This window comes from Vigna unguiculata, chromosome 4 (assembly GCF_004118075.2).
Source record: "Vigna unguiculata cultivar IT97K-499-35 chromosome 4, ASM411807v1, whole genome shotgun sequence".
Classification (NCBI taxonomy): Eukaryota; Viridiplantae; Streptophyta; class Magnoliopsida; order Fabales; family Fabaceae; genus Vigna; species Vigna unguiculata.
This window is the reverse complement of record NC_040282.1, coordinates 40,453,137-40,525,225: the sequence shown is the minus strand read 5'-3', so window position 1 is coordinate 40,525,225 and position 72,089 is coordinate 40,453,137. Positions and strand designations below refer to the sequence as shown.

General features: G+C 31.9%; 6 protein-coding genes across 11 annotated transcripts; 3 read left to right on the top strand and 3 right to left on the bottom strand.

Annotated features, from left to right (window-relative positions):
- Window positions 1–4,351: 4,351 nt before the first annotated feature.
- Window positions 4,352–5,582, top strand: LOC114181269 (zinc finger AN1 domain-containing stress-associated protein 12-like). Its single transcript, XM_028067675.1, has 2 exons — window positions 4,352–4,539; window positions 4,916–5,582. Exons 1-2 carry the CDS (start codon window positions 4,432–4,434, stop codon window positions 5,387–5,389), a joined length of 582 nt encoding a protein of 193 aa, XP_027923476.1. The 5' UTR covers window positions 4,352–4,431; the 3' UTR covers window positions 5,390–5,582.
- A 555-nt stretch (window positions 5,583–6,137) lies between these two features.
- On the top strand, window positions 6,138–7,766 carry LOC114182146 (zinc finger AN1 domain-containing stress-associated protein 12-like). Of its 2 annotated transcripts, XM_028068929.1 has the most exons (3): window positions 6,138–6,385; window positions 6,871–7,300; window positions 7,677–7,766. In XM_028068929.1, the coding sequence occupies exons 1-2, from the start codon at window positions 6,278–6,280 to the stop codon at window positions 7,273–7,275; spliced, it is 513 nt and encodes a 170-aa protein (XP_027924730.1). In that variant the 5' UTR covers window positions 6,138–6,277; the 3' UTR covers window positions 7,276–7,300; window positions 7,677–7,766. The 2 variants fall into 2 exon arrangements, with proteins under 2 accessions (XP_027924730.1, XP_027924729.1); XM_028068928.1 differs by lacking the exon at window positions 7,677–7,766 and having other exon boundaries at window positions 6,871–7,659.
- On the bottom strand, window positions 7,707–12,732 carry LOC114182147 (ferredoxin-thioredoxin reductase catalytic chain, chloroplastic). Its single transcript, XM_028068930.1, has 6 exons — window positions 12,471–12,732; window positions 11,776–11,888; window positions 9,033–9,082; window positions 8,791–8,862; window positions 8,082–8,142; window positions 7,707–7,941 (listed from the first exon to the last, which is right to left on the bottom strand). Exons 1-6 carry the CDS (start codon window positions 12,559–12,561, stop codon window positions 7,897–7,899), a joined length of 432 nt encoding a protein of 143 aa, XP_027924731.1. The 5' UTR covers window positions 12,562–12,732; the 3' UTR covers window positions 7,707–7,896.
- A 19,340-nt stretch (window positions 12,733–32,072) lies between these two features.
- On the bottom strand, window positions 32,073–40,227 carry LOC114181833 (CRM-domain containing factor CFM2, chloroplastic-like). 5 transcript variants are annotated; one of them, XR_003603939.1, is made up of 12 exons: window positions 39,526–40,219; window positions 38,183–38,714; window positions 37,980–38,110; window positions 36,651–36,944; window positions 36,407–36,563; window positions 35,966–36,255; window positions 35,356–35,415; window positions 34,556–35,272; window positions 34,242–34,458; window positions 33,198–33,328; window positions 32,494–33,073; window positions 32,073–32,337 (listed from the first exon to the last, which is right to left on the bottom strand). XR_003603939.1 is itself a non-coding variant. In XM_028068426.1 (11 exons), the coding sequence occupies exons 1-11, from the start codon at window positions 40,111–40,113 to the stop codon at window positions 32,888–32,890; spliced, it is 3,303 nt and encodes a 1,100-aa protein (XP_027924227.1). In that variant the 5' UTR covers window positions 40,114–40,219; the 3' UTR covers window positions 32,393–32,887. The 5 variants fall into 5 exon arrangements, 2 of the variants coding, with proteins under 2 accessions (XP_027924227.1, XP_027924229.1); XR_003603938.1 differs by having other exon boundaries at window positions 32,073–32,314; XR_003603940.1 differs by lacking the exon at window positions 32,073–32,337 and having other exon boundaries at window positions 32,393–33,073; window positions 34,246–34,458; window positions 39,526–40,227.
- Window positions 40,228–41,482: 1,255 nt separating this feature from the next.
- On the bottom strand, window positions 41,483–50,114 carry LOC114181866 (CRM-domain containing factor CFM2, chloroplastic-like). The gene is made up of 12 exons (XM_028068476.1): window positions 49,419–50,114; window positions 47,523–48,054; window positions 47,322–47,452; window positions 46,074–46,367; window positions 45,834–45,990; window positions 45,415–45,704; window positions 44,859–44,918; window positions 44,714–44,770; window positions 43,087–43,830; window positions 42,760–42,973; window positions 42,260–42,390; window positions 41,483–42,142 (listed from the first exon to the last, which is right to left on the bottom strand). Exons 1-12 carry the CDS (start codon window positions 50,052–50,054, stop codon window positions 41,840–41,842), a joined length of 3,549 nt encoding a protein of 1,182 aa, XP_027924277.1. The 5' UTR covers window positions 50,055–50,114; the 3' UTR covers window positions 41,483–41,839.
- A 15,693-nt stretch (window positions 50,115–65,807) lies between these two features.
- LOC114182750 (metalloendoproteinase 1-like) lies at window positions 65,808–66,892 on the top strand. The gene has a single exon (XM_028069680.1). The coding sequence runs from the start codon at window positions 65,822–65,824 to the stop codon at window positions 66,857–66,859; it is 1,038 nt and encodes a 345-aa protein (XP_027925481.1). The 5' UTR covers window positions 65,808–65,821; the 3' UTR covers window positions 66,860–66,892.
- The last annotated feature ends 5,197 nt before the right edge of the window (window positions 66,893–72,089 follow it).

Sequence of the window (72,089 nt, the reverse complement as noted above, 5' to 3'; positions counted from 1 at the left end):
ATTGGGTTTGAATTATGTGGGATAAGGATGTGCTAATTCTTAGGGTGGAATACTACTATGTGGTGATGTGCGAAGTGTATTGACAACAAAATCTGTAATAAGAGTGTCTCTACTAGTATTGAACTAACATAGAGGATGATACTTAATTGTAAGAGCCAAAAGAGATTATTATTTGGAGTTTAGTAAGAGATCAGACCTCACATATATAGAATTGATCTTGTCATACTCTTTGGGTAAGATGTGGTCCGACCAAGATATAATTATAGCTCTTAAGAGGCAAGAGTGATGACAGGTGCATGGTCTCAGATTTTACTTAATTCTCTAGAGGTAGAGTTAGATGTTTAGTTGTGTGTAAATGAGTCGTGAAGGCTTTGTTTGTGTCATATGCTTTAGACATTTGATTGATTTAATAATATGACGTGTGAATTGTGAAAGGATGAATGGTTCTTATGGATTGATGTTAACTTTATAAGTAGTATGATTTAAATTTACTCTAACTTACCCTTGTATTTGGTTGTGGTTGTAATATCCACTTACGATAACCATGTTTTTCACGAAAGTAGAGGATGATGCAAGAGTATGAAAGGAAAAACATTGAGACTACATTCAGTGTGTGAAGCTAGTGTATAATTCGTAACTGTAAAAAATTATATTTCATAATAGATCTTTCCTTAAGTTTGAGAAACTATTTAAAAAAAATCTATAATATTAAGGACGGTATATGATATAGTTATACTATTTATGCTTAAATTGTAAACTTAATGCTAATAATGTAACAACCTATTTAATAGAATGATCTACTATAATTAGGTTGTTACAATAAATAAATATATATATATATATATATATATATATATTTATTTTAGTAGTGTATTTAATATCTACTATTAATAGTAATGATACAAAAATATTTTTCTTATTGAAACAAAATATCTGTATTTTAAAAAATGTGTTTTTTTTTTCACATGACAAATAGAAAAATACATATAAAAATAGAAGAAGAAAGGGCTAATAACTATCGATTTATACCACATACTTAATATCAATTACAAATGTATATGCAACTAAAATTTATGTTCTTGCATTGTAATTGTCCATTATTGTGAATTGTTTGTTGTATACATCTTTGGTTGAAGGTGGGTTTATTTTGTGCAAAAGACCATTAGAAGTCTGACAAATTTGGCTTGGCTATGTATGCTCCTTTTGTCATTTACCTTTTCCATTTTAAACTTTTTTCAATTTGTAGTCACCTTTTGTTAGTAATAGTAAACCGTCAATTATGTCGTCATTATATACATATTACTGGCCAATTTAATTATGTTATAAAACTAATACTAATTAATTGATCTTTACCAATTTATTATTGAGGATATATGAAATTAACAAATGTGTTGGGTTTATATTTTATATTTTTTACATATGGGTTATGGTCATGGTTATAGTCATTGAGAGATTACGGTCCTATATGGTTATATGACATTAGTCTTACATATATAAGACCTTAGACACCACTTTTACACCAAAACTTTATCTATCCAATGTGAGACTTTGACTCACACTTGGACTATTCCCATCGGCTCTGATACCACTGTTGGGTTTATATTTTATATTTTTCACATATGGGTTATGGCCATGGTTATAGTTATTGAGCGATTACGGTTCTATATGGTTATATGACATTAGTCTTATACATATAAGACCTTAGAGACCACTTTTACATCAAAACCTTAAAGCAATGTTGTCATGGGTCTTTATTCTTATATAGTGTTTAACTTTGTCTTTTCTATCCAATGTGGCATTTTGACTCACACTACTATTCCGAACAAAATGTTATTCTATAACTTAACTCCTAAATGTCAATAATCAAATTGATTCTCGAAAACCATCGTCAGAGAACAATCTAACTTTCTTTCATGAATATAAAATATTCCTTTTATCTTATTCCAGCAAAATTACATGTGTTATTGTGCTTGTATGTTTGTATTTTTTAATTTTTATAGAAATTTTAGTTAAGAATGATAATAGTTACTTTCAAAATATATAAAATAACCATTAAAAACAGGAGAGGTTTTCAGAATAACGGTTAAAGGTAAACTATTTATAAAATAATAAAAAATTTGAAAAAATAAAATATGTACATAAAAGAGGTTTTTAAAATAATTGTTAAAGACAAAATATGTCTATAGAATAACAGTTAAAGATAAACTATTTATAAAATAACTAGAAAAAACACAAGTGTCGCACCTATTTGTTCGTATTTTTTAATTTTCATAAAAATTTGAGTTAAGATCAATAATATTTATTTTTAGAATATGTAATTAATTTTTAAAATAGTTGTTAAATAAAATAACCGTTATAAAAATAGAATAATGATTAAAAACTATGATACATAGATATGATACGTATTAGATACGTGATATGTAAATATTGAACATTTTACAATAACTCTTACAAACATAATAAATATATGATTGTTACTGTGTGAATCCAAATTTTCTAATTAGAGACCAACTATTTTGGTAGCCTAAAAATCAATTCATAATTGAAACTATTTTAATTATCAATTCAGAGACCAATTATAATTTTTTAGAACTATTTTAGTTGTCAAATTGGTAATTATATAGTGACTAATTATGTTTGTCACTAAAAGTGATCACTATTCAAAGATTCAAAGATTTTATTGTAGTGTACTACGAATTTATAAATTAGATATTTCATTGATAATTATCGTTAAAGTATCCTAAAGTATCGGAGACGATATGTGTTGGACAGGGATACATGACCCAAGCCAAAATATTAGTGTATTATAGGTTAAAAAATAAAAATATTTATTTTATAAAAAAGATTTCTATAAAATAATTAATTTTTAAAATAATAAGTAAAATTAAAAAAATAAAATATGTACACAAAAAAGATTTTTAAAATAACACAAAAGAGATTGTTAGAATAATAGTTGAAGATAAACTATTTATAAAATAATAAAATTTTAAAATAATAACTAGGATTAAAATTGAAAAACGAGATGTGGACTCAGAAGAGAGAATCTCTTTATATATATTATTATAGATTAATTTTTAAATTAATAATTAAAGGTAAAATTAGAAAAGTAAAATGTGAACACAAAATAATAAATATTTTTATAGATTATCATAGTTATAGATAAATATATTATGGATAGATAAATATATTGTTATAGATATATTAGCGGAATTATAAACCTTTTACTTGTATTTTTATCACGTTATTTTATTTTAACATGTTAAAATTTAATATTTATATTACTTTTAATGTTATAATATTTATTAAAGTAGATTATCTTCTATGAATTTGAAATTGAAAAGAACATATCATATTCCAATTTTAGACTAGATCTTACTCATCATAAATATATATTGGTCAAATCTAACTCTTTCCTCTTTTAAAATAATAATAATAATAATAATAATAATAATAATAATAATTAAATACAAATTTTTTATTGTATATCGGTAGAAATACATACGTTAAATTCATTTTTTTAATTATAATAATAATAAATTAAATTTATCATAATTATTTTAAAAAATGAGATACAAAATAAATAATTTTATAATTAAAAATTAATTAAATTTGAAAAAATAAATATAAAATATAAAGTGTTAAATGATAAAATGATTTATATAAATAAGAATAAAATTGATAACGAAATGCATATAAAAAAAATACAGTTAGAAGACTATTGCAAAAGTCAATCTAATTTTGTCATAACTATTTTAAAAACTAAAGTATAAAATGAAAAAATATATATAATTTTATTATAAGCAAATAATGAAATTTAAAAAAATAACTATAAAATTTAAAATTTAAAAGATAAAATAATAAAATAATTTATATGAGTAAAATTAAAATTGATAACGAATATATATAAAAGAAACAACCCTCATAAAAAAAGAATCTCTTTATGAATATATCTATTTTCTTTATGAATAGATCTATTTATTAGTTGATCTATTTATTAATAGATATAGATACCTAAAACTAAAATATGTTTTTGTAACATATTTTTGTCCACTCCAATTTTAAAAGTATAATTAATGAGAAAGGTGGTTTATAAGTGTGTTTTTGTAATTTTATTGATTTAACTATTTCAAAAATTAATTATTATTCACAGTAAATATATAAATATATATATATATATATATATATATATATATATAAACTGAAAAGAAAACCAAATAAAGATATTACAAAAAGAGTAAAAAGGAAAAAAAAATTATAAGGCGCGTATGTAGCCGCCAGGTTGGAACTCTAGAGTGTTCTTTTTGTATCGCAACGGCTGACTTAAGCCCCAAGCCATTTACAAACCTATAAATACCTCTCTCTCCTTTTCTTCTTCCCCAATTCATTCTCTTCAATTCTACTCTTTCTTTCGCAAAACTCAAAACCCTAACAATGGCATCAGGCGGAACCGAAGCCTTTCCAGATTTGGGTAAACACTGCCAGCACACCGGTTGCCACCAGCTCGATTTTCTTCCTTTCACCTGCCACGGTTGCCAAAAGGTAATTCAACTTTCTCTTCTTCTATCATCAAAAGTTAATTGCAACATGTTTAATTTCATGATTCGAATTTCAATTCTGCTCATGTGATTTTCAGAAATTAATACTTCTATGTTCTACATATAGGTTTTCAGTTTTTGCTTTCTGTTTTTTTTTTTGAAATAGTAAATCTTTTATTCTTTTAGACCAAACGATAGTCAAGAATCAAATGTATACATAACTGTTTGTCTCTATCTCTTTCCATAACAATCATATGAAATAATCTGTGTTCAGAAGATGAATCAAACAAGAAAAATTGTTGTACACGAAATTTCTCTTATCTGAGATGTTTGTAAATCGTCAGGTCAACAACACTAACATGGCTGCTGCAATTTGACAGGTGTTTTGTTTGGAGCACAGATCGTACAAGTCCCACGCGTGCAAGAATTCCGACCACAACAGCAGAAAAGTGGTTGTCTGCGAAACGTGTTCCATGTCCATAGAGACCACCGGCTACGTGGGACAGGACGAGGAGGCAATCTTGGAGAAGCATCTCAAGTCTGGTAGCTGTGATCCCACCAAGAAGAAGAAACCCATTTGCCCTGTGAAGCGCTGCAAGGAGGTTTTGACTTTCTCCAACACCAGCACCTGTAAAACTTGCCACATCAAAGTGTGTCTCAAGCACCGTTTCCCTGCTGATCATGCTTGCAGCAGAGGAGTTTCAGCTTCTTCTTCCTCATCCTCTGTTGCTGATGGTGGATGGAAGAATCGGTTTCTCGCTGCTTTAGGTTCAAGGGCTGGACAGGACTGTGCCAAAACTGGTTCATCTCGTTCTACCTCTCCTCCTTCCACTCCTTCTGTCAAGGCCTATTGAATGGAATGTTATAGTATGTTCCATTCCATTGCAATTTGAATGTTCAAATTTACACCATAAACTACCATATGGATTTTTTTTCTTTCTTATTTAGATCTCATGTGATAGCATAGCACACATCATTGTTCCTATTTAAACCTTTTCAATGTACATCCTTGCTTATAACAAATACTAAAAGGTTTCCTTCCATACATACTATTCTTCTTGATGGTTCTCAATCTTCTTTAACATATATGATAGTTTTATCTCATTCTTGTTTATGAATCAAATTGAATTGAAGAATTGAATCACGAATTGAGGGGAGCAAACTTAGGGTTTATGTTTTTCTCATCAATGTTTCTTGACCAAAACAACACAACATGCAAGGGCTTTTATAGCATAAAACTGGTACAGTGCAGATAATTTTAGTAAAACTCAAAACAGTCAAAGTTATATTGCACCGTAAAAACCATAACAACAGTTTTTGGGTCAAATAATTTCATGCTACCATTGAATAAATACTTATTTACAAGATAAATAAGATAATGCCTATAATGTTCTGTGATTCGGTGTTTATACGTAAATACACAATTGTAATTTCTTATAAGGAAAAAAAAAATCCTTTAGTTTAGTTGTCTATGTATATCCTCTCTTGTTCAGAAATAAATAAATATATAAATATATATATATATATATATATATATATATATATATATATATATATATATATATATATATATATATATGAGGTGAAAAAAATATACCATGCCGCGTCGTCGTCGTGTTGGAAAATTCTGAATTCGCGATTGCTTCTAGAATCTTCTTTTTGGGTTCATTGTGTAAGATTGAATATTCTTCGAATCTATTAATCAGTTTTTCGATTTTTCACAAAAACTCAGAACCCTATCCATGGCATCAGGTGGAAACGAAACTTTTCCAGATTTGGGTAAAAACTGCCAGCACCGCGACTGCAACCGCCTCGATTTTCTTCCTTACATCTGCGACGGTTGCCAACGGGTAATTCATCTTTCTCTTCTCATTGCATCCAAGTTTATTACAACACCTTCTTCATCACTTCTGCAATTGAAACCTAATATTTTTTCTTTATCGATTCACCAAAATGTATGTCTGCAATCAAAATATCAGTGTCCTAATGGGGAACTTTAAATAAATGAATAATTTAAAAAAATAAAAAAAACAGACACCGTAGAAACAGGTTAGAATTTGCTTAAGAGAATAGAAAATTGTTTATTTTATTAAAAAAATAACCGCAAATAAATCGGTAGATTGTATTTAATTATTTTTAGTCAGATTAAAATTGTAAGAAAAGAATTTATAATATGAATCAATTTATCTTAAGAATTTAATCGGTTGATGGTGTAAAAGTCAAAAACAAAAATCTTATTACCAATAAAATACAAGATACTTCGTACACAAATCACATTAATCTGTAATGGGTGTAAACAGTGACATGAGCAGCACTAACATGACAGCAATGGCAGGTGTTTTGTTCGGAGCACAGATCCTACAAGTCCCACGCGTGCCCGAAGTCTGACCTAAGCAGAAAAGTGATTGTGTGCCAAACATGTTCCATGTCCATTGAGACCACCGGCTACGTAGGACAAGACGAGGATGCAATCTTGGAGAAGCACCACAAGTCTGGTAACTGTGATCCCACCAGGAAGAAGAAACCCATTTGCCCTGTCAAGGGGTGCAAGGAGATTTTATCAATATCCAACACCAGCACATGCAAAAATTGCCACCTGAAAGTGTGCCTCAAACACCGGTTCCCTTCTGATCATGCTTGTACCAGAGGAGTTTCAGCTTCTTCATCTTCTGCTGCTAATGGTGGGGGGAAGAGTTTTCTTAGTTGTTTTTGTTTCAAGAACAGAACAGAAAAGGCCTAGAACCAGTGCAGCTCTTTCTATTAAGGTCCATTGAATACATTGCTTTTATGTTATGATTTTTGAATGGTTGGATGGCAATGTCATACTACTTCTTTTGGAATGTTCAAAATCACATCATAAACTACAATATTGGGATTTGTTTTATTTAGATCTCATGTGGTAGCACAATATCTCATTTAAACTAATGTCATAAATAGCACCTTTGCAATGTACGACCTTATTTATGAACAGAAATACTAATGGATTTTCTTTGTCATGCATATATACTATTCATGGTTATTGGCCTTATTAAATGGTTCTTTCTCTTCCATTCCATATTTCTCAATTTATATATTATTGTGTCATATTATTGGTCAGTGTGAGATTTCTATCTCTTTACACCAGACTCATTGCTTGTCTAGGTTTTACCATATAGCAGCCGCAGCAAAAAATAAAGGAATGATGATGTGACTGAAATTTGTAATACAGAGTGAGATAGGAATGCAGAGAAAAAATTACATATGATTTTTGGTAAATACAAATATAATACCTACATATCATTACACCTTTCTTTTGACTTGTCTTTCAAAGCATACAGCCCGTAACAACTAACAAGTAACTCAATACACAATATTCTGGGTGTTACATATTAGCTGTTGATTCTTTAATTTCCTCCAAGGTGATAGCCTGCAAAGGCATGAAGAAGAATTCAAGAGGAGAAAATAGCATGTTCTAATAAATTATGTACGTGATGCTAAATGATCGAGATAGCACTTTCAGCTAACAGGGTAAAATAACAATTTGAACAAACTGAATTAAAGAATTACCTGTTCGTCGCCAGCAAAGTCGTTATCGGGAGTGAGAAATAGCATGCAGTGGCATTCCTTCCTATCAAACAAAGTTGTCACGAATAGAAAATCAATACCCCAGATGCACAATTTAGGGCTTAAGGTTTTTCTCATCCATGTTTCATAACCAAAAACAATACGATATACAAGCGCTTTCATGGCACAAAAACAGACCAGTGGAGATATTATTTAGTATATAACTCAGCAACCAAACTTGCACTGCATGACCAAAATATAAACAAAGGTGAGTCAGGTTTCAAACCTGATAACAATGTCCTCACAACAGTTTTTAGCCAACTTGCTCAACAAGCTACCTCTTGAACAAATAGGCATTTAACAAGAAAAATAAGATCATGTCTACAGTGTTCTGGTGATGTGGAAGGTTAAACAAAAATTCCACATTGGTAAAAAGTCGTCTAGTTTCCAGTTTGCTTTATCTATACTTCACTAAAGAGTACAGACAAGTCTCAAACTTCTGGTAATATAATCAATGCATAACATCTGCTAAGAATGGTATGTGTGCTGTTGTGCTGTGCGGGTTTCAAAACATTATTAATACTACTAATCATAAATTAAACTAATGGAAACATGTCATAAAACTTGGTCATTACATTACATCAAACTCATAAGAATGAGATCAAAGAAGGGATATTCTTTTGCATGTAGTAATACTTCCAGATATACATACCTCTCTCTCATGGGAACACAAGGGCAATTCCAAAATCCTTGTGCAGCCTCAGCAGGTTTATCGTCATAATGCCTAAAATACAATGAATTTGGGCTTAGACTCGGAAAGTTAGAAGACATCAATACAGCCAGAACTATACTGCGCAGATAAATTCTGCTAGACATCAAACTATACAGCCACACTGCCACAACTATACTATGAAGACAAATTCTGCTTGACAAGCTAAAAGAACAAGTATCTACCGGCAAGGGCACAGTGGTGCACCCAATGAATCTTTATGGTCAGCCAACCCCTGTTCCAAAATAGAAATAATATGAGGAAGAAAGGTTAACTAATCAAATATGGTGATATGTATGTATACACTCTCGTACGTAATTCTCCAGATTGAAGTACATTTTATTACTGAAATATAACATAGTCCATCAAATCACAGTCTCTGAAACTATTTCTCAAACGGTGTAACTTCATTCCAACATGTCAACGTGGTAGTTCAATTTTTCCCTTCATTTTCCAAGTTTCTTTTTCAGAAAGCCTTAATATGACCATCGAATAATAATCTGGGAAACTCTTTCTCAGACTCACTAGATTAACTTTATTCCAACATGTCAATCTCCGTCGTTGAAATTATTTTTCCATTATTCTCCCGATTTTTCTTTTTCATAAAGCCTTTATATGATCACTATCAGAATGCACCTCAATTTTCACAATTGGTTTTCAACTGTGCGGATTCTAGATTAGAAATGTGATCTTATGCAACAGTATTAAATGAAGCTTGATAAGGCTGTCTATTCTCAATATTCCACATTTCAAACCATGGAAGCTACTGAATTTCAGTTCCAAGTTCAATATTTTAGTCATTTTCTGCCCACCACATGCAAAAGTTGCATTTTTTGTATAAAAAGACGAAAATGATAATTTAATCACGTGCATTAAAACCAGAAAGAACAATTATAACAAGGGGCATGAATATGATAATGTTTAGAATGAACTATGGTGAGGTAATGCTTCTTTTCTTTTGCCTTACACACTCAATATTTGGAGTTGGTGGACCTAAATAACGGAGAAAAGTATCTATTTCTGTTCACAGGATTCAAATCAAAAGACCTTACTTAACAGGAACCAAGGTCCTTGCCACTTGGACCAACAAGGAGAAGCTGAGAAATTGCTGTTTTCGGATCAGTAATTTAACACAAAATATCAAGTTTAGCAATTAAATGCCAAAAGCGTTTTATATAAAAAGCAACTAGTGCGTTGGCGAAAATCTTTAGAAAAGTTCTTTGGATATTAACAATATCAACTTCCCTAAAGTGTAACTCTGAAATTCAGAGGTTGCCCTGTACATTAAAGTGGAACAGCAAGAAAAAACACAAACAGAGGTCAGACGGGTCCCAAAATGCTGACAAAACTCCTAGCCTCCAAATTAACTCAACAGTGGCCTAAACAATGGCCTGATCCCTTCTCCCCCCGTAGACTATCTTCCTTACATTTATCCCACACTTTGGTGATGATACCAGAACCGTTCCCCCACCAATCAACAGCCTCTTTCTTTATCTTTTCTCCTGTTGCAGATTTTTTCTACAATCCCCCCTTTAAGTCCCTCCTCCTCTACATTCAGCTCAATCTACCCCTTTGACCCATTCCTCTCTGTTGAAGACAGCCCATGTTGTTTCTTCTTCCTATTCTAGTACTGGGCTAAGGGTGTGTACGACTAAGAAAAGATAAAATGAAAATTGTAAACCTAAAAAATACAAAACCACCTTGGAAAATCTTGATTTAGAACAGGAAAATCGTGAATATCTAAGAGAAGGAAGCTGAAGTTGAGTTTCTAAATTACAAAATAACCAATCTCTTTATTGTCTATGAATTTCTACTTAAATGCAAAAGAAAAAATTATTAACTTTGAAATATGCACAAAATTTACAATATCCAGAAAACCCCTTTAGAAACATATTACATTAGAACTTATAAAACCTTAACATTTTCATCTGAAGTAAATTACGTATTCATATCCTCAACATTCCAAATGTTTCAAATTGGATAGATGGGGAACCTATTTATGAATTCGTAATAGTTATAGCCTCACAAGAAAACCAATTACTAATGAAAGGAAAATATTCCACCACATTTTGTACTGTTAAAAATGAATTCAAGAATCAGTTTACAGGAGTAATGCAGGAAGCGTCAAGTAACATAGATGTGATATCGTGTGATTCATGATTGGAATAGTAAAACTCGATACACTTAAGCTACCTAATAATTTGAATTATAAGATAAATTTTAAACAACTTTGTACCTTTATACATGAATGAATCATTGATATAGTGTGATTGACAGAAATTATCTGATCAACAATTCACTCTTTTTCTTACTTTTACACTTATTTCCCCAATTCTCATAAAAAAAATGAAAATTCATATAAGCTTAAATAGTTGAATGAAAAGGAATTGAAATAAACAATTGTAAGCTTAAACTATTTGATTATTACACAACTTTATTTGTCACTCATTGATTCAATGCATGTTCTCTATTTAGCTATTTAATTGGGTTGTTTCAATTATTTTAAAATAAAGGTTTCGCAAACTTAATGCTACAAATAATTTTGCTCAATATGATATCTTTAAAGTAATTTTTCATTGTCTCTAAATCTTACTATTGACAACCTTGCCTAGTATACATCTATATGTACGTTGCACTTGATATGTTACTAAAATGGGCATAGATCCCACAAAGAAAGCTTTACTTTGAATATGAATTTACTTTGAAGTGCACCTATACCAACAATAACAAACCGCCAATTACTTTCACTTCTTACGAAATTGCACAACTTCCTCATGTTAAAAGACTTACTGTCCCCGGAGGATCAAACTATAAGAGGTTCTTTGGCAATACCCTCTAATCAACTTAAAAGGTATACTACGTATTATAATTATAATAATTAGAATTCATATGAATAAGCTAATAATATGCCAAAGACAGAAGCTGTACCTTGATGACAACTGAAGTTACTCCCTTGTCAACACAAAAGTATGTTCCTGACTTACGAGCGTACTGCTCTGAGAACTTCCTCATAATTTCAACGGATTTATCAGAAGGTTCCACTGAAAGAACAAGAAAATTATTTCGACTCAAACGCAATGTTAACGAATCATCAAATTGAAAGCAAACAGCTGCCAAATTAGGCAGCAGAATTGCAGACCCAGTAATAAAAATGGAAGCAAAAAAAAAATTAAAAACTGTATCATAGTTTATCAAATTTAATAAATGTAAAAAAAATGCTTTATTCTTTTAAAAAACAAGCCCACCGTCCACACACACGCAGCTGAAAAGCATTTATTCCCCCTGTTCCAAGTTTGTCAAAATCCAACAAGCTTTCAAATTTGATCAAAACGAACCTCAACCCCAAAACCCAATTCAAGTGTCACAAATTTCCCTATAATAACATAAAAAGGAAAGAAAAAAAAAACTCCGAATTTCAGGATTTAGTGAGTAAGCATTTCCACAAACACTTTCTGGACGAAGCAGCAATGAAACTACACATACACAAGAGAAGAACTGGGGTTCATAAACACACAATTGGGGTCCTGGGAAACGAATCGAATACAATTGGGTAATGAAAAGGAGAGAGAGAGAGAGAGAGAGAGAGAGAGAGAGAGAGAGCACTACATTGGAAAGAATTCTACCTCGAGCTCGAATAAGGGAATTGCGGCGGCAGCGTAAAGGGGTTGCGACGGAGGGAACGGCGAGAGAGAAGGCGGAAGCTTGGGTGGTCATTGGCGGAGATTTAGTTGAGCGAGAAAAAGGGGAAGATTTGTTGTGGCTCCCAGATTGTGTGAGAAGGAAAAACCAAACCAAAGAGTATCTGTGCTCTGCGTTTTATATGTTTTTATCTTTATTATTTTAGGTTATTTTTCGTTATGTTGTGGTCCATGAATAAAAATTAACTTTTATGACATTTTTTATATGTTTTATAGCATGTTTGGAAACTCAATAAAAATATATTATTTATTATTAAAACACTAAATCCAGCTATATATCAGTTAATTTTCATTGCAAATATGAAAAAAAAAAGTCTAAAAAATGAAATTATATATGCACACTAATAGTCTAGCAAGTGATCTCAAATTTAAATTATGTGTTAATATCTCATTAGTTTCTTTTCTACAAGCTTGTTTTTGTTTCCTTTTTGAAAATGAAGGGAATATAAAATTGGGATATGATAATATTTTTTATATATTAGAGGTTATTATTATTAATGGAAGCCACTCATTGCAAAAATATCTAGATGGTTGATGACGTTGAAGGTTTTGAAGTTCCAAATCCAACCATCTTTCATTCTTTCCCTCTCTTCAATTTCTTATCCACATTCCACCTCATCACCAATCACCTTCACCGTTTGGATCACTCCAAACTTCGATGCTATTATTAAAGCTTTTATTTTTAGTTCATGAATTTCTAAGTAGTTTCATATATATATATATATATATATATATATATATATATATATATATATATAATATTTTTTAAATTAACTTGGGTAAATCGACTTTAATTGTGTTGAAATTTTAGTGACATTAATATTTGAAAGTTAATTTCTTGTAGTGCAAGTATTATTGTCTAATGGATATCATCATGTTACGTTTTTATTGAGTAGATACAAATTTTTTCCATCTTTTAATAATAGATATAATCATCCTTTATATTAGGGCTATCAAAATATGTCAGCTTGATCCATTAGACGTGGTCCACATTGATCTTCTTTTTTCATGGGCTATCCCACCTTCAATATCTCAAAAATTAATAAATATCATATATTAATATTTAAATATCATACAGTCTTTGTATCATTAATAAGGTACTTAAAAAAATCACATTACAACTTTTAGACTAGATAATAAGATACGTCAACATATAAACTAGGAAATTTAGTACATTTTTTCAAAACTACACTCCCTCATCACTACAATATTCCTATCACAATCCTTCATTTCTTCGTCCCAGCTCCAATGTCACTATCACCATTAACTCTTATATATATTCCTGTAGATTTAAAATATACGATTATCGCAAAAGAAAAGAAACAAGAGACACACTGGTGAAGGGTAAGCTAATTTTCACAAAAATAAACTCAAAGAAATATGTCATATCTTCTCACAAAAATTGTCAAACTAAAACTTTGAAATAAAATAAAATTAGTTTACTAAAGTTCATGCATAATACTACAAGGGCATAAACTCAATCCTTAACTTAGTCTTTCTCCTTTTTCCCATTAACATCACTCAACTTCTCATCCGACGAACATTTTCCACAAAAAACAAAACAATCCAAATACTCAAATGGTTCACACTTTTCATAATCAACTATCAAACCAACGCATTCAATTCTCAACTCAAGTGGCTCAAACAACAATTTATTCATTATATCAATCAATCAAAAAACGTAAATAGTTAGCATTCATCAAATCACAACCCAAGTATCAATCCTCATGGCTCAAACAAATATCAGATCAAAGTGGTTCAAACAACACAATGAATTTAGACTATACTTTTGAAAGACTAATGTATTGAATAAACTCGTGCGACTCAACACTTGTCATACTTACCACCCCTTTCTTCTTTAAAAACAAGAACAAACCAATATGATTCATCAAGTCATGATAGGGTTAACTTCACTAGTTCCCTAGTATGATCCTCTTTCATATCATATCGTCTGTCAAGTGAAGCCTTCTTTGACTCTCACCACCTAGTTATCTTTCTCTATATAAGTTAGACACTAGTAGAGTCAGGATAGTTTCACTCTCGGAATCCCCTTTCAATACACTTGAACCCACTCTAGATTTGTATTTTTCTTTGGAAATAACTAATTTGACTACTATTATTACACAAATCTTCACAAAAACATACCTACATAAATAAACATAACTCAATACAGTCACCATTACAAATTGTGAAAGGTAAAGAAGAACTATATAGTAATTTATAAAGAAGTTCTAGAAAGAAACCATTTTCCAAAACTATCCCCCGACATTAAAACCAATTCGACTACCACAACCCACCAAAAACTTCACACGTAAACATACCATATCAAATATATATTCATACAATCATAACTACCTTAGGTAGCATATAGGGATAACTATTTAGAAAAATTGTAAAACACTTCAAGCATGGAAATAATTTCACAGAGTTACTGGCCAACGCTAGACAACTATCGTCCAATGCCACTTAAAAAGAATCAAGGTCTCGATGACTCTCATCGCCCAATGACAATCTCATAGTGACCACTGGGAGGGATCGCGCCCATCGATGGAAGTTGTCACCCGACAAGGCTACAACAAATTAGTTTAATGTAGTTTTCAAGATTTCCCATCACTTTAAGGTTTCTAATTCTCATTGTATCACAAGTATACTAGCACACTACATTATAAAAAAATGCACATACTAGTGCCAGTATTACATTTTCTAATTGACATGTCATAACACTCACATATGCATACTACATTCCTAGAAATGTAAACATCATGCTACATTCAATACTATGTTAATCAATGCATTCACCCATCACTACTCTTTACAACAAACAAGAATTAAAGGTTTAATCACACCCCTAATTGATTTATCAATCAAATAGATTCTAAAGATCCCAATACAACATCAAAGTCATTTTCATCCTTCAAATACAATCAATAACATTATCAAACTCACACCCATTCATTCAATCTCATATTGGCAACATTTTCATTCACAACTAATATCTCCATTTCAATAGTTTCCCCACTACCAAAATTTAGAATTTGATATTCCATATCAATCACAATTCTTCAAGTTTCCATAACCTCTCTATTCATGGTAATACCACCACTACTAATATTGTTCATTAAAAATAATCACACTTCTCACCGAAGATTCTTAGTTTATAACAAATATTGCAGTCACATTTTATATCACAATTTATAAATTTGAAACATAAAGATTATCTACAAAATTAGCTTCCCTTACCTTAAGGAAGATTCCTAGCATTGTATTTCCCTTATACAAATTCAAAACAAAAGATTGTTATATCTACACAACAAAATCCCCATCAATGGTCAGATATGATTTTACGATCCCACACTAATAAAGATTTGCTTAGATTGTAGGAAAGTCACAAGCAACTGAAAAACTCACATGAAAGAGAGAGAATAGGCATATTCAAGGAAAAAGGGATGAAAATTGAACTTACTCTATTTTGAAATTTGATCAGCTCAAAATGCTCATTAGCTCTTTAATTTCATTGTGGTGCAGTTATATTTTTAAAAGGAAGAGAAATGAGGAAGAAATTTAGAGAAAAAAGGAAGAAGGCAATATGACCATGAAGAAGAGGCATGGAGGGGAAAACCTAAGATGGAGGGGGAGTTTCTCTCTCTCATTTTTCTTTTCTTTAATTATAAGCACTAAAAAAACTTGGCTCGAATTTAAAATGATCAAGAATGAAAAATATCTACTTAATTTTAAAATATATTTGGTTCATTCCTTTAAAAAAACAATACTTCTTTAGTAATCCCAAAAATCATTATTATTATTATTTATTGATTCTCATACCAACTCAATACAATTAAGATGTAAAAAATAATCTATTCTAGGTCACTATAACTTAGTATGTTAAAATGGAAGCACTCACTTACATTTAAAAAGAAGAAGAAGGTTTAGACAACCAAAAAACAATAAAAGTAGGAAGTTGCAAACAAGAAGGAATCATCAGGGAGATACGACACTAAAAAAACATAAGTCCAATCCTCACATAAGGGACTGACACCATATTCAATCTAAATCTTAAGACAATGAATTTATGAGTTTTTATCCTTATATAATGATTAATTAACTTTCTTATTTTTATTCACTATATAACTTAGATTCACACTTAGATTTCTAACATAATCATAAGGAGGAGGAGAATTAATCACTTGTCACACAATATTGTTTTCGCAATTAGAATGTATCTCATCATCAATTTTTCAAAAAAGTTATTATCACTCATCCTTACAATAAAATGTGAAGAAATGTGTTTCATAACTATCTGTATTTTTATTTTTCATTGAAATGAGAGATAAAAAGGAGTGAGTAAAATGTGTTTAATTGAGAGAGAATCAGATAAGATTCTAATAATATATATTACGAAATAAAGTAGATAAAATTGTGAAATTTTAACATATTATCACATTCAACCCACATAAATCAAGTTATAAGTGAAAAAAGTTGAAACATAGATAAAAGTTAACCATAAAATTTAACATTTGTTTAACCTGAACCAATGGTAGACTAAATTTATTCACAATCCATGACCCATTCAGCTATTTGTGCATGTACCATTACTAATGGAATAAAGAGAATATTTATTACATATGGAGTTTCTTTTTGTGGTTTCTTGAATAAAAAAATTTCAACATATATTATTTTATAAATATCTGCATTATTTCTTACAATATATTGAATATTTAAGAGATTTTTCATTCAAATTTTCATAAGTCTTTCCATATACTTTATAATAAATATTATGTATATATATAGATAAATTTTCGATCGTTATGAGTTTTTAATTAAAGAATTATCAGCCTAAATACTCATTTGAAAGACTAATTTACATATTTTTTTCACTATTTTTGTCGTGATTATTAAAACGACTTATAACATAGATAAAAGTTTTCAAAACTAAGACAGAACCACTAAGAAAACTTACATTGACATTATTTAAAAGGGCATTTAATACATACACCCTACTTTTTTCGTTTCTACAAACCACGAATTTGCCAAAACATAATTTCTAAAAATTACTAAAAACATTTTTGATTAATCATAAATATGAATATTGATGAAAATATTTATATAAAAAATACAAAACATGATATTTGTAATATTACAATTTTTAATTATTTGTCTTTCCAAATGACTAATACAATAGTTCCAGCCCAGTAGGATTTTTTAATTCAAGCAGGTTAGATTTTCATCCCAAAAATAATATCGTATGAAAATAGCAAAAGACATTAAAAAAAACATTGTTTATTATAGTGTCATATTTAAAAAAAAGTGAAACATGACAAATAATTGTTTTGAACTTCATATTCTCATAAACTATATTATTAAAACTCACAAGTGGGAAATAAAAAATGATACTTTGTAGGAAGACCAATATCAACACCACCTTAAGGTTAGAAGAATGTGAGTTTTCCAAATTTGACACATTGATTTCATTTCAAGAAAAAAAATATTTAGCATCTTACCAACATAAATAAGTAAAAGTTAATATTAAATAAATATTAGTATCGTATTTGCATTTCATGGATATATACATTTCTAAAATTATGAATGCTAATTTTAATTTTTAAAAATCGACTTATTCAATATTATTTTATCATTAATTTTTAAATTTATATTTAGTTAGAGCATATTAAGATCACTATTTTAAGCATCACTTGATTTAAAGAATATAAATATGTCTAATTAAAATTTAACACATAAGTCTAAATTTTGTGCACACTTTCTCGGAAATTCGTGTCGACATATATTATTTATTTCTCATACCTTTGACATTATGACTTTTTTCTTAATTAATGATATACGATGAAGGGTTATTATTTAAGATACTAATTAAAATTTAGTTAAGAAACTATATTATCCTCCATAAATAATTTTCTATTCTCAAAATCTAGAAATTAAAGTGGCGACTACGGGCAGATATATTGTTAAAAAAAAAATAGTAGAAAAAGAAATATGATATGATTATCTATTAATTATGATATTTTACTTAGTTTAGTATTTTTTTTACGGTAATATTGATAATGTGCTTCTTAGTCCTTCTTGGACTATCAAACACCAAGAAAGAAACTTTTGAACATTTAGTAAATAATCTATAACTATAACTTAATTTGTGCTCAAATAAAATACTTCTGTACGTCTACTTTAGCCTTGCTAAATTTAAAATATGATGATACATTACTATTAAAAAAAAATTATATTTTCTTACAATTTTATATTTAAAATTTTTTTAAAAGATATTTATAAATTTTATTATAAACAAATTTGCAGGAAATTATTACTAATTTTTTTATAAAATATTTTATATAAAACACTTTTTACAATAAATTTTGTAAAAAATATTAATAAATTTTATAATTTTATAAAAATTAGTTATTCACAAAAGAATGACCTACCAATTAAAATTAAAAAAAAATAACAAAAAATGTCTTTTTTTATAAATTATTTTAATAAATTTAAAAAAAAATTCATATAATATTATAATTTTCAGTAGTGCACTCACTTATAACTTATATTAGACTTGTATATTATGGGTTCGATTTAATTAACTTTTTTTTTCTTTCAGCTATTAACTTTATCTTTAATAATGCAACAAATTTTAATTTCCACCGATTTGACTTTCTGTGTTGCAGAATCTCTCACATACCTTATTTTCCAATTCATGCAGCCACAAAAGCAATTGAAATTCATAAAGCTTGACTTTGACTGAAGTCAAATATTGAAAATAAAGAACACTGAAACAACAAGCTACGCGCTTTATAGATCAAATACAGACAAAGTTAGAGTTCATTATGTAAATTTCTTTTTAAACTTGATTTTATGAAATTAAAATAAATTATAAAATTATATATTTTTTTAAAAAAACTATGTTTTAAAGTTTATTTTAATAATATGATTACATCAATTATACAATTTATTATTAAATTAGTTTCATATCATCCAAAATATTTTGTCTTATAATTAAAATGAAATGTCCGATTCTATACGGATAAGATTAAATTAAATTTAAAACTCTACCTTGTAATCTCATATATTTCGTAGTAATTTAGAACATTAGTTGTACTATATTATTCTTGCGTTTGAAAAAGCTAGTATCACTTTACTATTTCTACTACTAGAAATTTTAATATTTTATTTCTAATAATTTTAATTCGAAGGTGACTTTTTTTTAAATAATTATTTCTTACAAAATTTGTTGCGAAAAATGTTTTATACAAAATATTTTTGTAAAAAAATTGGTAACAATTTATTGTAATTTTTTTTCACAACAAATATTTTCTACGAATAAATTTTTAAAACAAAATTAACAGAAAATATAATTTTTTTAGTAGTGTTGTACATTATTATTATTATTATTATTATTATTATTATTATTATTATTATTATTATTATTTACTATTAGTATCTTCTGTATTAACAGCATCGTTTGGGTTTAATTAATTAGGTTGTGAATTTGCCTTGAGAAGCCATTTCATGCACCAAGGGAAAAAAAAGGATACACCTATATTTGTTTAAAAGTCAAAAGATTAATCGTGTATATTGTTGACACTCAAACGAGTGAATAAAACCTTAATATATATATATATATATATATATATATATATATATAATTAATCTCCTGTGAATAACTAGGTTAATCTCCTATGAATTACAACAATAAAGTCATTAAGATATAGGTTAAACTCGAACTCCTCCTTATAATTTAGGTTTAAAGTTTAGACTTAACAATTCATGTAAAAAATGGTCCCTACTTTAATAAAGTTGTCATATAGTGTGAAATCTATAGCACATCTGTTTACATTAAAAAATATTCATGTACAAAAAAAAAAACATTAACACACTAACACTTAATACCAAAAAATTACATTAACACTCATTAACAATTAGGTTAATTATATGATGTAATAAACAAAAATAATAATAAATGTAGCCAAAAATTAAAATGTATGTGAATTATTACTGGTTTACACTTGATAATGATTTAAGTCGATAACATGATTAGATATAGATAACTGGTAATCAGAGATAAACACACAAATAATTCTTGAGATAGGAGAAATATTAATTATAAAACTTGGATTTAATCCTAACTAAATTTTTCAAAATCAATTTCTAAGATTGAGATTGAATATCTTAATCTTAAGAAAATTTTATGAATATATATACGGGATTCTTTGTCAGGAGTACCCATTTTTAATCATGATTTTGAACCTGAGTATACAAACATGAAATCTTGCTTAAAAAATATATATGGAACTAACAACTAGTTAATTTATGCACTATTTGATATCTCTTTCTTCTTGTTTAACTCAAAACGTATCAATAAGAATTATTACTTTATTTATACCAAAAATATACTTCGTAAATGAATGAAAAATATATAGTGTAGGTGAATGATATCAATAAGAATTATCACTTTATTTATACTAAGAATTATGAATGAAAAATATATAGCGTAGTGCAAAGAAGACATGAAAAATTGAAGGTTGAAATATTAAAATGTTCTGAAAATTGTAGAAGAATAATGACGATACATTTACGATAGGAGTGCATGAGTGATGAACATTAATGACATAGGACGAATTTCGAGACAAAGGAAATCATGAACATCATTCAATTCTGTAGATGTCATTATGAAGCATGTGATACACTACTATAACTATAGTAACTGTTGCTCCTACAAGGGTACTGCTACATCATTAAATATAAGTATTCTCATGCATTAATTATAATGCAAACATAAACTAAATACATCACTGAATCAGTATTAATTGTATCAAATTTTCAATCCCACATAAAAATACTAACATTCTGGGGTTTCATGTCTTCGATGGATCTGGTTTACATTCTGTGTGTGTTATATTATATATCAGTCAAAATATACACCAAATGTGGATCTTCATTTCAATACCTTTTAACCAATACTTTAGTTTACTTAACTTTCAGAAAATGAACCTGGTTAATAGAGATCAAGTACCAGAAAAAAACCTAAGCATAATCAAACGGAAAATTCTCGTAATCACACTAGTTAGGAGAAACAAAAGTTCAGAAACCTAATAGTTCGTTGTGAGAATCCTTCTGAAATCTTTCAGAAAAGAACTTCAAGAACGTGCAGCAATATTACATATTCAATATTGTTCTTCTGAATTCTTCCTACCCAAGTGAGTTTCCAGATAAGTAATATCAGATATTACACTGTATCCAACACCATGAGATAGATCTAACAGAAAATTCGAATTTATAACACCTTGAAGGGATGAACATATAGATCATGTATGAATCACTAAACACAACAATACATAGATAAACAAGAGAGTGTTCTTACAAAGAAGGAAAATTAAAAACCAGAATATACAGTAGCCCAGCTCAAAACAACAAAGATCAACACAAGATATATAAAAAGCTCGCAAACTCTTCACTTTCGATCACTTTTCAGATACAACAACAAAAGATAAACCCTAGCTATGTAAACACGAGAGAAAAAGGCACCCACATGAAGAAAAAGGGTTTACAAAGTAAAAAGGTAACAAAACATAAAGTAGAGCAGAGAAATCAACTTGCTTGACGAAGCAAGTTAATCAATGATCGGACCAGAACGCTTGATTCCCCAGAAAGAGAGAGAGAAGAGTCTCTTGGGTGGAAAGTAGGAGCAATATAGCAGAAAGTGACGATGATGTTGGTTTTCTCTTGTTGGTGTGTTTTTTCTTTGTTGAAGTCAAGCAACAAGAGGAGAAGCAAAAGCACATGAGAGTGGTGGGATGGAGATGTTGCTGTGCTTGATTGGTTCCATGGCGGTGGTGATGAGAAGAAGAAGAAGAAGTAATAATAATGATGGTGGTGGGTTTAGGTTCGAGGGGTGGTTGAGGGGTAAGGAGAAAAGAAGAGTGATGGTGGTGATGATGATGATGATGTGGGCACAATGATGGCGATAGAGAAGATAGCAGAGGGACATGATGATTTCTGGCGTTGAAACAGAGGCAGAAGAGGTTCAAGGATTTCTGTGTTCTCTCTCTCTTTATCAATCTCTCTGACATGGTGGAGAGTGTGGATCCATTTATGAAACCTATATCATCATCATCATCATCTACTACAGTAATCTATTCTATAAAGCGCTGTAAAGTCAAATAAATAATCATCTCCTTCTCCCTATTTCTCTCTTTGCCATCGTGGCTATGTTGCTCCACAATTTTAACTTCTTCACAATTACCTTTTGCATGCGTAGAAAAAACAACCAAGAATTATGGAAAAATATAAGCAACGTGACATTAATTATTCCGTAACACATGTTAAAAGTTGATCTGCGGTTACAATCGAATAAATTAAAATGTTTGGATGTATGTTACACTCTTAAATAAAAATAATTTATTTAACTAATAATTATAATTTTTTATTTAATACCGATTCTAATAGTTGAAAAAAAATTGTTAGAAATAAATTCTCTTAATTAAAAATATCTATGATCGATAATTATATATATATATAGTCATATTTTTTATTTTTTTTTAAAACTTATTATTGATTAAAAATCTATTGAATAATGTTATCAAATCGTAAAATAGAAAAGTTCGGAACCACAAAAAAATTGTAATTTTTCTAGTAATTTTAGTCAATTCTAGTGAATGTGTTCAAAAAAATTGTGTTAGAGATTGAATTGTTATCAAGTTTTGGAATTGACATAAAGTTGTTCTGACGTGAAAAAAAAATGCTTACACTTCACTCAAGTGAGGATTGTTTTTAGTGAAGGATACTTGTCATTTTTGTAAAAGCATTTTATATAGTTTATTTATTTATTTATCAATGAGTGAACAGAGTTTATTTATTACTCTATTTAAATAATAAGAGAAAAGAAAAGAAAAAGTAAAGCAGAGGGACGAAAACTAGTAGAGTAGAAATAAAATAGACAAAGTTATTGTTTAAAAATAAATAGGAGAAAAAAAATCTTTGGAAAACAATTATATAAATAACGGCTTATTATACTATAAAAATAATTAAAAGCTTTATTCAGGATATTTTTAAATATTTTTGTGTGTATAAAATATCATTCTTAATTTTACTTTATGTTTGTTTGAAGAAATAAACATAGAATGAAAAGTGAGTGATACGAGAAAACTAATATGGAAAAAATATTTTACGTATTCAAGTGACAGTGACAAGGAATGATGACGCTTTTCCATTAGGTCTTACATATTTTATTTCTCAACTATATATAAACACAAAACACGGAAAATGGAAGAAAAATAATATTTTCCAAAATTATCTCTCTCATTTTTTTATCGATATAACTTTGAAATAATACAATTGCTTAATTATAATTCACTTGTTTAATTTTTTAAAAATAACAATTTTCCTTCATTTTCATATAACTTTTTTATTTTTTTTTATTTCATTTTTCTGCTCACATTTCTTTTTCAATAATTTTTCCTTGAAGCCGAATAAGGCCAAAAATATAAAGTTTTCTTGGCACGTGGAGCATCCCAATATTTGTCGACCTAACAACAATGAATTTTCTCCCTTACTTTTCTTCCTTCCTCCTAATTCGTTTTTCATTCATACAAAATATTAAATAATTAATCTTTGTAAAGTTATTACAATACTAAATTAATAAAAAAAATATAAATTACACCTTAAGTAACTCTAAGTAACATATAATTCTAAGTAAAATATAATGATTCCTCTTAAAAGTGACAACTCCAAATATATAATATGTATTTTGGTTTTTAAATTGACATAGACAAGTTAACTAAACCCTTTCTCTATAAATTATAATGCATAACTCTACTTTTTATGTCTCTAATCTAATCAAGTTTTGACCAATCTCTCAAACAAAAGCAACTCCTATATTCTAACATTTGGCTTAGGCTAAATTTCAATTCAATGTTTGGTTAATTATCACAAAAAAACATGACCTAATATATAATTTTTATATTATCTTAACAAATTAATATTTATTTGCAACTCAATGAATTGACTTGCTGATTAATTATTATGTACTTATATTTAATGTTGAATAAACTACTTTTAAAAGAATATATATATATATATATATATATATATATATATATATATATATATATTACATTATAAATCAATTTTATAAGATTATAAGTTTAAATGCTAAAAATTCATTTATTCATAGAATAAAATACTAACACTATATTAAGTATGGAAAAGTTATAATTCAAAATATTTATTAATAATTGAATGTATTTTTAATTACTCAATCTTATTCCACCAACCTTCACTAATAAAGATTCCACCACCAACCTTTCCCTCTTTTCTTCTTTTAAATGAACATAGCTAAACTATGGACGTTGAAACTAATTAATTTATTGGCTTATATTAATTTCAAAACATAGTTAACTAATTAATTATATATACTAGGTATTGTGTTATTAATTTCATAAACATCTTGATTTGAGATAATCTAATCCTATTTTTGTTAATTTGTAGTTAGTCTAAACTTGGTTTACATATCATTGTTAAGGACAAATTTTAGTTTAAGACATTAATCGGATCATTAGTGCTTGTTGTAGGTGTGTGTATAATACACATAAAAGGAGTAAGATATAGTGTTTTATATTTTTTTCCCCTCTCAACTTTTTTATATTTTTTCAAGTTTGTGATTCTAAACATCTCTTCACTACAACACTACTAAAAATTCTCATATCATATAGGATTTTTCTTGCAAATTTTTTTAAAAAATTTGCAAGAAAAGACTTTTTTTCTGCAATTTTTTTAAGAATTTTAATTGGCATATAATTCCTTCGTGTGTAATTATTTCTTACAAAATTATAAAATTTGCAAGTATTTTCTACAAAATTTGTTGCAAAAAATGTTTTATACAAAATATTTTACAAGAAAATTGGTAGTATTTTCTTCCAATTTTTTTTACAATAAAATTTGTAAATATTTCCTAAATAAAATTTTCAAAACAAAATTAGTAAAAAATATGAGTTGTTTCAGTAATCAGATAATTTTTTTATAATTTACCTTAAATGCATTAATAGAGTAAAACTATTTTAGATTATGATAATTACTTTAAAAATCATATCTAATCAAAGTGATACATTGACTGTTAGTAAGCTACATTTTTATTACTCTTACGATGCAAAAAAATATTAAATAATTTTTGTAATAGTTTTATGTTTTAAATTGTGCTTGAAAGGACAAAACAAGGACGTGAGTGAAAAAAAATAAAAGAAAAAAAGATAAGATGAAAGTGAGACAGGAAAAATAAACCGAAATTATTAAACCATAAAAGGTTATATAAAAAAATCGTCTATACTAAAATTTATAAATTTATATATTTTTTTATAAGTATAAAATTTTTATTTTTGTCTAAAACCAATATTTAAGTATTTAGCTTTTGTTGACGTTATATAATCATGTTTATCACAAGAAAAACATATACATTTGCTACACATGATTTTGTTTCTCTCTTTGTCTGACAAGTTTGACTGAAGTAAAAAGTTGAATTGAATTGTACTCTGTCACACTGTGATAACAGTAGTCAAGATTGCAAAATGCTAGCTATGTTTTGGGAAAGAAATAAAAGAAAATAAAATAAAAATAAGTTAAAATAATAACATTCAAGAAGCACTATTGAATATTCACTTATTTAAAAGATTAAAAATATGCGAGAAATAGATTTTTTTCAAAAATTAATAAAAATATATGAAAATTATTATTTTTTAAATAAGATTATGTTAGATATTATTATATGTATTTTGAAAATTTAAATATACTGATAAATATCAATCATTTTATGAAAATTTATCAAAGGAAAAAAAATATGAGATACACCAAATTCATGATGAACATTATAAATATAAAAAAATTATATTTATTATAAAAATATATAAATAAATACATGATGATAAAATATTTTAAATTATTATATTGTTATGTATGAGAGACCATGACAAACTTTAAATTGTATATGCTTACAAAAATACAAGAAGTGATACTATCTCTCTCTAAGATTTCAAGAAACTAAAGACAAATCACTCTCTAACAAAAACATTTGAAAGTCTTTCCTCAAAGCATGCTCCAATATAAATTCAACATAAATATAGAAGTTTATACCCTAAAAAATCTAAAAAACTTCTTACACATTCACCCGAACTTCCTTTAAAAATAGCAGCACATAGAGTTGTCAAAATAGGTTGGAATCCGCGAATCAACCCGACTCACCACAGGTTCGGACCGGGTTGGGTTGAAATTTTTTTACAAATTTTAATACGGGCTGATTTTTGACCCGGCTTATTTAGAACCCGGCTCATCCGGGTTGAACCCGTGGTGATAAAAGGGTCACACAAGTGTTTTTATTTATTTTTATTAAGTTGGGCTTTACATTTGGGTCATGTTAACTTGTTTTTTTATCCAACACATAAATAATTTGTATTTTTTTTATTTTGGTTTGTATTTGGATTATATTAAAGTTTATTTAGATTTTAATTAGAATTACAATTTAGTTTTGATTGAAAAAAAATAAAAAAAATAAATTTTTTTAAATTAAGTGAACTCGTGAGCCAACCCGTTTAACCCGCCAACCCATGGTGGGCCGGGCCGGGTTCAAAATTTTTTTGGCTCGCTAAAAAGTGAGCCGGGTTGGGTTGACTCACTAAATCATCAACTCGTGGTGGGTCGAGCCGGGTCGGGCCGGGTTACCCGTGTTGACAGCTCTAGCAACACATGAAGCCAAACCATGACAACCCCTAGCTTCACCATCAATATTCACCTTAAGTCAATTGACATACGGAACTTACCATCTTAATTCCATAAATTAAACTGACCTACTTTTCCTAGTTTGAATATTGAAAAATTTCAACACCAGAAAGTTATATACAATATTAGTCACATGCTTTTTTAATTTATTTCCAGCCATACGCACTAACTCCTTAATTTGAAAAATAGTAGAAGAAATCATAATTGGATCTTGAAACCTACTATGATTTCTCAGCCTCCAAATTATCTAAATAATTGCAGTAATGACAACTACTTTAATCACTTTAAGCAAAAGACTACAATGAGACTTCATAAATTGAACAACCAAGTCCAAATAAGATAACTACAAATCCTGAAAAGCTTCCTTCAACCATGTCCATAATTGTATAGCAATAGAACAATAAAAGAATAAATGAGAGAAAAATTCAATATTATTACCACACAAAAAATACATAGAACATTAAACCACTTTTTTTTAACCTCAAAATCAATAAGTAAACAACCATACAACAACTTCAAAACAAACCAAAGTTTTAGCCAGTGACACCTCATCCAACCAAATCAAGTTTCCCCCATCCACAAATTCCATACTAGAAGAGTAAATTTTTTTTGCAACTTTTTGAAAAAGCACACCAGTATCATCCAAAATCCAGTTAGATACATTCTCATCCTCATTAACCATTAAAGAAGAAAAATTCTAGTGAGTACCTATCCAGGCCGAACTAACAACAATGTATAACATTACTTTGTCAAAATAAGAAATTATAACCAATTTAGATATGCAAATGTCAGAACACCAACAACTATTCCAATGATTAATACAACCACCCTTAACTAGTGTCCAAAAAGTATTTCAAGAACAACATATGCATCCTTAAGACCATGCCAAATTGACGACAATTTAAATAAAATATATTTATAATACTTAGACTTAAGAAATCAAATACGTATTAGTTCGGTCCAAGTCATTTTGCCATAAACAAACTTTCAAGCTAAACATATCATATAGGATTTGTTCTCCAACTGAATATTAGTAACTTGCAAACCACCATTCACCTTAGCACCACATATTTAATAGTGACCAATCCCCATTTTTATGTATCCCTAGTCCAAACAAAAATTTGAATCTATTGTTCTATCTTAAGAAGAAGCTTAATAGGCCATTTGTAAACCAAGAAGCTATAAGACAATAAGCTAACAATTACCGAAGTTACTAGTTGAATTCTTCCCATCATATTAAGAACCTTCCCTTTCCAAGAAGCAAGTTTATTACAAATCTTATCAACTAAAGGTTGAAACAATCATGCCTTAGGAGCCCCACAAAAATTGGATCATCCAAATAGGTAAAAGGAAGAGATCCTTAATTACAAGAGATAAGCCTCTTGAGATGTCTAACAAAATAAGTAGAAGCATCAATGATGTAAAAGTGACTTTTAATAGGCTCACTTATTGACCTAAGAAAGTGTCATATTCATGCAAGAGAGGTTTCAAATGTTGTAGGGTACTAGTATCTCCTCTACAGAAAACAAATATATCATCATCATAAAGAATATGACAAGAAAGTTATATCCCACGAGGACCAACCATGGGAAGCATAAGCTTTTTAGAAATAAGCTCTAAGATGCCCTTATTCAAAACCTCCTCAACAAAATAAAAAAACAAAGGAGAGAGAGGATCCACCGGTCTAACCCTTCTACCACAAGTGAAGTAACAAACCAAACTACCATTAACCCATATAGAAAAATGAGCATGCAAGATATGAAGAATCCACGTCAAAAAGTCTTCATGAAAATCAAAATAGTGCAACACTTAAATTAAGAAATGTCAATTTATGGTATAAAAAAATCTTTGGTTATATCAATCTTGATGACTACATTGTCACCCTTAACCTTTTTAGAAAGAAGATTAATAGCTTCAAAAATAATACAAATACAAACTTTAACGTTCCTCCCTTTAATAAAACCATTTTGATTAGGGAAAATAATTCTACTAACAATCACCGCAAACTTATCAGCTAAATTTTTTGTAATGATTTTGAAATAAAAATTAGTCAATGCTATAGGATGAAAATCAATTATACATTCTACCCCATTAACTTTAGCAATAAGAGAAACAATATTTGAATTCATACCAGATAAAATCCAACCCTACCGAAAACTGTTAAATAATTTTACAAACATCAACACCAATAATATCCGAAAAACAATGATAAAAAGATTCACCAAAACCATCTGGACCAGAAGCACGGGCACCAATAAGAAAAAAAATTACGTGCTTCACTTCATCAACATCAGAATATTTAATTAAAAAATTATTTTCATCACCAATAATTAGGGAAGGAATATAAAAAAACTAATAAAAGACTACATACAAGTAATATAAACATCAAAAGCAGCAGGAACAATATATAAATTATTATAAAAAAAACAAAATAGAATCTTCAATCATATTTGAACAAGAAATAACTTATCATCATGATACAACTTAAGAATAATTTTTATTGGATCAAATATAATTTTTTATATATTAATAATCCAGAAAAATAAACAGATCGTTATTTAAAAAAAATTAAAAATAAGATTTAACGTAAATAAAATAAATAATATTATGTGCCGAAGCCTTTCACAAGCATGTTCTTACACATGGAATTGGGTGGGAATCAATTCCATGAAACATAATGTGTTCCAATGAGTGATGAATCAATTCCAAAAGGTATAATTATCATTTTACGTTATATATCATCAAAACCAATCACAGCCTAAAATATCACTAGAAGAACCAATTTTATTTAAAGTTTCTTTTTTGGTCAATATCATAGATTTGATAAAAATGTATAAAAGTAAAGCTTGTATATTTAGTTATACATGTTTCATTTTATAATAGATTTATTAATTACATTATAGTTAATGACGTATCCTTTATTTGACACGTACGCAAGAATAATATAATTAAAATTGACAGAAAGAGCTCAATATTATGTCAGCTGTTTGACATGTTCACATAATATCGTCCTTTAAGACTAACTTTTATAAATTGTATTTTAAAAGAATAAGAAAAACAACTACAGTTTTTAAAGGACTTATTTCAGATGAACTTTTTAAGATACTAAAAAAATAATTATGTCATATGAAAAAGACTAAAACCATTTGAAATTTGTTTTATCAGCACTGTTTTAAATCTGATTCTTTTATTAAAATTTATTTTAGACTTTTATCTTTTTAAAACTTATTTTAGATTTTAACATTTTTTTAAAATAGTAAACAATTTTTTTTATTTTAATACGCACTTTAGTTTTTTTCTATATTGATTGATATGAAGTTGTTTCACTATATAAACATTATCGAATCCAATTTAGTATGAACTATAGAGCACTCTAATTAACATATAAAGTTTATGAAAAGTAAATTTCTAAACAAAAATTGAAAAACTAAAAGAAGAATCTGGTTTTATATTATTTTCATTGTTTATGGATGTTTTCATGATTTTCACCATATTTTCTAACTCTTGTTGGTTTAAATATTAATTGAATTTCATAATGTTTATATTGGTATATACAGAAAGAATTTTATATTTTGAATAGTTAAACAATAATTTAATATTGCTTTTTAAATTCCACAATCATCACGGTTCAGAAGGACAACATCAATGATAGATTGTTTCAGAATGAATGACAATATCGTTTCAATGCAAGCCATAGGAATTTGGTATATTAAACATAGTATGTTAACTCAATAAAAAAAATTATATCTAATAATTTACCTCAAATCAAAGTTCTATATCGATTATTTTGTAATATATAGCTTTACTTTCAATTCTTTAATAGTCTTCAAATTTATTATTGCTAATGCTTTAGAAATAGTCTTGAATTATTCAAAAAATTCCCGTTAACAAATCACATTGGTAAATGCTGATTATTATGCGATGAATTACTTTATCCTTTTAAATTATATTTATGTTATATATTTTTTTTCCACGATCTAAATAAAAACTATTACACCAATACCCTTGAATATTATATACACTTTAATAAAAAAATATTATACTGTATTAACCTATAAAAAGTGATTGTTATAAACGCTTAAAAATCCAAAAATTATCGGCATAATTTTCTTTTGATATTAGTTAAAATAATTAATCTTAGATTAAATCTCCCTCTCCTCACTTGTTCAAACCATTACCTTGGTTGTAAGCAATCATTATATTATTTAATATATTTTTTCCATGTTCAATTATGACTGGAAGGCACCTTAATGCATCATGTGTTATACAAAATTACATTCCTTACTGATAACTAATTTATAATAAAAAAAAGAATGATTATTTTATCTCAATTTGTATAATAGTATGCTGTGAGAGTCAACCATTGCCTTTTCATCCTCTAGCCACCCACCCTAAGACATACTTCTATATACCAACAAATAGAGGATTATAAATTCATCATATAAATAAGTTTTATCATGATATATGACTTTGTTACAGTGAAATTAGTTACTAAATTATCATGATTAATCTTGTTTAATGTGTCAAGAGCTATAAAATGATGTACCAAGAAAACTTTATTTTTTTTCAAGTACATATACGTGTTTATAAAAAAGTAAAATAATATGAATAATTCATGTAACTGTTGAGAGAAACTTTTGAAGTGACAAGAGATGTAAAAGAAGTTATAAACTTAGAAAATAATGTATCAACTAACATTTTATTTATATGACATGATAATCCTTATTTAAATGATGAATTGGAATCCTTAATTAGTTGCCACATAAATGTCTGTAAAAGAAGTTATATGAATAAGAGAATGACGTATCAATTAACATCTAATTACATAAGAAAATGATGTATGAATCAACATTCAATTCCAGTTTGGTGCATTCACTTTGCAGTCTGTATTTGCACTTTCTCAAAGAGCATAGCAATAGAAATGATACCTTTTAGGAGAATTTTGAAAAAGAGAAAATATTGAGTCCAGCACTTTCACTCCGGAAATGAGTAGAGTCCAACCCTAAATCCTGAAAAAGACATTCCGAAATATCTATTTCAGAATGAAAAAGGTGTTATCCAAGATTTTTAGAGTGTAAAAGGAAATCTGATCAACTTGAATTTATATTCACCCTCGCGACAGAAAACACATTGTTTAGAACATTTAATATGTTAAGACACAAAATTTTATGACTATCTGATCACGTACATTCTTACAAATGCAAAACTTGTGTCACGTCCAATCATCAATCAAAGACGGCACCTGCTTTGCCTAGTCACCTACCACATTACTAACATTCAACACTCTGCCCACATCAACTATCCAACGTCACTTGCCACATCGCCATAATTGACTTTGATTGTTGATCACGGACTTCTACACTTACCTATCCATGGTTGAATTGATCAGGGAGCCATTACATGAGTTTATACAGACAGAAGTTTAGACACTTAACCTCTCCCTTTTGTGTATTTCCTATTTCTTTTCCACCAATTCCCATGTTATTTGGACTAAGTAGATCTATCTCTATAAACCCTAGTGTTGTGTTGATGAGAAAATTGGCAATGTTTTTTATCAGTAATGAGCAGCAATGTTATGTTAGTTACTGCAATCCGCATTCAATTCTGATAGCTTCCCAGAGCTCAGGAGAGACACTGGGCTTTGCCGCTCCCTCTTGACCCAGTTTGTTAACATTTATAGCAGTGCTAGGTTGCTCTCCTTCCCCCCAACCCCTGTACAGTATGACTTTGTGAAGCTCCTGAGAGACCAGAACGGCACCTGTTGCTTGCTGCAAGAATAATAGAGAAAACAAATTTCAGGGATTTAGAGAATGATGTTAGCCTAACACATGAAATGAAAATTCAATGAGGAAGAGATGAGAAAAAGGGAAGGAATTTTTTCAGTGTGTGAACCTCTAGCTTGGACACCACCTCCTGAACTGAGGTCCCTTTTGCCCTTCCTTTGACATTAACTACGGCAAGAGGGTATTTCCGGAAGTGAGCATTGATAGCTTTCGCAATACCAGTTACACTATTGCTCTTTCCTGAAACGAAGTTGCGGCCATAAAACAATAAAGAGATTAAGACATTCTTTCCAACTAATATAACTTCAGGAAAATACAAAAGGGATAAGGCAAAGCATAAAACAGCAACTTCAGCCTCCAGATCCACGTGGAAAGAAAGTACTTAATATATATCTACAATGAAGACCACTCAAGATATTGATAATAATTGAAAATTTACATCAACTAGAACGAAGATATTATTAAAATTAAAGTACTCCTTCTAGCTTGTCCTCTCAGCAAGAAGCTCCGCCAATTAGCTCTCTATGGAACTTTCTGTTTTTGAATTTTGTTGATTAAAAATGTTAAAGCTACATTTATTTTCTATCGCTTCTTTAACATTGTATTGGTCTAATTTCTTTTATGCTCTGTTTGTTCAAGAGGAGAGAAAAAGTTTGGATAGAAATAAAATGAATAAATAGAAATAGGGGATAAATAAAGTATAATAGTGTATGATTGAAGAGAAATCGAAAAGGTATTAAAAGAATGACCAAAAATAAGTGCGAGATAGTTCAATGTCTTGTTTTTTAAAATTATTCCTCTTCTCTTTCTCTTCCGCCAAACAACAACGGATGTTAATTACATACTCACCATCCTCACAACCAAGCATAAGGAGAGGGGAAGCCCCACCAAAAACAAGGCCAAACGCTACTTAAGGACCAAAACCTAGAATGCTAGTTAGCCATCTTCGCTGAAACATGCTATAGTTTCTGTGATTAATAACCCCCCAGTGCAGAAAAAGAAAAGAGAAAGTAGCAAGCCACACTAGATAGAGCTACAAAACAAAAAAATCTTAGTAAGACTGCATAGCATAAACTTAGACTTGGACACTGTGGAGACAACCTAGAACAAACAAACAACATTGGCAAAAGGAAAATAAAGCCAAAAACAATACCTACAGAAAGGACAGACCGCTTTTTCATAGTTAGTGCCTGCTTTCGCAGAAGAAGTCTCTCTTTGTTGGAAAGATACACAGATCCAGAAGGTAACTCATTTGAACTCATATCTCTCACCAGAGCTGATAGGTCAGCATCACTCTTCGATGATATGACTGATGATTCCATTACCTTGTTAATTGAGACGCCATCCACAGAATCACTAACTCCATCTAACTGAAGTCCAAGATTACCAAATTAATATTTAGACAAGAAGCAAGAATTCAGAAAATATCAAAGGAAGCCTTGATATCAGTCAAAGTGACGTGCTTACAACTGTATTTTTAGGAATCACACCAGGCCAGTATACTGGTCTATCTTGATGAGCTCCACCGCCATCAATCAGATCAACAGGCTGATCCTGTATTGCTTCCTGATTGTCAACAGGAGCTTCTTCAGGCAAATTCCAATTTGCAGAAATTTCTGGTTCACCTTGATGAGCTTCACCATTATCTATCAGCTCAACTGACTGCCCCTGCATTGCTCGTGGATTATCAACAGAAGTTTCTATGGTAGGGTTCCAATTTATGAAATTGTCAGCCTCACTTTTAAGAGCTCCACCACCATCAACCAGCTCAACAGGCTGATCCTGTATTGCTTCTTGATTGTCAACAGGAGCTTCTTCAGGCAATTTCCAATTTGCAGAAATTTCTGGTTCACCTTGATGAGCTTCACTATTATCTATCAGCTCAACTGGCTGCCCTTGCATTGCTCGTGGATTATCAACAGAAGTTTCTGTGGTAGGGTTCCAATTTATGAAATTGTCAGCTTCACTTTTAAGAGCTCCACCACCATCAACCAGCCCAACTGACTGCTCCTGTATTGCTTGTCGGTTGTCGACAGAAGGTTCATGAGGAGAATTCCAATTTATGGAATTTCCTGGTTCAACTTGATGAGCTCCATAACTATCACTCAGCTCAATTCGTTGCTCCTTTATTGCTTGTTGGTTGTCAACAGGAGTCTGCGGACTGTTTGCCTCCATATCTTGAGCCTAATAACGTGAATAACCTATATTCCTTAATTGAAATAAAAATGTATTGCAGGAACAAAATAAAGAAAACAAGGGCCACTCACCATTTGAAGTTTCAATCTGTCTATGTTCCTACCTAGCTTCAAAACATGGAGCTTCAATGACTGCAAGAAGCAAGGACAAAGGAATAAGTTTGTGATATTTATGCAAATATAAGATTAGCAGTCAACACCCTTTCCAAATGATGGGGCTAATGAGTGACACGGTTGAAGACTTATACCACATGTAGTGTTCACCTGTTGAGAACCAACTGTACATTTTAGTATGTTCAGATGAACCCTTCTTAAAAAGTTGAAGCATTGAAAAAAGAACAAATCATTTGTTTTAAGCTAGAGTTTGATGCTTATAATAAAGTATCATGTTTACAACACTGAAAAACGGCTCAAATAGTATAAGTTAAAAAAATAAGTACTTCTCAAATTTTACATCAAAAACATTTTTCAAAAGAAAATTACTCAAAAGAAATTACATATAAAAGATCCGTTTTATTAAAGGTGATGGAAAACCAATCTATAAACTAGAATAATCATTTCACATGCGATATACTGGTAAGTAAATGTCTCCCACCTTAACTTCCATTTCTCTTTTTCAAAAAAAGTTGTAGAAAACAGATGACACTCCTCTGCAAATACAAGTTAATGATGACACCATTACCTGGCGACGCTGTGCTTCCTTAGAGCGCTTCAATGCTTCTCTTTTATTTAAAAGTGTTCGAGGCCTCAAACTTGCAGGCCGACTATAATTCTTTCCACGATACACAATGATTGCATGGCCCTTGCGTAGTCTTTCTACTGCAATTAATATTCCACCACTTTCTGCCGCTAAGGTCTGAGCTATCTGTTGGACATCTTCCAGGCATTTATTACATATTATCTTCACAAGTTCTCGATACTTCCAATGAAGATGCATATTTTCTACCGTTCCATCAAAAACACCCCGTCTACCTGAGAAAGAAGAGAGGATTAATCAAGGAAAGAAGTTGTCTAAGTCAAGTACTTCAAAAAGGTATAGAAGTCTCAGTCAGTCATTCAGTCCAACTTCAGTACAATCAAATAACTATGATTATGAATTTCAAACGTCATCTTCAAAAATCACCTAGTAACAGGAAGGGACCCATCTTCAAGCCAATCCTCCGCAACATGTATTTCTCTTCTTCAGTAATACCCTCTCTATTCATTTCTTCTTCTTGGGGGCTCTCTGCATTTTCCAGCTCTGCTAGAAGTTTCTCAGCCTTTGTTTTCTCTTCTAGTGCCTGAATGTGAAAGCGACTATACCATCTTTAACTCTAAAAGAAAACAGTTGAAAAGGAGCAAATTGGTGCTTGTTAATTAAATCATACCATTGACAATTTTATGCTGGTGCTTTTAGTAGTTTTCTCAGCCTCAGTCAATATTCCGGGTTTAGTATCTTTCTGGAAGTTCATACCCTGCACTTCGGAATCATACTCTATGGTTCCATAATTCAGATCTGGAGCATCTGTAATTGACAAACTATTTCCAGTTTTCAGCTTATACATTCCAATACTCCTCCGTTGTTCAATTGCTGATGACACTGCAGCTGGCAAGAAGTCCTTTCCTCTATAGAAAACAATGAATTCTTTATCCCGAGCAAGGAGAGTACCTCCAGTCAGATACTGCAGAGAAATATATCTTTTTATTGAACTGAAGTTGAGATATAAAGTATTATATACTGTTTTTGCTCATGAACAAGATTGTGTTTTATTTAAGTTCTTAAAACAACTATCTCAAGCTAGTATTTACCAAAAAAAAAATGTTTTCTGTTCCATGTTGCTACAAAACCTTAACTAGCTGCCTTAACAGTCAGTCAAATCAGTAATACAATCAATATAAAACTGATAGTGGATCTTTGAGTTCTTCTGTACGTCTCTTGGGACAAAAGTCAACTACATGAGTTTTAAACATGATTTCAGGGCTGTCATTCCTGTTCTCAAGACAAGTCAAAATTGATAAGAATTTTATGATTAAATTTATTAAGAAGCAGACTTTAAGCCTAACTTGGCTTGTTGCAGGTGTTCTTTGTGTGGTATTGGGTTCAGCTTACTATTAAAACCTGAATTTTAATCATTAATTACATTCTGACAGAGTATACTATATGACATCTCGTGATCTTTTGATTATTCCATTTTGACTCACACTCATCAATCAGAGTACTCTAAACGTAGTATGCTAGATGTTTTCCACCAAACTATGACTAGTAATCTCAATGAAGAAAAAACTATACAAGGAAAAGAGAGAATGAATAAACAATTTTTTAAAACAATCTGTCTAATTGTCATTTCGTACTTGTAAGCTGTAGCAACCATAATTAGGAATTTCTTTTCAGGCCCTACGAAATTTTACCAATGATTGGAAACATCCGATACAATTTGATGTAATGCAAACATATCTGGCATCCACTTTTGTCATAAATTTTCAAGTATGAGAAGCAGAACGAAAATAAAAATGACAGCAAATATGCAAATTTCATTACCATCCAGGGTGAAATATACTTGCTAATCATCACCTCGAATAATTTACAATATGGTATCAATGAATGATAGTGGTTGATTGACAGCAATAAATACAACATACACTTTCATTTACCACAATGTTTAAATCTTAAGTGCCAAATTTCATATATTTGAAAAATATCAGAAAGAAAAACTGACCTTTATCTCTTCAGCCATTACCTCGCCATCAGTATTCTCCACACCTCTCTTTATAGCAATCTTGACAATCTCACATCTTTCCCAAATCTTAATAATTGCAACAGCCAATCCTTGTAGTTTCCTGTTTCTACCTGTGAAACAAAAGAACAAGAAAACAATTACATCCAATTTTGGTCAGATAAGAATAAGTAAGGCAAACTCACCTAGTGCAAAATGACATGGTAAATGTTTGCCAAGCCTTCTCATTGTGGTCATTTCATCATCTGTCAGTTTCGGCTTCACACCATATGGAAGAAGGCGAAAAGGCTTTCTATATCCAGGAATAACAGCTGGTAGAAGATCAGCATCAACAGGCAGAGGATCATATCCCCACCAATCAAAAAAGCGTGGCCCAATCCCTGTTAACAAGTAGTCTGCATCTTTAGCAAGCTCCGCCTCACCTGGCAGTTGAAATCTTACTTTTCTGGGAGTCCCAACACCTTGTATCAAAGCTGGTTTTGCCGTTTGGGCATTTAAGCTTTGCCTAGTGTATGTCACTGAATTATTTTCAGACAAGTGGGTCTCTCTTTTATCCCAACCTTTATCATTCTCATCCATATGATGTTGCAAAGCATCACCACTTTGGTCATCTCTCAAAACTTTATCAGATAGGAAGTAAGGGTACTTATAATCAGGCCCTCTGTATAATATTATCTTACTTCCAGATCTCCAAACAACAAGGCCTCCAGTTTTTCTCTGACAGCGACAATCACATAGTTACACAAGGGGCACTGAAATCACATTGAAGTACATAAAAGGATAAAATGTAGATAGCCCCTCTATGGTAAGGTTAGGTTTATTTTCTATTTTCAATTTTAATTTCATAAGTTTTCACTAATAATTATAAATGACATATTTTTAGTTTATATCCGTTTCTAGAATTTGCAAAGAAAACAGGATCAGGGAAAAAACCAAAATTATGTTTTTGCCATTTTACGAGTATCTTTGGTTTATGGAATATTGTGTTACACGTACAATTAGATGAACACATTAAAATGCTAAAAAGATAGTAGAAACAAGATTGAAATACTTCAGAGCGCCGTGCGTCAATGGTTGATGACGTCCAACCAAACATGCTATAATTTGAATTTAACTTATGAGAGAAACTCAATTCATCTTTTTTTTTTTTTCATCTAATAAGTACATCTAGAGAAATTTATCCACACAACCAAAACTCTACCTACTATTTCTTTCACCGATAAGTGCTTACCCAGAAATTTACCAAAACAAAGAAAAAAATTCCAGCTACTATTTTGTTCCCCTGCAAGTGTTTCTGAAAAATATTATCCAAATATAGCCAAAATTCTAGCTACTATAATTCTTAATTCTGAGTGACATGTCCAGGGCTTTCAACTCCAAACTTGTGTTATTTCCATAGAGCGCAAACAATAGGAAAAAATGATAGCAGACTACTCCCTAACACACTGTAGCGTTGTACTTTGAAATGCTAGCAATTGTGAACAAATAGCAGAAACAATGGGGTTTTTGTTTTGCTTTGTTTACATACCTCCAACAAGTCATGAGTCCTTTTCATGTTAAATCTAGAGAGATCATCGCACGCGATTCTCACGACCTCTGAATTCCTCCACCGTTCATGAATCCCGTTCACGATCCCTTCCGTGATCCCCGCCTTCCCCACCCGCAGCTTCTGCCTTATCCTCAACCCCACCGTCGTCAGCCGCTTTATCTCCGCATTTGGCAGGCTCAGCTCCGCCAGCGTCGGCACCCGCTCCTCCTGCTTCGCCCAGCTCGGGTCGATCGTGTGCCCGACGCGCCGCTTCGGCAGGTTCTCCGGAAGCGGTACGAAGATCTCGCCGGCGCCAGAGGCTGTAGCGGGAAGAGAAGAGGAGGACTGGTCGTCGATGCCAAGGCTGCGGAGCTTGTCGGCTATTCGCTGAATGGCAGAGTCAGGGAGGGTTTCGGCTTCGGAGTGGGAGCAACGAATGAGGAATTTGAGTTTGGGTTTGGGGAAATGAAGAGGGAATATGTGCAGTGATGAAGAAAATGAATATGAAGAAGAGGAAGAAGAATAAGAAGAAGAAGGAAAGGATTGGAAGTGGAAGTGGAAGTGGAAGTGAGTTGCAGGAAGCAACATTTGAGAGAAGCAGAGAGTTACTCCATGCACATAGACATGGATAACGATACTTTATATGGTGTTTCAATAAATATCAACTTTCCATCCTAAAAAACAAGATATATACGATTGTTTCAATTTTATAAATTACTATACGTAAATTTATGAGATTAATTATCTTCAAATTTGAAGGTTTTTTAAAGTTTTTTAAAGTTTTTTTTTTCTTTTCCACGAATGTATTTAGTTATAATATACGATTGGGAGTCGCGTTTACAACTAACTAAGAAGGTTATGGAGTTATAGAAATATTTAATAATGGGTTTTGCACATGGTAAATAATGTATGAAAATACTACAATGTATCTTAGGAGAAGGCAAGATTTATCAATACTATTTACCATCTATTTTTTTCTCACTCTCTCTTTCTTTTTCTTTATTTGTCATCAATTAGCACTTAATATATATATATATATATATATATATATATATATATATATATATATATATATTATTTTTCACATATTTTTACTCGTTTCTATTTCATCCATAATATTTATCTAGTCTCTATTTGAAGGCTATCAAGTCAAGTTAAAATTGCTTTGAAATGAGTTTATGGTTTGCCACCCTTATTAATAATTAGAAAGGCAGTTCCATTTTCCTTTATCTTCTTTTCTTAAGAAAAAAATATATATACTAAATATCTACTTCATTTGAGAGGCGATTTTTTTTTTCTTTGGAAGGAATTAAAGTAGAAGGGTTGAAAGAAAAAAAACACAAAGAAAATAAATATATTGAAAAAAAAATAGAAAAGGAAAGAGAGAAAATAATAAAATTGATAAAAAGATTATATATTTATATTAATCCCTTTTTTTTTTTACTAATCCAAGTATCTTAAAAATCTTCTCATTTTTTTGTTCTCTTTTACTTATTTTCACCCTCGTCCTTTTTAATTTCATCATTTGATTTGATTTATTTTACTTTTAATATGGAATTTTAACATAATTTGTTATATTTCTTTTAATTTAAAAATGGATGACACTAGTTAAGGCAAAACGTTTTAAAAATTTCCCTTTTACGAACACTAATCTCAACTATAAATGGTCTTTTTTAATATAATTGGATACTTCAACTAAATTTTAACAAGAAATATTAAATAATAATATAAAAGTAAATAAAATTGAATAAAATACTTTTTATGCTTCTAAAATTGTTTTTATTGCTATCACCTAATATTTCTTTTACCTAATTTAAATGTAAAAAAAAATATTTTTCTTTCATTTCCACTCAATGTTCATTTTACCAGGAAAAATTGTAATTATTTTTCATAAGATTATCCTAGATAACATTCACCTCCCTTGGTTTTACAAATGCAATCTTCATATTCTATGTAACTTTTAAATGTGCATTCATCCCTTTATGTTTTTTTAGACAGTTACATATTTCATATTTATACATTTTTTTTTCTTCTTTTATTGCCCAAATATGATTCAAGTATATTGAGTATTATGACTTTGTACCTGGGACGGAGATGTGATGAGACATGTGAGTTGAGTCCCAGAGAAAAAACACGTTTGACAAACAAAAAACTATGCACTTTGAGGAGTGAAGGAAGGCTTCAAAATTAGTGGAGGCTTCTTTCCTATAGTATTTCTTTTTCGGTTCTTGCTGGGTGTTCTTCCCACTAAAAATTTCAGTACCCTTCAATCACCCCCAAATTTTCCCTGACATAACATTACTAAATTATGGTGTTACGAACTAGGGCTAAAGATGGGGGAAGAGTTTCTCCTAAAATTAAAATTTGACCTAGAGCTTGTCCTACCAATACTTCTTTTCCCTATCCTAGTACCAATTCTTCTTCTCCCTATCATACTTATTCTTCTTTTCGTGTTCCTGCTCCTGTGTGTATACCCAGTGGAGACATTGGATGTTATCCTTCTATCTTTACTCATTTTATTAACATTTTTTGCATTGATTGGTTCATCTGCTGGCCAACCCCTATATAGTATGATGTTACTAGGCTCCCGAGAGACTAGAAGGGAACCTGTTTCTTGCTGCAAGAATAACAGAGAAAAGAAAAAGTTAGCATGGAGAGAGTATTTATTGCTCGAGGTAAGGAAGAAAGATTTAAGAAGAGATGAGGAAGACGAAGGAATTCTAAGCATGCGCACCTCTAGCTTGAACACCAGCTCCTGAACTGTGGTTTCTTTTGACCTTCCTTTGACATTAACTATAGCAAGAGGGTACTGTTCAAAATGAAGTTTAATTGCTTGCACAACAGAAGACACAATATTGCTCTTTCCTGAGAATTGTATGGCCATAGAAAGAGAGAGAAGATGAGATGATTCCTCCCAATTAGCATAATTGCAGGAAAATACAAAAGAAATACAACAGTAGGTAGCAGTTCCAGAGCCTAGTGGAGAAAAAGTAATTAATACATCATCCAGAATGATTTTTTTTCAAGATGTTGACATCAATTGAAGTAAGAAAGGAAACGCGAACAGTTTTTGTCAATTCTTTATTGTAACGATTTAACAAAGACCAAAACCTAGAGCTAGTCGGTCACTGCTAAAACTAGTTTATGTCACTAAGGCGGAACATCGCCCCCACCTCGCCTGACAACCTAGAACAATCAATATTGGCAAAATGAAAGTATAGCTGAAAACAATACCTATGACAACAACAGGTTGCTTCATCTTTAAGGCCTGCTTCCGTAGAAGAAGCCTCTCTTTGGTTGAAAGATGCAGAGATCTAGAAGGGAAACTCATATTTATCACTGGAACTGATGGTTCAGGATCATTTTTTGATGATGACGATGATGATGGCTCCATTGCCTTGCTATTGGAGATGCAATGCTCATTATCAGAATCACTCATTTCATCCAACTGAAATCCTCGATAATTTTACCAAATCAATAACTAAGAAAGAAATAAGCTAAAAACAAGTCAAATGATAATTGCTGTCAACAGTTCAATTTTAATCTATAAGCTGTGCTTACTTGTGTTTCCTTGTGAATTAAACTAGGCCAGGATTCTGGTTCATCTCGTCGAGCTCCACTCCCATCAATCAGCTCAACTGGTTTGTGCTGTACTGCTTGCAGATTGCTAATGGAAGCTTTTATTGAAGAATTCCAACTAGTGAAATTTTCTGGTTCACCTTGATGAGCTCCACTACTATCGATCAGCTCATCTGGCTGATCATGTATTCCTTCTAGATTGTCAACAGAAGCTTCTTTAGGCGAATTCCAATTTATGGAATTTTTTGGTTCATCTTGGCGAGCTCCAAGTCCATTAATAAGCTGAACAGAGTACTCCTGTATTACTTGTAGATTTTCAAGAGAAACTTCTTTAGGAGAATTCCAATTTATGGAATGTTTTGGTACACCATGATGAGCTCCACATCCATCAATAAGCTCAATCGGCTGCTCTTGTAGTGCTTGTTGATTGTCAACGGAAGCTTCTGTAGGAGAATTCCAATTTATAGAATTTTCTTGTTCGCTTTGATGCGATTCACCACTATCAATCAGCTCAATTGGCTGCTCCTGTATTGCTTGTTGATTGTCAACAGAAGCTTCTCTAGGAGATTTCCAACTGACAGAATTATCTTGTTCACCTTGATTAATTCCACCGCTATCAATCAGCTCAACTGGCTGCTCCTGTATTGCTTGTTGATTGTCAACAGATGCTTCTTTAGGAGAATTCCAATTTATGAAATTTGAAAAAGCTTCTTGTTTGTCTGTAGCCTTGAATTGTGCCATAAACTATTTCAGATATTATTTACAGACCCAATACCAGCAACAACAATGCAATAATAATTCTTACTAAACTTCTACTAGTCAAATACTCCCATACCGTTATCACTTTTCATTTCGACCATCATCATTACAACATAAGCAACTCTCTGAAATCATGTGCTTAAATCATGGCCACAATAATTCCCATAAGGATTAATTTAGCACAATTCAGTACCATATAACACTTTTTTTTTATTTCATTAAACCGTAAAGTATAGTCAGTTACTATTATTTTACAATTAATCCCTTCACATACAATGAGTGTCTTCTAGTTTTAGTCATTTGACTATAAAACAACGAATTTACTTTTTTCATGTTTGGGTGTTGAGAGATTTTGCATGCTGCTGTGTTCTATCATCCGAAAGGGTAAAATTACACCATTACAATCTTGCAGAAAAACAACTAACAAAGGAAATATTTCGCTCTTACTTCATGACAATTTAAGGAGACGTGTTTGTATACATGGAACCCTCAAAAAAGCTTCATTTATATTTTTCCTCAAATATACAGTGGAGATTTGGTATTTCCATCTTATCTCCTCAACATATCCTTCTTCCTATTACCACCAAGACATAAAAGAAATGGCACTTTAAGTTAGAGGTCAGCTGTCAACCCTAAATACTTATAATTATCATGGACCATATCCTTCCTCTTTATTTCCACTAAAAATAGAATAAAAAGAAAAAGGCCCGTAAGTTTGATGTTATCTGTTAACCCTAAACATTTATAAAAGATCATATAGTCTGGCCTGATGTAACAAAAATGCTAATAATATTGTATTTGTACTGTGGAAAGGAGATTAGAGTTGAAGAAGTATCATGAGATAGTTTACCATGTCAAATCTCCACGCTTCAACTATCTGCTTACTGTTAGCCTCGTTACCTTCCACCTAATCAGGTGAACACTCCATATTACATAACCCAAATCAAGGGGAGAAATATTTCATCAACACAATACTAAAAATGTGGACCACTTACCATCTGAAGTTTCAGTTCATTTATTTTCTTTTCTAGCATCAAAATACGACGCTTGTACGACTGCAAGAAATGAGTTAAAAGGAATAAGGTGATGGTGTTAATATCATATAAGATCAGCAGTCAATTCCTTCATCGAAAAAGAAAACACACACACACACACATATATATATATATGGTCTAAAAAAAGTGCTTTTCAAATTTCATATCCAACATAAAATAAACATTACTTTTTTACGCAGGTATTTAAAAAAAATTGATAGAAAAGGTTATTTTTCTGAAAGCTGGTGCTAGAGAACCTACAGTCATCATTTTACATGTGTAATAGGCAAATAAATCTCAGCCCCATTCTACCCTTATTTTTCACAAATGAAATGTTGAAACAAAAAATTACAGAAAAGATAATTTTCTGAAAGCTCGTGAAAAACCAACCTATAGTTACAATTTTACATGTAGTGTAACTAACAGGCAATAAATATCTGCCCCATCCTTCTTATTTTTCACGAAGGTTGAAACAAATTACTCCTACTCCAATACAAGTTGAAGATGACTATTTTACCTCACGGCGCTGTGCCTCTATAGAACGCTTCAAAGCTTGCCTTTTATTTAAAAGCTTTCGAACCCTCAGACAAGGAGGGGCACTATAATTCTTTCCACGATACACAATGATTGCAAAGCCCTTTCTCACTCTCTCTACTGCCACTAATATTCCACCACTTTCTGCCTCTAAGGTCAAAGATATCTGATGAACATCTTCCAGGCTTCCGTTACATATTATCTTCACAAGCTCCCGATACTTCCAATGAAGATGCATATTTTCTACTGTTCCATCAAAAACTCCTCGTCTACCTGAGAATAATCAGAAAAAGTTGTTATCATGTATTTTAAATAGCTTTAAAGATGTCATGCATTTTTTCCAAATTTAGAACAATCAACTATCTATGGTTGTTAACTTCAAAAATCATCTTCACAAATCACCTAGTAACAGGAAGGGTTTCATCATCAAGCCAATCCTCCGCAGCATGTATTTCTCTTCTTTAGTAATACCCTCTTTATCAAGTTCTTGTTCTCGGGGACTCTCTGCATTTATCAGATCAGCTAGAATTTTTTCCGCCTTTGCTTTCTTTTCTAATGCCTGTATGTCAAACCTATACCATCTGTAACTCAAAAAGAAAATCTAAAAACTACCAAATTGGATTTTTTTTAATGAAATCGTACCATTGACAATTTGATGCTAATTCTTTTGATAGCTAACTCAGCCTTAGTCAACATTGGTCGTTTAGTATCCTTCTGGAAGTTCCTAACCTTTACTTCAGAATCACACTCTATGGTTCCCCCTTTCTGTTCTGGAGTGACTTTAGCAGATGAACTGTTTCTAGCCTTAGGTTCGTGCATTTTATTTTTCGCACGCTTTTTAATGACTGAAGACATTGTAGCTGACAAGTAGTCCTTTCCTCGATACAGAGCAAAAAATTCTCTATCCCGGGAAAGGAGAATTCCTCCTGTCAGACGCTGCAGAGAAGCAGATATTTTTATAATATATATCATTTTGATTTTTATACAAGATTCAAATGTAATTAAATCTTTTCAAATCAACCATAAAAAATATTACAAATTACAATTAAAATTTAGGTGGTTACTATTGCTACAAAACCTATGTTTAACAGGTTCCTCTGACAGTTTGCATACCAATGATGTAATATTAAATTAAAAAACGATAGTGGATCTATGTCTTTTTATTCATCTCAGGAAAAAGAGAAAAGAAATAAGTAAAAAGCCAACCCTATCAGTTCCAAATCTTCAGGTCTATTATTCCTGTCCTCAAGAGTCGTGCAGAGATCAAAACATTAAGAATTATTCACAAGATACATTTTACTTATTTTAATTACACCAAATAAAAGAACATCACAAGGTGATTACAATCTTTAGTAATCACAAGTACTAAAAGAACTATTTAACAATTTATGACTACTTGGAGCCTCTTTGAGAGTTGTCTTAATTGCAATCTCAAGAGCGGTGGTTTAATCCCACATAGACTCTCAATATATGGCCAACACGGTTTAGTCCCACATTGACTAGTGATATATACAAATAAGATTCAAAATCTCACCCTATAAACTAATTTTGTAGAGTTAAGTTAAGCTCAAACTTATATTCTAAGATGGTACCAGGGTGTTGGGCCAACTGCATTTGCCAGACTCCAGGCAACGTCTTGAGCATGAGAGGGAGTGTTGAAAACCAGCTTTAATTGCAGTTACCACTATCAATCCCACCTTAGATGTGACCTCTTTAAAGTTTGCTTTAATTGCAACCTCAAAGGAGGAGGTTTATTACCATATTGACTAGTATACGACTAAAATGTAGTATATATTGACTAGTATACGACCTAAATTCTAAGAAATTATTCATATTATATGCGCTAAATTTCATAAAATCTGAAAATTAACAGTGAAAACAATAACTGACCTTTAACTCTGCAGCCATTATTTTACTGCTGGTATTCTGCACACCTCTTTTCACAGCAATCTTGGCTATCTCACATCTTTCCCAAAGCTTAATAATTGCAGCAGCCAATCCTTGAAGGTTTCTGTTTCTCCCTGTGAAACAAAAGAAGAGAAGCAATTAAACCTAATTTTGGTCAGGTAAGAAAAAGTAGCAGAAACTTACCTAATGCAAAATGACAAGGTAGAGGTCTGCCAAGTCTCTTCAAAGTGGTCATTTCATCAGCTGTTAGTTTAGGATTCACACCATATGGAAGAAGACGAAAAGGCTTTCTATAACCAGGGTCAACGGCAGGCAGAAGATCAGCATCAACAGGCAGAGGGTCACTTCCCCACCAATCAGTAAATCTTGGCCCAAGCCCCATTAGCAAGCAGTCTGTATCTTCAGCTAGCTCTGCCTCATCAGGCAGTTGAAATCGTACTTTATTGGGAGTACCAACACCTAGTATCAGTGCAGGTTTTGCTGTTTTGGCATTTGAATTTTCCAGAGCACATGCTGCTGAATTTGATTCAGATAAGTGACTCTCACTTTTATAAAAATATTTATCATCGCTGTTGACAAGTTGCGAAGCATCATCACTAGTGTTGTCTTGTCTCGAAACTTTATCTGATAGGAAGTTAGGATACTTATAATCAGTCCCTCTGTACAGTATTACCTTAGTTCCAGATCTCCAAACAACGAGGCCACCAGTTTTTCTCTGACAATGAAAGAAAAAGAAAGGATACAATCAAATCATTTATACAAGGGGCACCATAATATGATATCATACTGGAGAAAAAAGGATAAAATGCAGATAGCTCTCCAACTATAGGTTATTGATGGGAGAGGTAAAGAGCTCTTCACTTTATATGCTTTAACTTATAAATATAAATATAACACTTTATTTTCACTTTGCCACCTGACTCAAAATTTGCCCGGGTAACAATAAAAGCAACAAATCCTTTTATTTTATTTCCTTTAACAATACTTTGTAAACTAGAGACAACCTGAAAATAAAGTAACACTGTTGTAATTTTATAGGGGAAAAATATACAGACTTAACCAGGACCCGGAACTTAATCAAACCCTGCAAATTGGTGTCAATTATTCACTGGTGCACAGGCAGAATACTTACTTAATAGTTTAACAACTTCAATAGTTGCATTGCTGGGTTTAGAACCACATGGGATTTTTCTATATTCACTCATGAACACTAACGTTTAACAACTCCAAGAGCTGCATTGTTGAGTTCTGAACCACATGGGATTTTCCTACATTTACTTACATAGCTGAAGAGTTTTCCTTAGATTTTAACTGAGTAAAAAGGATAAACAAAAGTGTCGTTTACAAAGCCAAATCTCAATTTCACTGCACTAAAATTCTATTTGAATAAATTTCTCAAGAAGCACTTCCTGTAGGATAAGAAAATAAAGTCTTAGTTTAAATAAACTTCACCATAAAAACTTGCAGAACAAGAAAACAAGAAGGTAAAACAAGCTATGCTTTTTTAATACCAACTCATGTCCCTTAGCCTTTTACAAAACTAAATTAAAAAAGCTTCCACTGAAGTGCACAAGTTGATTTTGGTTTGTATGAGAAACCCTATTCATTTTACCCTTTTAATTTCTTATGCCGGGGTGTTGTAGATAGGTTTATCCACCCAGTATCGGAAGAAGGCAAAACAAATTGAATTTTTTCATACATTAAATCAATTTATACATCAAAACTTTTAAAAAATGGTCAAATGAGAGACTGTTTCACAAGTATGTAAGTTGATTTTAAATAAATCTTCTTTTCTTTCACACAAGCTAAAATTGATTTATGCACCTCCAAAAAGTTGAGATAGTTTTTACGAAAGTTGTAAGGCTAACTGCATAAATTGATTTTGCCACATAAAAAAAAAAAAAAAACCTTAGTTCCTCCCTCTTCTTAGATTCTGTTCAAACATAGTGTTGATAAAGAAATTTATTGAAAAGTTTAATCCAATTTCAGGAATGAGTATCCATGGAAGCCAAAGAAAACAGTGTAAACAAACAAACAAAAATTCCATACAAAAAGTGGCAGTTGTGTTTGTTAACTTACCTCCAACACATCATGAGTCCTTCTCATGTCAAATCTAGAAAACTCCTCACAAAAGACCCTCACCACCTCGGTGTGCTTCCACAGCTCGTGAATCACGTTCACCATCCGCTCCGTGACGCCAGCCTTCGCAAGCCGCACCTTCCGCCTCGCCGCAAACCCTAGCGTCGTCAGCCGCCGAATCTCGGAGTCCGGGAGGCTCAGCTCCGCCAGCGTCGGCAACGGCTCCTTCCGCCTCATTAATTCCTCTTTCCTCCGCTTTCTCCGCCTCTCCACCTCCCTCGCGCTCAGCACCGCGATGCCACTCCCAGGGACCGGCACCGGGTTCAGCGGCGTGCTCCAACTCGGCTCGAACATTTCCTCCCCGCGCTGCTTCGGGAGTTCGTGAGGGAACAGCACGCGAATTTCGCCGCCGGAGGAGTTGGAGGTAGGCGATTCGGTGATGCCGAGGCGGCGGAGCTTTTCCGCCATATGTTCGATGGCGGAGGAGCCACGGGATCCGGTTTCATAGTTGGTTGCGGAACAACGACTGAAGAATTTGGTTTTGGTTATGGGGAATTGAAGAGGGAAAAAGTGCAAAGAAGAAGAAGAGAGAGGAAAAATGTGGAAGAAGTGGAAGTGAGCTGCAGGAAGCAACATTACAGTAGGAGTTAGTTACTTCATTGATGTGGAGAATATGAAATGTTATTGCATTGCACCCAAAATTCTTGAATGTAATAAAAAAAATGTAAGTTAATTTAGTTCTCACAAACATAAACGTCACTTAATATCGGGGTAATAGGAGTTTGACGTTATCCAACATCGGAGTCAAAAACAGCAAATGTCAATTTTCGCACTAAATGGAGTCAAAAAATAGAGTAATTTAACTTCTGTTGGGCTCTGACAGATGTTAAATAACGTCGGCCATAGTAAGTTCAGACGTTAAATAACTTCTGTCAGAGCACCACTAGACGTCAAACTGCTCTGTTTTTTTTTTTTAAATTTGGTTATTTTTACAACATTCCCACACCACAACATCAGCAGATTCCCAAAACAGTTTCATAATAATTTCAGCATAATTATGGAGTTAGAATTATATCTAATAACACTTAAGTTTCAACATATATTCTAAATTAATATACACAATTCTCATGAATCTTCTTGTTTGTTACACTAAACATTACAAATAAAATAAACACATATCAAAGTCATAATAAGTTGACATACAAAAATTAATAACTTTAAACTAAATGAGTTCTAACCTTTGGATATAATACTTTAAGTTGTTGGCCTCTAGGCTTACTAACAATTCTAATGAAATTTTGGAAACATAAAACATATGTTAGTTTTTATAACTAAGTAGATACATAGGTTAGGATTGAAAAATATTAATACTTACTCTTGTAACATGTTTTTCAAAGCAGGTGGAATCTTCCTATGGCATAAATAAAACCATACAATCGTGCATTGTCTTGGAATGATGACACATAGTTGCCAATGATACCTACCATCAATCACAAGTACTTAGCAGAAATAATTAATAATGCTTCATAAAATATTACTAGCAAAAACACATACGCATCAATGTATGGCGCAAAGTAGATCTCTCTATTTGACTCAACCATCCATGTTTGCAAATAAAGTTTGATGTGGTCATGTGAGTTTCCCGAAGGTTGAATGATTTGAGGTTCAATGAATCCATAGATGGAAGATCGACCTTGGTCCACAATGAATCCATAATAAATATACATACATAAAACAAAAATTAATGCAACAATAATATTAAAAAATCAAATACAATTAGTCCAATTTTACAAATAACAATAAATATAATTTTATTTCGTAATTTTACAAATATTATTATAAAAATTCTGTAAGACCCACTTTGATTTTGTCCTAAAATTTAAGGGCCTCTCTTAGTCAGTTGGGCCTAAGGCTGGCCCATAAGACATCCCAAAACCCCTAAACCAGCCTAACCCTCTCATGTTCTGCCCATTTTGCAAAACTCAGTCATCTTACTCCTCTTTTCCCCTCAAACAGTGCTCTGCTAGGGCTCGAAGCTCATTCAGATTCAAGTAAGCTCAACCTCATTCTCTGCTCCACCTCTTGAGTATGCTCCTAAAGTTGTTGGGTTCGTTGTCGTAGGTGTCTGTGCTTTCCACTAGCATCTATCCAGGTGAGGGAAGCTAGGATTTTTCATGCTTTTATAAATAATGTGTCTTTTTGTTTCTGTTGGGTGCTCTTGATAATTTGATGTGCTTTTGATGGTGTGAAAATAATCGGTGTATTGTTTCTAGATGGATTTTTGGCTTTGCATGCGTGAGAGCAGGTGAGATCTGTTATGCTCGCCTAAGCGAGTTGTTTCTCGCCCAAACGGGAAGCTCTCGCATAAGCGAGGAACTCTTGCCTAAGCGAGAATGACAGTAACTCGCACCCTTTTATTTTCGAGTGCTCGCCTGAGCGAAGGCCTCTCGCTTGAGCGAGATGAGATAGCTTGAGCGAGAACTCGAAGTACTCTTTGTTTTCAATCTCGCTTAAGCGAAAGTTTTTCGCTTGAGCGAGAGACCTTGTTGCCTGAGCGAGAGCTCCTTAGCTTGAGCGAGATTGACAATTGTTAAATGCTTGTATGCTCCCATAATTGATTTGTTTACTCTTTTAAAGCATGAAATATGATGTCAACGTTTTATACAACGTGCTTGTGTTTTCTTAAATTTTTTTATGTTTGGGATTTTGTATTTTTACATGTTGAAATCATTAAAAAGCTGTCAGTTTAGCTTAAGCGAGGGATTTTAGCTTAAGCGAGATCAGTCTCGCTTAAGCGAGAATTTCTAGCTTAAGCGAGATCAGTCTAGCTTAAGCGAGAATTTCTAGCTTAAGCGAGACCAGTCTAGCTTAAGCGAGATCAGTCTAGCTTAAGCGAGAATTGCTGCAGAATTATAATTCCTTACTTTAACTTGAACTTGTGGATTGATTCAATTACTTTTAAAAGCATGAATTGGGCGAATGGGTATGAGTAGAATGGTTTAAGGTCTGTGATTGATAAGTTTAACATGACCTTGGCATGTGACTTGTATGAGATGGTTGGTAATCAAAGTGGCATGGTGTCGGTATGAATTACATTTCTATATTCATGAATTGGGAAGGATGATTTGGAATGGATTCAACATGGAGCATGTATAAGGATGGATTATAAAGGTTGGCATGAGATTTATAAGCATGATAAATATTACTGTTTGTTTGAATATGTATAGTATGTGGTCAGTACGTAATTCCTTGAAATTTCTAGGTGAGATTTCAGGGTTGTGCTTCAGTGGTCGGGACGTAATTTCATGGCCCCTGTTAGTGGGTGTCCATGGTGGTGCCCCATCTATATAATTTGGTAAGGATTCAAGGTAAGGATTGCATCCTGAGACTCTAAAGAGTCAGTTAGTCTCACTTAGAGCGGACTGACTATTGTGGTGAGAGTAGCAGGAGGCCTGAAACTCATTAAGGGCTAACCTTGTGTGTGGGGGATTGATTCATTGTAACACTTGTAACATATAGCTCGGGGGTGAGCAGCTCGGGGGTGAGCAGAGGTATCCACCATAAGTGCAAGCATCCGCTGAATCCGACCAGGTTATATGTATCCGGATGAGTCGAGTCGAGTCTCAGTGTATTGATTGGAAGGTCATAACATGCTTGGATGATGTATGCATATTGGACTGTGAAAGTATATCTGATTGCATGATAAAATCTTTTTGGCTCTAGCTTACCCTTGCTTGTTTGATTGCCTTGTATGTTGTTCTTCTACCTTTGCAATGATCATCAATTTATTGATGGGAGCAGATGCGAGAGGTACTCGAGGTCAACAGGGAAGAGATGATTCTGCTACACAGTCTACCTGGGCTGGACTTCATGTTTTATTTGGGCTTTTCTTTAGGGCTAAGGCCCGTGTATTGTATTACCCCCAAGGCTTTATTTCGAATATCGGCTATCTCTTACTCCTTTTGGGTTGTAGGCTTTGTAATAAGCTTTAGTATTTCCTTTTAAGTACCTTGGATAACTGTAAGGAGTGACTTTATACTCCGCAACTTGGCTTTTTTATATTATCCGGTGTAAGATTTCATTTAATTATGTTATTATTTAAATGGGATGTTACAAATTCAATTAAAAAAAGAAATAGGCCAAAAACACTAAAAAAAATCTAAGATAAAAATTATAATTGCAAATAAAAAAATACAAGCAATTATATACATACAATAAAAAAGAGATAACAAGCAAAATAATCTCAAAACGATGCAAACGGGGATGAAAACACATTATATTCAGTTGAAAACACCTAAAATCAATCCACAATGAAATCCCAATCAGTTTGGTGGTGAAAAATATTCGAAACTCACCTAGAGGAGGTCAAAATAATGGTCACCGATGGGAAGGATCGCGAAACACTGCAAATGGGGATGAAAACGGAAAATATTCGATTCAAAACGCCTAAAATCAATCCATAATCAAGTCCCAACAAGTTTGGTGGTGAAAAACGTTCAAAAATTACCTGGAGGAGCTCAGAATGGTGGTCGCTGACGGAGAAGCTTCAAGAAAAATTGGTGGCGCGACGAAACAGTTAGGGTTTCTGCGTTTCGCGCAGAGAAAACCCAAAAATTGATGTCGGGGCTGCGTGGTCAGACGTTACTTAACATTGGTGCAGAAGGGGTCAGACGTTAAATTAAGTCGGGGGCAGAGAGCTCAGACGTTAATTTTTACATAATGACAGGGTACTGTAGATCAGACGTTAAATTATGTCTATGTTGGAATGGGTAGATGTTAAAAAAGTCAAATAATTTACAAAAATACCACCGGTCGTTTTTAACATGGGACTTTTTCTGGACAGACGTTATATGGGTGACGTTATAGGTCTTTTTTGTGTTAGTGTCTCTTATTTGGTAAGTGGTTTTAAAATGATCGTACAATTATTCCTAGTCTCAAATTAGTTTTCATATTTTTAAAGGTGACTTAATTTAGTCTTTAAAGTTAACAGCGTTAAAATTACTACAAAACAGTGACATGACTTTTTAATTATGTTTTACTTTTAATTATGTGGTCTGTAACCATGCGCTTATGTGGAAGATCAGTAGCTTTCGAAGGAATTAGGGTTGTTCACGATGGAATTGGGATCGGGTTCTTATCGGATTGAAGGATTGCGAGTGTGATTGGGATCAATAGGCATTGCATTGGTCTGACTGTCATCATTTTGATCGAAGGCATTGAACAATCAAGGTCAGTTTTGCTTCTAATTTTTTCGAACTACATTTTAGGGATTTTGGATTGTGCGTTTAATTACTTTATTTGGGGAGTTTTGGGTGGAATATGTAGTTGGGTTTAGGTTTTTTATTTCGAGGCTTGTATATCGTTTTCTGTTTAGTATTTGTTTAGTGTTTTCGATGCTTTTGTGTTGTTCCACCATTTCCAAATTAGTGTGGTCCCCCTTTAATGGGGTTTAGTGTATTATGTCGGTGTGTAGGTGGTATTATTGGTAATAAAAGTATGTTGTTGTGGGTATCTGGACATTTCCTAGGTTTACAATCAATAGTCACAAATTTTGATGGACAATGACAAGTTTGAAGTGGTTATCCACCATGGGGGCACTTCGTGAATGAGGATGGAGTTAAATATGTTAATGGCCAAACAAGCATATTATATTGTGACCAAGACAAATGGTCTTACTTCGAGGTGTTATCTATACTTTTGATCAACATTGAAACTAAGACTACATTAACTACAACAACACAAACAATTCCTATTGATCGCTTCACTCGTTTCTCATACAACTTATTACTTTTCTCTAAACTATAAATCTTCTTCCTCTGTCTGAAGATAAAATCATCTTTGTCATCAATATCATCTTCTCCACACCACTTGAAATAATTACACCAAACACATTTTTTATTTCCTCTTCGTTGATCAAATCAAGAACAAACAAATAAAAAATATTTACAATCAATAATTACAACAACAAAAAATCAGAAACAACAATTACGGATCTAACCTTGAAATTTGGGCAACCCCAAAATGTCTTCCCAACATTCCTAGTTGTTCTGGAAGTTCTCATGACAGCAACCTCTCCACACTGACAAATGGGAGTCACACCCACCACCAAGAGAGGACACACCACGATTTTGGTTGCCCGAACATGTGCAAGACTTACACAAGTTAACTTGGGACATGGCTCTCAACACTGCAAACTGGGGACAATATGGTTACAAGAATTCACAACAGCAATGAAAGACAAAGACAATAGGAGAATGAATTTAGGAACCTAGCCAACAATTAGGGTTTCATGATTCACTTCTACAAAAAAAGACCCATTTTCTACTTATGTCACGCCAATTGCTCCTTCTTCTTAAAAACTTTGACATGTATCAGTTCAATTTTGCCACCTCAATATTGTTTGAACGACGTTTGTTTAAAGTAAACGGAGAGAACTAAATTGAAACACTTTAGAAAATATGAAAACCAAATTAAGACAACGAATAATTGAAGGATCATTTTGAAAGTACTTAACAAATAAGAAGACTAAAAGAGTTATTTAACCAAAAATATATGTTTCCTTAAAATGTATAAGTACATTTTCTGAGGGGTATAAAATAAAATATATCTACAAAGTAAAATTAGAAGAAAAATATGGTTTGGTTTTGAGTTAAGTAAGATTTTAAGCATCATTCTCTTATAATTTAGAAAAATAAATAAATTTTAGGCTTAAATATACACATGGTCCCTATTTTCGTCAAAATTATTCAATTTAGTCCATATTTTCGTTGTGTGGTCAATTTGGTCCTTATTTTTGTAAAATTGCATTCAATCAAGTCCTTTTAGCAAATGGCGTTAAAATTGTTAACAACGTAGTGACAACGTAAAACTGTTTGAGGTACATGTCAAATTTTTGCACTGACGTTGGCACTATGTTCATTTTTATGACCGTTGTAGGTTTAAAAGTAAATGAAATCCAATTGGGGAAGAAATTGAATTAGGATTTGCAGGAAATATGTGGCCAGCAAGATTGTGTGCACAATCCACTTGGTGAGTTTGAATTCGTGTTTGTGAGGTATGTCTCGTCACCATTCATCTTCCTCCTCTTGTTGTAATAGTTGGGGGCAACCAAGTTGCAGCGGATTTCATATTCGTGGTTCCAAGGGTATGGGTTTAACCCCATTTGCAAATGTGGAGAACTTGTAGTGGTTCGAGTGGCAAGAACTTCGAAGAATAATGGTAGACAATTTTGGGGTTGTTCTAAGTACAAGGTTAGATTGATGTGCCTTAAAAAACTCATTCCAATGGATCACATTGCTTCAAGACGAACTTCACCCACGAACAAAGCATAATCTCGAAGCGTAATCTCCAATCGTTCTTGATTTTCCCCTTCCTCACGAACCCTAATTTTTCCCTTTCTCTCGAAGAGTCAAATGTCCAAGTTTAACTTATTCACTTCCACTTTCTCTCGCTGCATTTAATCTTCAATTCCAGCTTTTTAATTTTTTTCACTTACACATTCTTTTACGCAATTAATTTTAATTTCTTTTTTCTAAATTATAACTAAATAAACATTGTGCCAACGTCACTAAAAGACGACCATATCTCCTAAACAGTTTCACATTGTCAGTGTGTCGTTAACAATTTTAACACTGTTTGCTAAAAAGACTTGATTGAATGTAATTTTACAAAAATGAGGACCAAATTGACCACACAACAAAAGTAAAGACCAAATTAAATAATTTTGACGAAAATAGAAATCAAATGTATATTTAAGCCTAAATTTTAAGTTGTTATCAATATTTCAGTTTGGGCACAATAGTTAAAATTTGTAAAACCGAGAAAAAGAAATTTATTTTCTGAATGTGAAAATTTGTAATTTGCCCTTATTTTTTAACAAATTTTCCCCTTTCAGCTTTACATATAATAGTTTTTTCTCTTAAATATACTTTTTTTTCTAGTAAAATTAGTGTGTTTTAATTTTGATTCATATGATATTTTTTTATATTTTTAGTCGGTTTAAAATTGAAAATTGTAAGTTGTTAATTTTTATTTTTTAATAATATCATGTCTTGTGTGTTGAGAGAAAAGTTAATGAAACATTCCAATTGTGATACAATATCAACAAGTGACAATTTAAAAATAATTAAGATATATAAGTAAATTTTATTTATCTATACTAAAAGGATGTTAGAGACCAATATCAATAATTTCAAATTTTTGAAGGAAAAAAAGTAAAACCAAGGCAAAAGCTCATGAAGCATAAAAAAGGTAAAGTTTCATAAATTTATGTGAGAATCTTTGACACATAAAAGGTAGAAGAATCTCATCTTAAATATGAAAACTGAAAACCCTTTTAACAGAAAGTAACTAACCCTAAAATTATTGTTAAACACAGTAATTAAAAGCCCTAATTGTTTAATATTTTCACTCCTATCTCCTATAAATCCATCGTTTCGTCACCACCATATTTTCCTTTCTCACTGAAACGTCTCCTTCCTCCACCTAGTCATGTCTCCACTTCCATTGTTAATGCTTGTTGCATCGCATCATACAACTAGAATGGTGGGTTTTTATTTTAATAAACTTAAATGTACTAGCCGTTGGGTGGTTAATGTACTAACCGTTGAATAGTTAATGCACTAGTCGTTGGGTAGTTAATGTACTAGTCGTTTATAGCCGTTGGGAGTATAACGGACGAAAATTGTAAGCCTATAAATTGTATTGCTTAAGGCATGAATAAACACAACAAGAAGTGAATAAGTTTTTCATTCTAGAGCCTCTTCCTCCTAACATAGAAATGTCACCACTAAGAGCGAGCATCACCGTGTATTCCTCTCCTTTCCTCCAATCATATGTAAGGCTCTCTTCTTTCAAGTCTCCCAGACTTCTCCTCTTTTCCATCCATCGATCGTCATGCTTCCTTCTGTCATTACCGTACTTTTCAAATCACCTTATTATTCTTTCTCATATTTCTCAAAACAAACAGAATACTAGGGGTGATCATGGATTGGATTTTTAATGATCCAATCCACATCCATTTTGGATCTAAATAATTGGATTAGATTTTCGATTCAAATCCATCTTTTCAAAAAAAGTAGATTGGATTTTTTAAAAATCTAGATCCAAATATTTAGATCAAGTTTAAATCCAGATATAAATATTTGGATCAAGTTCAAAATCCAAAATCCATTTTTCATAAAATAAATTCAAATTAAATTTTTTAAAACTTGTGTCCATAGGGCTGACATCATAGAATTTGACAAATTTTTTGTCGGGGCCAACGAGGCCAAATTTCAGCATGAGATGAACTTGGATGACTTTCGAACAAATTTCGGTCGGGGACGACATGACCAAATTTGGGCCAAGGTCAACTTGACCAAATTTCAGTCAAGATCTACTTGACTGGATTCGACTGAATTTCGGCTATGACCGATTTTGCCTAATACAACCAAATTTTGGCCAGAGCCAACTTGGCCAAATATGGCCACATTTGGGTCAGGGCCTGATCAGTCAAATTTCGGTCAGGGTTGACTCCACTAAATTCGTCGACTGAGACCAACTTGATTGAATATGGTCAATTTTCGATCACAGCCGACTAAGTTGAATATAGTCAAATTTCGTCCAGGACTTACTCAACCGAATACGGCTAAATTTGGGCTAGTGCCGACTCGCCAAATTTTGGTCATGACCAACTCAACTGAATTTGGCCAAATTTAGGTCAGGGCCGACTCGCATAAATATGACCAAATTTCGGTCGTGATCGACTATGCCGAAGACGACCAAATTCAGGTTAGGACCAACTCAGTCAAATTTTGGTTGAGGCCAACACGACCGAATTTTGACCGGAGCCGACTCGACTGAATTCGGCCGAATTTCAGTTGTGGCCAACTTAGTTGAATATAGCCAAATTTCGATAGTGACCGACTCATTTGAATACAGTCAAATTTCATCCTAGGTCGTCTCAGCCGAATACGACCAAATTTAAGTCAGGGCCGACTCGGTCAAATCTCAATCGAGACCAACTCGATTGAATTCGACCGAATTTTGACTGGAGCCAACTAGGCTAAATACAGCCAAATTTTGGTCGCGGTTGTCTCGGCCAAATATAGTCAAATTTTGTCTAGGTCGACTCAGCCCAATGCAGTCAAATTCAGCCCAATGCAGTCAACTAGGCTAAATTCAACTGAATACTTCCAAATTTTGTCCAGGACCAGTTGGGCCAAATTTCGATCGGGACCGATTTGACATAATTTTGTGTAATTCAGCCAAATTTTGAATAGGGTCACGTCAACTCAATCAAATATGACTAAATTTGGGCTAGTCCGTCTCAGTCTTTAGTCTAACCTAACCAAAAATATAAACTGAAAATTTGGATTGGATATTTTGGATTATTTATTTTGAAAATCTAGAGTTAGAGTATAGATATACAATCCATAAAATATATAAAATGTAGATCAGATTGATATCCAGATCCAATAAAATGGATTGAATTTTTAATAAAATAAATATTAAATGGATTAGATCATAGCAAAAATAGATTGGATCATGAAAATTAAATTTTTTGTTCATCCTTAGTTTAACTTTTCAGATCATCTTCTACTTACATCCGCTCATTTAAGAGTTCAATAAATATAAATTATTATTTTTATCCTCATAATTTTTATTTTTAGGTGTTAAATAAACATTAATTATTACTTTTACCCTCATATTTTTATTCTTTCACTTTTATATGTATTTAATCTCTTTTTATTAATACATTTTTTTACAAGAGTATAATTTAAATTTGTTAGTACAAATTTATAGATACATTAACAATTCTTTTATTAAACTTCCAAAATTTTTAATTAAATTGTAAGCTTTAAAGTTTATGAATATAAATTTCAAGGTTTAGTATTTACGGAAGTCTCACGTCTCTCATCGAAGGTCGCACGTCTCACGTCTCTCGTCTCACGCGTCTCACGTCTCTCACATCCCACGTCACACGTCGCACGTCTCTCACATCACATGTCGCACGTTTCTCACGTCTCATGTCTCACATCCTACGTCCCACGTTTCACGTTTCACGTCCTACGTCCCACATCCCATGTCTCACGTCTCACGTCTCACGTCTCACGTCCAACGTCTCTCACGTCTCACGTCCAATGTCTCTCACGTCTCACGTCTCAAGTCCCATGTCCGACGTCCCACGTCCCACATCCCACGTCCCACGTCCCACGTCCCACGTCCCACGTCCCACGTCCCACGTCCCACGTCCCACGTCCTACGTCCCACGTCTCATGTCTCACGTCTCACGTCACACGTCCCACGTCTCACGTCCCACGTCCCACGTTCCACGTTCCACGTTCCACGTCCCGCGTCCCACGTCCCACGTCTCACCCTACATCTCACGTCTCACGTCCCATGTCCTACGCCTCACGTCTCACATCGCACGTTTCACGTCGCACGTATCATTATAGCCAAATTTTGGTCATGGTTGTTTCGGACGAATACGGTCAAATTTTGTCTAGGTCGACTCAATCCAATGCAGTCAAATTTGGGTCGGGATGAACTCAACCGAATACTTTCAAATTTTGTCTAGGACCGACTGAGTCAAATCTCGATCGGAACTGACTTGACAAAATTTGGCTTAATTCGGACAAATTTTGTATAGGGTCACGCCAACTCAATCAAATACGACTAAATTTAGGCTAGTCCGTCTCAACCTTTAGCCTAACCTAACAAAAAATATAAAGTAAAAATTTGGATTGGGTATTTTGGATTATCCATTTTGAAAATCTAGATTTCGAGAATGGATATTCAATGCATAAAATATATAAAATGTAGATTATATTGATATCGAGATCCAATAAAATAGATTTTAAATGGATTGGATTTTTAATAGAATGAATATTAAATGAATTAGATCATAGAAAAAATTGATTGGAATAAAAATTAGATTTTTGCCCACCGTTACAAAATACTACGTTTAGGAAACACACTTCAATATACCATGTTTATAAAACAAGTATAGCACGAGAAAACTAAATTAGCAATTTGTATTTATAGAAATGATGTCATTTACTACCAATTGAAAATGATACCATGCTTAGAGTTGTCAATTTGGCTCAACTCACAGGACTTGGCCTTGACCTATGTGGATGAGGGCCAAAAATGCCCATAAAGTAAAAAAAAAGCCCACAGGGACAAAAAGCTCACAGAGTTAAAAAGCCCCCAAAGCCCCCAAATAAAAAAAAAACTCATTAGGCCAAAAAGCCCATAAAAGCCTTGTGGGGCAATGTTAGCCCATGACTTTCCTTTTTAAATATGAAAAATATATTATTTTTTAAATATATTATTAAACTTTCGGTTTAAGTTGACATGGTTCGAGAATCGATCCTGGCTCATACATCTCGAGAATCGGCTCGACCCAACCAATCTCAACTCGACTTTTGGTTTGGACTGACCCAAGACAACTAGACTCAATATTTGACTCAGAGTTAAAATATTATTCTAAAGAATTATAGTTTAAGTATTTTAATGGGCCAAATTTGCCTTGGTCCTAACCCACTTGAAAGGAAATTTTAGAGACTATGACTTTTTTTTTAGTCCCCTCATTTGTAGTCCCTCAAAGGAGCCTTAATAAAGAGTTAATTATGACTTACTTATTTTTTTTGGCCAAATTGACACATCTAAGTATGCTTCGTTACCCAAGAAACCTTTCTTTGGTTTCAATAACTAACAATTAAAAGTTTGAAAATAACATATTTTTTTTTGTGGTAGTTTGAAAATTTTAAGTTTTCTATACATTAATTATGTGTGGTTTATCACATTGACAGATAACATTTCATTCATATATTATTGATACATAGTATGTTGGCATTGGCGGACCAATGAAGAGACAGGGGGAGCCGTGGCCCCAAAACTTTTTTTTTGAAATATTTTTAATGTTATTTGAAAATTATTTTATTTTTTGTTTTTTTAATTATGTATAAGAAATTTGATTTTTTGAAATTTTTTAAATAATAAAAATATATATTGAGAATTGATAAAAATTAAAATAGGTATCTTTTTATTTATTTTATAAAATATAACATTTAATGTTAATAAATAATAAAGCATAAAATTAAATTTAATAAAAAATAAATAAATTTATTAAGATATTTTTTATTTTTTTCTCTCATTATTTTTTGAGTTTCTCACATATTGTACCCACTTTAGACTTTTACTTGTTTTGTTTTCTTTTGTTTATGAAGAAAAAAAAGAAACTTGAACACAAATTCATTATTTTGTGCTCTCATTTTTGTATGCTTTATTCTATTAATGAAGAAAAAAGTAATTCTTTTTTTCTCAATTGATAGTGAAATATTAGTTTAATAATTAATATTATTTTTTATCTTACGAACATTTGGTATATTCATTTTTATAAATATAGAAGAAAAAGCAATGCACTAAGTGTTTTTTAATAACTGGTTTTTAATTGTAACTTGATTATCATATATTTTTCTTTTATTAATTACGTATCGCAATTTTTATTTAGATTATGTTAAATTATATTTTAGTATTTTTTTAAAACATAAGTATATTGATGAAGAAATAAAAGAATAAATTAATTATTTAAAAGTGATAAAATGGAAGCTACCGTGAGAAAGAAAATAGACAAAATCAATCTTTGACAAAAATAGGAAGTCAATTACATCTACTTTATTGATTTTTTAATCCGTCTCGTCTTATTTTAACTCTTCTTGTTTCTACAACTATATTAGAAAGATAATTTTCTACAGTGAAAATTATCAAAATAAGATTGCAAAATAAAACGGAAGATAAATTTTGTTGCTGACGATATGATTATTTATATTAAAAACAAAATATAACCGAAAATTTTAGTATTGATTCAATTATTATTGAGTACAATAATCTTACAGATCCATAATTAAATATATAAATTTTAAGTGTATTTTGGTACCCCATAAATATTGAGCAAGTTCCGTCACTATATGTTGGTATGATATTTTTTTTCAGCATGATACTTTAGGCATCAGGTAGTTCGAATTAAATTGAGATTAATGCAAATTTTGGAATTTCGAGACAGAAAGTTGTATGCAATTGTGGTGTCTTAACATTCGGTCATCGTTCGTTACTCAAGGGTTCAAATGGATCATTTTAAACCTAAACTTTTATTTTTTTCAAATGAGCATACTTAATTTGTGGGGGTTTATAAGCTCTAACCCTTTTTGGATTCACATAAAATTTATAGCAATAGATATGAACTTCTCAATGATGATCATATTTTCATAAGAAAGTTTTTTTTTTTTTTCAATGAACAAGCTTAAAATTGAGTAGAGAGAGGGATGCAAACCTAGCTATAGGAAAGAGTTATACGTAGCTTTCCACAATCAAATTTGGCGGCTTCAATATTTATGCATATGTCTACCACACTTTAGAAGATATTTTCTATAAATGGTTAGAATTTCTTTGGTATGTATCTATACCTAATTTGACAATTAATCTTTTTCTTTAAATTGCAAGATATTTTTGAGCTAATTAGGCTCATCTTTTGTTGTGTTTGCACACATGTGGTTGTGGATTTGGAGGTCTAATCCCAAAGTTTCTTCATTATAAGTTTGTTGGGACCAACATAAGTATATGTGTTGAACCTTTTTCATAATGTTATCATCACTAAGTGCCTTTTTAGAAGGGGCAAAGAAAGGTTACAAGGATTTTAGATTATTAGGCTAAATTAAATAAACTCACGGTGTTTTTTTTTTTTTTTTTATTTCAATCTTGGCATGACCACGCTATTTTGTGAATCTATAATAAGAAACTTTTGCCATTAGTTTTATTATTATTGGACTTTGTTTATTCTTTGCTCGAATTTGTGGGCACTATCAATTAAAGATCTTTTATTGGTGTGGATGGACTTTATTTGTCACTAGATGTCAATTTATCTTTATTGAATTAAAGAATATGAATAAAACAATATAAGAATTAAATTTATTAAGTATGTTACTTAATATAAGAATTTTATTGATTGGCTTAACAAAGTCCAACATAATTATAGATCATTGAATTTTGAAACATGCTATGAGGAATTTGATACTTATTTATGTACACGAAGCATAAGATATTATTGAGAAATTCTTCAATCTTTTACGCAATCAACTTTCGACTACTTGTTGAGATATATTCTTTGTATTTGTATGAAAAAAAAAAATCTTTGTAAAGAGAAAAACTCATGTAATTAAAAAACCCAAAAGAGATCATAACAATTAATAAGAACTGCCCGAAATTGATCCATTTAATTTGCGCTTTTAAAATAGAGACATAGATAGATATAAATAAAAAATATTTTAGTGCATCCTAACATTATAGATAGTTAACATTTAATATTATAAACAATTCAATTACTTTTAGTTGTTTTCGCACAAAAATAGAAATAAAAAGTATCATTATTATCACTTCGTAATTTTAAAATCACATTATTGAACAATAAACACATAAAAAAAAGAGCTAAATTTTGATAAGTATTGTTAGATTATATTTGTCATCATTTATCTAAGTTCAATAATGTTATTAGATTCTATCAATATTCAATCTTATATATTCTTATATAATAAATTTCATATATAATTACTAATTTCTCAAAACCCTTGATAAGTATTTTTCTTTTAAATTTCATCCAGTCATATATTGTGGGCTATATATATGTAGATATTTAATTACTAGTAATTAGCCTAGCTATAATATGATGTCTTCTATACAGGGTCATAAAGACTAATTAATATAGGCGATAGAAGAGTAATAAGTCTATGCTTTTAAACCATTTATATATTTAATTTCTAAAACATTCTAATTTAGCAAGTAGAGATATAAACTACAAGAAATATTTTCAATTTTAGTAAAAAAAAATTTATTAGTCATTATAGTGACTAATTTAGATACTAATTTATAAAATAAAAAATTATTTATTATTAAAATAATCACTATTATGAATACAAAATTATAATTAGTCTCCAAAATTTAGCTACCAAAATTTTAGCTAATAAAATAATTAGTTTATAAATTGATCACTAAATATTAACTACCAAAGAAATTAGTTTCTAAATTAATTTATAATTAATTAGTAATTAATTTAGCAACTAATTATAATTTTTTATTCATAATAATAACTATTGTTATAACCATTTTTTTTATTTTATAAATTTGTATTTAAATTGTCACTATAATAATTGATATTTTTTTATTATTAAAATTTGTTATTATTTAAAATGTTTTTTGAAGTGACATAATATTATTATAATAATAATATTCATATATATATATATATATATATATATATATATATATATATATATATAATATGAATATATGTAGGCCTATTTATAAATAGTCACATATGCATGCAATTTTCTATTCAACAAACCATTAAAACCCTATAACTCCTCATGGCTCTTAATCTTTTAACATTTTCAATCTCCTTCTTCCTTTTCTTTGTAACGAAGCCATTTTCAATTGTTGAGCCAAGAACCCTAGAAGCCTCCGAGGATTCATTCCTCAGAACTCTTCGAAATCTAAGGGGCATCAGAAAGGGACAAAGGGTGAGAGGCACGATCGAACTCAAGAGCTACCTCAACAAATATGGCTACCTAAACAACTATTCACACAACAACCACTTCGACGAAACCGTAGAGCTTGCTCTGAAGCAGTACCAAGTGTTCCATCACCTACCAGCCACAGGTCACATGAATGCCGAAACCCTAAGAAAAATGAGCCTCCCACGTTGTGGAGTACCCGATGTTGTTGTCACCCCACAACATGACGACGACAACCTTAAAGGGTTAGCGATTCTCGCAAACTATACCTTCTTTCGCGGGTCACCGAGATGGGACGAGTCAAAGAGGGCACTGACCTATAGATTTGAGTCAAGTGCTAACGTGTTGAGAATGGATCTTGTGAGGTATGCAGTGAACAATGCGTTCCGAAGTTGGTCAAGAGTGAGTGACTTCACATTCACCGAGATTCCATTTCAGAATAGTTTTGGTTCTTACTTCTACCCTAATTATAACCCTAACCCGATTAACATAGCCATAGGATTCCACCGTCGAGACCATGGAGATGGGCACCCGTTTGATGGGCCGGGTCGGGTTTTGGCCCACACTTTTGCACCACAAGATGGGAGGTTACACTTTGACGCTGATGAGTCGTGGGTTAGTGACCCTAGAGGTGAAAGTATCGGGTCGGGTGAGGATGCGGGTTGGGAGTGGGTTTGGGGTCAGGGTTGGCGGAGGAGAGTGGCTCCAAGGGCAAGAAGTAGAGAAATTGATTTGGAAAGTGTGGCATTGCATGAAATAGGTCATCTTTTAGGACTTGGACATAGTAGTGTTCCGGACTCAATCATGTACCCTAGTTACGAAGGAGTGAGGAGATATTTAAGTCAAGATGATAAAGATGGTATAGCAGCTTTATATGGTTATAAAAAATAGGGTTAGATATATTTTTCATCCATCAACTTTCAGTGAAATTTAGAATTAATTCATCTTCAAAATTTTTGACCAATTTAGTCATTCATCTTTAAAAATGCATGAATTTAATCATTTTAACCAAATTTTGTTAATTTCATCATACGTTTCAAGCGCATTTCATGATAATATTTGAATTTTTTACGTCGTTTGACACATTTTTGCTTCAATGTTAACTCAAATATTATTACAAAATGCGTTTAAAATGTCAAATAAACTTAACAAAATTTGCTAAGAAGGACTAATTCACGCATAAAGATAAAAGACTAAATTGGTATAAAGTTTCAAAGAATGACTAATTTCAAAATTTACTGAAACTTGAGGGACCAAAAACATATTTAACCCTAAAAAATAGAACTTGATATTGATATATGTTGTTACATTTGTTGATTTGTGGGGAGAATAGTTTTTATACGTATAGTTAGTGTGTTGGTTAGTTGTTGATTTGGTGGTGATTTGAGTAACACCATCAACATTTTTAAAAGTGATTGAAATCATGCAAAAATAATTTAACATTAGAAAAAGTGATTGAAATCAAAATTTTTCACTATTATGAAATTGTTTGTATTACCACACTTCACTATTTTGAAAATGTTTATATTACCTACACTTTCCTTGACACAACCCTCGTGAGAAAAAAATGAGATGGAAAGACACACTACCAAATACACCAAAAAATTAATAAAGGTAGAACACGAGTTTACAAGAAAAAAAATTATATATATATATATATATATGAGTGAATCATAAATATGTGGAACGATGAGCAATCAAGCAGGAAGTTCGCTATATACATCTTTCCAAATGATTTTTAAACAAGAGAGTCTTTTTCGAGATAAAAGCTTAGAGAGGTTTTTTAACTTGTAAGAATAATTCATCCTTTTCACGATATCTCATAATCATTTTTAGGCAACGTATCATAGAAGACGTAATCAATTGTGGTATATAAGCAATAATTGTTTATTTTGTTTTTCGGTTTTCACTCCAAGAAGTTTTATAATTATTAATGGTAAACAGATGAAAATTAACCGATGAAAAAAAAACTATCGATCAAATGGATTTTACCGTAGGATTTTATAATTTTTATTACTAAAGAATGTTTTCATCAATAATAGATTTTTTTTTTGTAAAATTTCTTAATAAATTGGAATTTTTATTATTTTTGTCAATAATTGACTTATTGATAATTTAAATTTTTTATTACTAATAAATATAAATAGATATATTCATTGGTAGCAGATTCATTGGTAATGGATTTGCTAGTAATAGATTTCATTACAAAAATATGTATTTTTAAAAAGGGTTTATTAGTTGGGATTATTATAACCTCCATTAAGAAATAGACATAAAAGAGGTTTTGGTAATCCTGATTAAATACTTGAGGTTTTTTAAGAAACTCTAGTAAAATTTGGATTTTATTTTATTTTTTATTTTTGTTATTTGCGTATTTTTAATTTAGTATTCAGACGCTCTTCCTCTCCCTCTAAAAGTGTTCTCTTAAAGAAAGCAACAACTTTCAAGCGCGCATCCCTACTTTCTCTTTCGGTTGAAGCTTAAGGTAATAAATTTTTCGTTTTCCATGCTTTCTCTTTCCATTTCATCACACTTTCTCTTTCGATTTCAACTTTCATCTTTGTCATCGCATCACTACGTGATCTGCGTCGTTTTCAAGTTCGATATAATCTCCATATCACTTTCGATTTCAAGTTCGATTTAGATTCAATTTCAATTTCATCTCACTACATCATCTGCCCTAACTCGGTTCTTATTTTTCCTGCCCTAACTCAGCGTTGTCAAGTTACAGCACTGACCATGCCACAGCCACAACTGGAGTGTGATGCTCGTATATCAAAATAGGTATTTTTTTTTTCAATTCATACACCAATTTAGTTTCTCACAATGTTCAGTTTGCACTCACTCCTAATTTTTCTTCATGATTTTTGATTTAAATGTGCGTGGTTTAAGTTTCTCTATGTGATGTGTGCATGAGTGTTCCACACTAACATGCTCAATAATCCCTTCTACTTTGATTGACATGATTTTCTTACGTGGTTTTTTTACCGTTAGGCTCTAGAGCTTCAAGTCAAGGTGACAACCAAGTGTTTCTATGATGTAGAAGTTAGGGGTGAGGTTGTGGGAAGAATTGTTTTGGGCCTATTTGGAGAAGATGTTCCCAAAACAGCTGAAAATTTTAGTGCTTTGTGCACAGGCAAACAATCAAGTTTTTCTGCAGCATTTTTCTTGTTGTCGTTGGATTTCTACTTTGGAATGGATTGTGTAACTTTGAATTTTATATATCAAGTTGAATAATCTTCTAACATGTGAGAAATGATATGGTTACAAAGGAAGCTCCTTCCATCGTATAAACAAAGATTTCATGATTCAGGGAGGAGACTTTACGGAAGGAAATGTGAGTTATACTTTTGTATGTAGGCCTACATATTTTTATTGATGAGTACATTTACTTTCAAACTGAGATGCAATGTATATGCATCAAAGAGGCTAATGAATTTTATTCTCACTTATAATGTGCTCTTATTTTGCTGCAGGAACTGGTGGAATTAGTATCTATGGTCTTAGTTTCAAGGATGAGAGTTTTGCCTATATATATATATATATATTGGCTTGATAGTAATATTTAACTATAAATTGTTTATAGTGATTGTCTGATTGGTATTTAAAATTCAGTTTAGGTTTCTTTTCCAATTTAAATTTCAATTTAATTAATTTGCTTACATTTCTAATTTTAACACTTTCTTGCAATGAACCATACTGGTCCTAGAGTTTTAAGCATGGCAAATGCTGGTCCTAACACCAATGGTAGTCAATTTTTCATTTGCACTGTAAAGGTGAGAGACATGTAATGTGTAACATCCCGTCAGGATATTACAAATTTATAATTGAATAAAAGAAATAAATTAAAACAACGCGCATTTAATAATACCTCATTTTCCCAAAACGCGGGAAAATTTAAAAACTTTATTAAACCATCGAATAAAGTCTATGAATATCAAAATCATAATGTTATAAAATTACCCATTAGGGTTTACAACTGTTTTCAAAGGCAATAAAGAAAACATAAGCATTTCCCCAAGTCTAACCCCTCTCCGCGGCTAAGCGTCACCTGAGCCACCTGCATCAACAGAATCTGCTCCCGTGTACCGCGTACACGATCATCGCCACACACACGCAGATAGGGTGAGCTTAACAATTAAATCACATATATAAAGTTACAGAGTTATAAGCATATAAACACAAGAGACTGTACATAACATAAACATCTCACATTGCCCAATTCTTTAATTCCTACCATCTGACCCCCAATCAGATTATTCGTGTTCTACAACGTCTAAAGATTACTTCAAGGTGACTTGCTGCCATACCTATCGGCCACAACCGATAGAGCACGTGCGGGAAAACATGATACGGATCATACATCGCAACGCCAGGTAGAGTTCCCATATACGAACAAGGTCCGTATCGTCCCAAGACTACCAAACTCGTCAGCCAACAACTGAGGAGGGCAATCTATCTGGACCCATTCGTACTGGCCACAACCAGCACACTCACACCAGCAACACTTGCCAACCCGAGCCACAACTCAAGGGTTCCTCGTGTTCATCCGCCATCCCGAGCCACAACTCAAGAGATGTTATTCCGAGCCACAACTCAAGAAATACCACGCGCTTAACCCCTATCCCGAGCCACAACTCAAGGAACACCAGCAATCCCACCCCTAAAGCATCACTAGACGCACTGTAGATCACAAGTTCATAATCAAAACTCAAAGCTGCAGCAGTATAAATCGCCTGGCGGGGGACACGTGCCGCCAGGCGCTGCCAGCTCCCAGACCGCCTGGCGGGTGTCGCGTACCACCAGGCGCACAGCACCATAAAATTCCCCTCGCTGCAGGTACCGTCGGGCGGAGCCACTCCTGCCGCCAAGCGCACCAATCCCTGAGACCCCTCTGTGATTTCGCTACCGCCTGGCGGTCCAGATTGGACCGCCAGGCGCCATGACAGTTCAGAACACACTGGTTTCACTGTTCGAGTTGTAACACAATTTCTACCACATTTCCATTGGATCAACCCCCGAATTATTACTTAATTGATTACTACCATGGTAAGGTCAAATCCTCAACTTCCTAACTTGTTAGCAGCACCCATTCAATCATAACATTAAACTCTTCCCTTCTTAACTTATTAATACTCATAGATTCTTTACACTTAAGTTGTTGCCAAGTCCACTACGCTGTTTGAGCTCTCATTTTCAATAATTGGTCAATTCTTTATACCCCCTCGCACCCAACTATTTCCATATTCAGAATCACTATTAACCCACAATAAAGGAAGACCCCTAATATCTAATATTATTACCTCCTAAGGCAATTCTCCCCCTTGAGACACATGCACGACTCCCTCATCAACCTTCCCAAATATCACGAAAATTTCACCCATTGACCCCAACCCAACAGAACAGAATCCATCCTCAGCGCACGACCCTTCGACTTGCAGCCTCACTATCACTGCGCTAGCGCCTGGCGGCCAGACCCCGAGCCGCCAGGCGATGCTTACATTCTGGACTTCTTCCCAAATTTTCCTGCATTCATGGATTCCCATTGCATACAAATCTAATCCCAGCACAATCATAAAAATTCATTATATACTTCCATTGATCACCAATTTTTTTATCTCCAATTCACAGTAACACATTCAAAATTGTGATTTCTGAGAACACACATTCAACCCTAAAATTTATATACACTGTTCCATTTATTTAAGCCTTTGATTAGGTGGTTATACCTACTGTTGGTCAACATTACCACTCCATAAGAATCCCCACTGACTATTGCCCCGATTAGATTCCACCCAGCATTCCAGAAACACAAAAACGAGTTGAATTACCCCGCGCCGCCTGGCGGTTCAACCAGTCCCGCCAGGCGCTTCATCAGCAACCCAGAAATTCAATGTCACTCCAAAGCGTCGCCTGGCGGCCGGGAATGTGCCGCCAGGCGGTTCCCCTCCCAGAACCCCCAAAACTCGAATAAACAGATGAGCCGCCTGGCGGTGATTCATCACCCGCCAGGCGGTTTCTGGAAAATTTTCAGAAACACAGAAATTCAAGCATACAACAGTAGATAGGCATTCACTTATCATACATCACATGTTATTATTCTTTTAAAACAAAATCGCAG

Excerpts from the sequence above, each read along its gene's own strand:
- LOC114182147 (XM_028068930.1), bottom strand. The coding sequence starts at position 12,561 with ATGACCACCCAAGCTTCCGCCTTCTCTCTCGCCGTTCCCTCCGTCGCA. Across the intron at positions 11,889-12,470 it reads TTCCCTTATTCGAGCTCGAG|TGGAACCTTCTGATAAATCC; the intron begins GTAGAATTCTTT and ends TTGTTCTTTCAG. Across the intron at positions 8,143-8,790 it reads TGTGTTCCCATGAGAGAGAG|GAAGGAATGCCACTGCATGC; the intron begins GTATGTATATCT and ends TTTGTTTGATAG.
- LOC114182146 (XM_028068929.1), top strand. The coding sequence starts at position 6,278 with ATGGCATCAGGTGGAAACGAAACTTTTCCAGATTTGGGTAAAAACTGC. Across the intron at positions 6,386-6,870 it reads TCTGCGACGGTTGCCAACGG|GTGTTTTGTTCGGAGCACAG; the intron begins GTAATTCATCTT and ends CAGCAATGGCAG.
- LOC114182750 (XM_028069680.1), top strand. The coding sequence starts at position 65,822 with ATGGCTCTTAATCTTTTAACATTTTCAATCTCCTTCTTCCTTTTCTTT.
- LOC114181269 (XM_028067675.1), top strand. The coding sequence starts at position 4,432 with ATGGCATCAGGCGGAACCGAAGCCTTTCCAGATTTGGGTAAACACTGC. Across the intron at positions 4,540-4,915 it reads CCTGCCACGGTTGCCAAAAG|GTGTTTTGTTTGGAGCACAG; the intron begins GTAATTCAACTT and ends GCAATTTGACAG.
- LOC114181866 (XM_028068476.1), bottom strand. The coding sequence starts at position 50,054 with ATGTTGCTTCCTGCAGCTCACTTCCACTTCTTCCACATTTTTCCTCTC. Across the intron at positions 48,055-49,418 it reads GGACTCATGATGTGTTGGAG|AGAAAAACTGGTGGCCTCGT; the intron begins GTAAGTTAACAA and ends TTTCATTGTCAG. Across the intron at positions 42,974-43,086 it reads TAATTCACAAGGAAACACAA|TTGGATGAAATGAGTGATTC; the intron begins GTAAGCACAGCT and ends CGAGGATTTCAG.
- LOC114181833 (XM_028068426.1), bottom strand. The coding sequence starts at position 40,113 with ATGTTGCTTCCTGCAACTCACTTCCACTTCCACTTCCACTTCCAATCC. Across the intron at positions 38,715-39,525 it reads GGACTCATGACTTGTTGGAG|AGAAAAACTGGAGGCCTTGT; the intron begins GTATGTAAACAA and ends TGTCGCTGTCAG. Across the intron at positions 35,273-35,355 it reads ACAGATTGAAACTTCAAATG|GCTCAAGATATGGAGGCAAA; the intron begins GTGAGTGGCCCT and ends TCACGTTATTAG.